This window comes from Dermacentor silvarum, chromosome 1 (genome assembly GCF_013339745.2).
Source record: "Dermacentor silvarum isolate Dsil-2018 chromosome 1, BIME_Dsil_1.4, whole genome shotgun sequence".
NCBI lineage: Eukaryota > Metazoa > Arthropoda > Arachnida > Ixodida > Ixodidae > Dermacentor > Dermacentor silvarum.
Genome location: NC_051154.1, coordinates 411,543,032 through 411,615,120, shown reverse-complemented (window position 1 = coordinate 411,615,120; position 72,089 = coordinate 411,543,032). Strand labels below are relative to the sequence as shown.

The window sequence follows — 72,089 nt, the reverse complement described above, 5'->3', positions numbered from 1 at the left end:
CGATTGATGTTAAAACTGTAGGATGTAGATTTAACCGAGAAAGCTTTAGGAGCTGTCGTTGGTGAGCTACTTTGTCGAATGCTTTTGCGAAGTCAAGGAAAATTGCGTCAGTTTGTGTGTTAATATCGAGATTTGAGTGTAGATCGTGAAGAAAAATAGTCAATTGTGTTTCGCAAGTTAGTCCCTTACGGAATCCGTGCTGGGATTGGTCAAAGAAATTGTTAGTATCAAGCAAATTAATTATATGGGTGTATATGACATGTTCCATAATCTTACAGGGCACCGACGTGTTAGAAATGAGGCGGTAGTTTAAAGGCACGTTTTTATTGCCCGATTTGTAGACTGGAACGACCTTGCTCATGTTCCACTCTTTCGGAAGGTTTCCAGAAGACAGTGACTGTGAAAACAACAATGTTAGGCATGCCGCAGAGATGAACTTGGTTTTTTTTAAAAAACTTCGATGTGATTTCGTCGAGACCTGCGGATGACGAAAGTTTAATATTATCAATTATATTTGAAATTCTATGTATCAAGAACGTGATAGCCGGCATTGTAGGTAGAGACGGGGCAAGAAACGTAGGTAAGGGAGTGTCGGGTTCTTTCGTGAACACTGAAGAAAAGGCTGTATTAATGTGTTAACAATGTCAGAGTCTGATAAAATTTCACCCTGCTCATTCGGGAAGGAGATAGTGCGTGATGGCAGCGGGTTAATGATTTGCCAAAATTTCTTTGGATTTTCACTTATCATGTTAGCCAGGTCGAAATGAAAGAAAGTGTATTTGCGTGAGCGGATTGGTGATAGATAAATGCGTTCTGCTTCGTAGTACTTGATCCACGAGTTCGGGTTTTGCTTAGCTTGTTGCAAAAAGGCGCTTATTCTTATTCTCGAGTGTTTTCAGATTTTTTGTGTACCATGGTTTATGGCGGTTAGCACGAATCGATAACGTTGGTATGTATTTTTCAGTTAAAAGTGCCACTTTTTCCTGAGAAAGAGACCAGTTTTTTTGAACAGATCGGTGTTGAAATGCCGTTTCAAATTCCTCGTAAAATTCTTCTAATTCATTATTTATTGCTGGGTAATTGCCTTTATCCAAAGGCGGATTATTTTTTATGAGTATGGCAGGGGGACGTGAATAAGGTGAATGTAGCATGAATTAATTTGTGGTCACTTAATTCGTTACAGTAAGTAAGAGACGATAGTGTTTCAGGATTTGAAGACAATACTAGATCTAGAATGTTGGCATTATCATGTGTGACACGCGTTGGTTCAGTTACCAATTGTGAAAGGTTATAATTCAGACAGACATTAACGAACTCTTTGGATTCAGTGCTACCAGTAGTTATTTGAGGGTTAGTTCAATCAATGTTTGGATAATTGAAATCCCGAAAAGCAGAATGTGCGCGTTAGGGTATTTTTTAGCCAGTTGGCTTAGGATGTTATTCAGTTTTCTGGGAAAATCGACAGAACTGCAGGGAGGGGGGGGGGGGCGGTAGCATACACCTACAAGTAGTAGTTTTGGTTTGGCAGACAGAGGATCCATATAATTTCCAAGTCCGAGCTTAAGTGAACGGTGGAAAACGATAGTTCTTTTTAATGGCTATAAGGACGCCTCCACCTCTGCGTCCTTGCCGATCTTTGCGGATTAGTTCAAAGTTTGGCAGGTCTTCTAATATTTCAGTATCGGGAACGTCATCTGTGAGCCATGTTTCGGTCAGTATGAGCAGGTTGCTTTCAGATGATGAGACAAGATTTCATATAGCATCACGTTTTGTAAGGATGCTTCGTATGTTAGTGTAGATAACTGAAAATGACGGAATTGAACGAGCGGCAGGTGTCGCACAGTGAGGCAGTTTTTGACCGCGTGATAGCTATGTTAGTTCTTAGACACTTGGAAATGACTCGTCAAAGACATATCGCTTGGAGTTGATGTGCAATGTTTTGTAATGAAGTGAATAAGGCATAGATTTGTTTTTGCAAAGGCGATAAGATTCCTCCTCGCATTTTGAACCTGGCGGGAGTACTCTTCGCCAATGCCGTAAGGGTACCCTTTAATTTACGGCCATTAGACAAAATCACTTCTTTAGTTTTGAGGGAATCGAATTTAACAATAATTGGACGGTTTCGACCTTGGATGTGTCTGCCCAGTCGATGTGCACGTTCGATTAATTCAGGATCTAATGTGAAGTTAACGTACTGAGAGCAATGGCGAATGACTATTTCTTCGGAACTCGCGAAAGATTCTTTTGGGTTAGTGTCGGGAATAGAGTAGAACAACAAGTTATTGCCTCTGGACTGAATCTCAGCATCGTCAAAACGGCTTTCTAGTTTTAGCATTCGATTAGCAGTACTAAGTGTGTCTGTCTGTAATGTTTCCAGCTGCCGTCGCATAGGGTCAATACACAGACAGTTGATCTCCACACTAGTCAGCCGTGTACTGAGTTCAGAAATAGCGTTGCTAGTAAGGAGAAGTTGAGCTTTCAGGTCTTGTACCTCTGTTAGTAGTTTAGACTGTCCAGAGAGACAATTTCATGAGCTCTGCAAGAATATTTGCCATTTCGGGACCGGGGTTAGTCTCTATATCACCCGCGAGCAATAACAAGTCACGCGCGACCGCGACACATTCGCAACAAATACAAATCAAACACTGCGGGTTTGGCAGCTGTACCAACGCGTAATGACTGTTTTTTTAGCGTATAAACTGTATAATGGACCAACCTGCATGGCGAAACGCAGAGGGTTAGATGGCTCGTTTGTGGCACAGCCACCAAGCCCACAGGGTGATGCGAATCGGGGCGCCAGCTTTATATCAGGCTCCAAGACGATTGTCGTTGACGATGGGGCCAGCCAGGGTGGGATGAGGACCAGTGGTTGTGGATGTGGCAACGGTAGATGCGCAGAAAGACTGGTTGTAGGCAGCTTCCACAGGCATATTGTAGGAACGTCATCAGCGCAGAGTGACACCGCCTGGGAAGGCACTGCGCATTATTACACCGCAACCAAGCCAGTAAGAAGCATCAGCAGTAGAGCAGTTCGGAAATTGGATGGATGGCGAAACGCAGAGGGTTAGACGGCTCGTTTGGGGCACAGCCACCAAGCCCACAGGGTGATGCGAATCGGTGCGCCAGCTTTATATCAGGCTCCAAGACGATTGTCGTTGACTATGGGGCCAGCCAGGGTGGGATGAGGACCAGTGGTTGTGGATGTGGCAACGGTAGATGCGCAGAAAGACTGGTTGTAGGCAGCTTCCACAGGCATATTGCAGGAACGTCATCAGCGCAGAGTGATGGCGCCTGAGAAGGCACTGCGCGTGATCACACGGCAACCAAGCCAGGAAGAAGCATCAGCAGTAGAGCAGTTCGGAAATTGGCCTGCATGACGAAACGCAGAGGGTTAGATGGCTCGTTTGTGGCACAGCCACCAAGCCCACAGGGTGATGCGGTGATCCGCCTCGGCTGCGGGAGGTTGTGGGTTCGATTCCCATCGCCGCCGGGTACCCACTGATACAAATGGGTACAAGCGTACCCCGGCCTGGCGTTCGGCTTCCTTCAGGGGTGATACGCTTGAGAAAGGAGTATGCGCCCTGAATTCCCGTCGAAACCAACATGAGCAAGGAAAAAAGTGATGTCTGAGCCGCTCCCATGGCTGTAATTTCCCATTTGGAGTCCCCAGCAACTATTGAGGTGGGGCCGCCTTCGGGTTGAGGACAAACGCAGTGGACATAAATATAGGCTGATGATGATAGGTCCTAATGGTTCGGGCCACACCTTTAAGGGTAGTGCTCGAGTCATTTTGCATTAAAAAGAATGCAGCAGATCCAACGTGCCCATTTTGAGGCTATATCCAGTGAAGGAATCCTGAAACACGTGTTTGAGTTTATTCCATGTGAGTGCAAAGTGAAATCCAACGCTTTATTCATGCTGGCAAAGAATGCAATGCCCCTTTGAACACATCCAGAGTTATATGGTTTGAAAGAGGCAAGCTGGCTTTCTGCACCATTTTTGGGGGGGTACCCGACCTCCCCTTGGAGGCGCAGATGCGACCGTCCAAGCAGCTGTCAGGCGGCGCAACGCATGCGCAACCTGAGGCCATCTCCTCCGATGCCATCTCATCGTCACGGCCCCATCTCCAACAGCGGACAATAACCTGCAGGCTCCCTTCTACCTTCCACTGCTGCGGACGAAGTAGTGCGAGCTCCTAGATGGCGCCGCAATGGCACAGTGCGACATACAGCCTCCATATCTACCCCAGCTGATGGGAACTCAGCCTGCTGCATTTGACTTGGCTCCCATGGTAGCCTACAGGGTCCAGCACCACATGGTGCAGGAACATCCCCAATAATCCGCCCTGCATGCTCCGGGAGGCACGCCCCGTGGTGTTCTCGACGGGGTGGTGAAAGCGCACACGGAGGTTCAGAACACACTTCAGAGATGCTACGAGGCGGTTGCACACACACAGACGATGCTGCCGTCCACAATTAGTGTAGTGTACACTCTGGCCGCATACCGAAGGGTCATGTTCTATGGTGGCAGACAGTGGGTTCGCACTACAGGAAAAGCAAGTCGCATGCGGGGAATATGGCCGTCGTGGGCTTTCTCAGCATTAATGGTGGCAGGTGGCTGACAAAATGGGAAGAGCTATACAGGGTGCTCGACGAAGAAGGCATGTCGCTATATGGTGTAGCAGAGACACACCTGCGTGACGTCGACCGACCTTTGACACACCCAAAATGGAGCGGGGCAACCGAGAACGTGCGCGGCTCGAGGGGGTGGCGGTGTTGGCCTCTTGTAGCACAACGATACTCAGTGGAGTCAGCTATCATGTGAAAGTATGAACCACATCTGGCTGGGTGGGTACCAGTTACTCACAATGTACCAGTTATTGTGTGTTAAATGGATGCCTTCAAGAGATGGACGGATACACGGACTTCAACGGTGAATTTGTACAAGCAATCGTGGATGACCATTCATTGTGCACTGGCAATATGCGAGCGGAGTGCGCAGGTGTGTTAACCTGCTACGCCCAAGGCACGTGTATCGACTATGTGCATCTCTCCGAAGGAACCTCAATGTTGATGGGGAGGGGACATTCAGCATTGGCAGCGACAACAACTGCCCAAGGCTCGATTACGCCGTATCACCTTGGTGCAAAAGAGTGTGAGCGAAAGGGGTACATGCCCACAAGGTCCTTCAAGTCACAGCGTACAAAGCAGTGGCGGAAGAATTTCGATCCAGTCACCGACGAGAAGCAGCAGTCACGTGTGCAGAACACATTTCATAACTAAAGCACATCATGCGGAGGCACGAGCGTGTGCAATCGTGGGGTGGAGATCCCAGAAAAAGCTGGTGGGATGGTGAAATTCATGCAGCGTTGCAGGCTCGACAGGCCACTAATCGTGATCATTGCCATGCAGTTAAAGCTGGTGACACTGACGCTGTTAACATGGCTTGGGAAGAATATGTTCGCCAAAAACGTTACAAGCAGGCCATCCGTGAACGGAAGATATCCGAGGCCAACTATGAAAAGCTTCTCGACCTCCATAAAGATCGGAAGAAGGCAGGAGCAGAATTCTGGGCATATGTGGTATCCCTGGATAGCCAACCAACGGAACCTATGATCCGCGACGAAGACACAGGAGAGAGGACACCAAATCTCCAACAGGTGTGATAGATCACCAGCATCAGCGATATGGAACACCACAAACAGCAAGCGAGGATAGTGGCGTCTCTACAGGTATGGAAGTCATAAAAAAATTATGGTCGTTTAGCGCAAACAAGGAAGGACGGAAGGGGACAAGGGGAGCTATCCCTAAAAGGTAAAGACGGAGTTTGTTTTTGTACTTCGCAGGGCTTTCTTTAAAGGCAATTACAAGAAACTCTATCAATGGTACTTAGTTGCAAACACTTCAGTCAGCCATTTTTAAATGTGATCTACAACTTTCGTATTGGCACTTTCTTGGTAAAACCAATATTTAAAAAGTAAGGCAATTAGTTTATACTAATAATTGACTGTGCAAAACGAAAAAAATACCGCAGACTCGGACCCGCGATCCTCAACACCACTGAGTTGGTTTGAGCCTCCTAGCACACTCCGTCGTTTTTAAAACAATGGCTGCTGTTGGCTGGGGTACACCCTATATATATTGGATAGTAATACAAAATAGAATAAACAGTCGAAAGTTGGTGCTCCCCTTGATCCCTTTGGTCTGTCCTTGTTTGAGCTGAGCGACCATAATTTTTATGGTCTACAGAGCAATATTAAACGACTAGCCCAGCAACATGTACTTCTGGATTACACTGCGTTATCAGGACCAGCAAATATCCTGAATGGCTGTTGAGAGGGCGATCGGTCACATAATGCAGGCACGGCCTGCATTATGCATACTGGCTGGGGTCGTCAAGCACCTGAGGCCAGATCCAAGACAGCAGATGGGTGACATTTTCAGTGGAATTCTCGAATTCTCGCCGGCGATGACATACAACCAGAATGGCTCTAGAGCAAGGTCACCCTCATTCGCAAGAGAGGATTGCTCTGAGATTATAGGCTGGTCACAGTTACATTGTGCAGGGTTTTCGCCCTGGTCCTGAAAGTGTGGATGGGAGCCTGGGCAGAGGCGAACAAACCGTGCCTCAAAATGTATTCCGTCAGGACCGACGGCTGGAGGACAAGCTGTTCGGTGCCAGTGCATAGATGGCAAGAAAGCAGTCATGCCCTTTGCTATGCTAGCTTAGATGTGGCAAACGCCTACGATAACGTCCCACATTAACAGCAACTTCAGTACCTGCAAGATATGTCCACGTGGTACCCATGTATGCCGCATACATGGACGGCCGTTCTTCCCCGCCTATTCAGGGGCAACAGGTTTATTAGGACCATGTGTGGTGTCAAATCGCATGAGGTCGATGTAAACAAAGCAAGGATGCCTGTTGTCCCCTCTGCTCTATGCAGCACAGGTGGAGGACGAGCTACTCAAGTAGGGGGTGGGCTCAACCCTCGAATTCATTAGTGCAGGCAACAGTGAAATTTCCCTGGGTTAGTTTTTGCAGATGACATCGCACTGCTGGCCCACAGTGTTAAACAACTGCAGACACAGAATCACACTTGCACAAACAAGATGGCAGGGCTTGGACTTGTATTCAATGCCAAAATGTCTGACGTGCTGTGCTAAAAAAATTTAATTGTGAGGTTTTACGTGCTAAAACCACGATCAGATTATGATGCACGCCAAAGTGGGGGAGTCCGGAAAACCCCCCTGAGGACTCCGGAAATCCCTACTTTGGCGTGCCTCATAATCGGCGCCACCTGGGGTTCTTTAACGTGCACCTAAATCTAAGTACATGGGTGTTTTCGCATTTCGCCCCCATCAGTGCTGTGCTTCTCAAGTTCTACTAAAGGCAGGGGAGCACTGATGCTGCCAGGGGGCCAGGTCGTACAGCAGGCGACGGAAGATAGGAGCTTCGGTGTGAATCTCATCACTCAGCCCAAATACACAATCTCACATGAGGAGCATTTACACAAAGCATCAAGGCAGGCCGGAAATGTCCTCCGCAAGCATGGGCTCTTGGGCTTCAACCACTTTATTATAGACCATGAATTATGGAAATCATTATTAAACATTGTTTCAGTGCACAAATAAACACGGAGAGACAACAAGAACACCGGTAACTGAATTTTATTCACGGAAAACAGGGCTTCATGTACACAGAGAGGGCGTTGCTGGTGCACCCGACCGCTCAAAGGTATTTCCTTGAACCAGGCCACAATCGTCAAAGGCAGTGAACACCAAATGCAGGCAAAAGTTCCACATTACTCATGTACAATCTTGCACATCTCCCACTCTGCCTAGCTGACGCGACACACACGTTTGCCGTGAGACAATCAAGTTCTTTTTTTCCCGAGCACAACAGAAAAAGCACTGGCTAAGTAATCTTTTTCATTAGAGATACAAACAGCTTCAAAATTTCCTGTTTTTTTCTTAGTGCTGAATCTGCGCAACACGCGTGGTTCGAAAAACGCCTTGCATGCTGGCTTATGTGACCAATGGCGATTGTGGTCCGCTAAATGACCAGCGCCACTCAGTGAAGCAGCATTCCTGCAATGCTCGAGCAAGCATTCATTAAGACAGCGCCCAGATTAGCCCATATAGCATTTTCCACCGGCGAGGGGAATGCTATACACCACACCAACCTCGCATTCAGTGAGTGCTTTGGTGCACTTTATTTTGCAGGCTGGCCTCTTCTTGGAATCGTTCACTAAGCGACACATTCGAGTGAATGATTCCAAGAAGAGACCTTTGGTGTGCAAAATAAAGCCCACCAAAGCGGAACATAAATACATGAACTTGCTATTGATGCAGGGTTCAACAAGCTTTATTTTTCAAAGCATGGTGTCTTAACTGAAATTCAGAGCATGATCTTGGTGCAAAGTGGCAAGAAAATTTGATAACATTATGCAGGGAAGCGGACATACAGAAGTCTGAGGATAGGGAATTTATCATAGTGGATTAAGCAGAGTAAATGCACAAATATATTGGGGCAGTCAGATAGTTCACCCCAAGAGGGTGTGGACCATGACACCATCATCACCTAATAGATATGTGGTAGTTGTGTAGGTAGCTGCGACATAAAGGTTCTGTCTGTGTTCAAATGCAGGATGGCAACATTGTGAGTATTTTGTGAACATATATACGACACTAGTCAGTAGTCATACTTGTGACAGGGCAAGAACCATGGCTGCTTGGAGATAAAATAGTGCCCGAGTTACCATAATTTCAAGTTAGTGAAGACCCTGCAAGCTGGACCCCAAATGTTCGCATATTGTGTGCAGCAGATTTGCTAGGTATATTCACAGCTGCTTTGAGTACTGCAAAAATACTAAGACAAAGAAAGAGTGAACTGATAGTGCTAAGTACACTTGAATGCCGAGGAGCAAAGAATGATATTCCAGAATAAGTGTCGTAGACCAATCAACTTGTACGGCATGAAGGTGAAGATGATGATCGCTCGCATGCTGATAAACTATGCGATACAATGCTCTGTCACGACCTTCAACAAGTTGTCAATGAACCAACACGTGTGCAAGGTGATTCTAATTCTTTGCTCGACCTTGTATTCTTAAGCCGTTCTATTGAAAATTCATCAGTATCGGTTGAATGTGGTTTGTCAGATCACAGCATGGTCTACGTTTCATTTCCTATGCGTGATATGAAGAAAAACCCACCACTAAAGCAGTTTCATTCAAAGACTTTTCACATGCGAACGATGAAAGTGTACTATAATACTTCGAGTACTAACTTGACAGTTTTGATAGTTATGACGTTGTTGAACTATGGAAAAAAATTCAAGAACATTTGCTTTCAATGCATAGAAAATTTCGTGCCGACAAAACTAACAAAAACATGTAAAAAAATCCTTGGATTAATCGAGAAATTGTACATCTCACCAGAAAAATTAAATGGCTGAAATGACGTAGAGCTGGTCGATGCATAATGGAAACCCACAAATTAAATTTCACTGAAACAATAAAGACTGCAAATAGGTACTACTTTGCCAGAGTTTATTCAAGACTCCCCCCAAAAATTTTTGAATTACTTAGCGGAAAAGAAAATGTCTAATAACCGAATTATCCACGAAGGCGCATTACTTGTGGACAAGACTACCATTGCTCAACAGTTTAATAGACATTTTCATAGTGTTTTTTTGGTTTCGAATCCATGCAGATTTTGCAGTGATGCATTTTGTTTTCCTGTCCCAGGGATTACATTCAATTCAATTCAATTCAATTCAATTTTATTCACAACACACATACGAAGTTGTGTTGAAGGCTCCCCTGGCAAAAAAGCTGTAAGCATACAGCTTGACAGAGGCCAGGGGGGCCAATAATCGGCAGCAGTGTCAGTGAATTAGTAATAGCATTAAATGGCAATACATGAAGACGCATCAAAAACCCTATACCAATACTATAAGCAACAGTCACAACAATAAATACCTATACACTATAAGCAAATACATACAAGACATGCAAATACATGCACTACATACTAGATGCACTAATAAAACATGCAAGTAATACTCGTATATAAGACGAGATAAATACAGTGTATCAATAAAATTCATCAAATACAAACATATTGCGCAATCGCCCTCGTGAAAACCCAACATCTTTATTTACACGCTTTTCAAGTTTATTGAGTAGCACTGGTACATTATGAGTTACAGATTGCAAAAGATAATTGGTTCTAGGGCACGGTACCAACCACCTTTCGCGTTCCCTTGTCAAACGAATACTGGAACGTTCTACAGGATTAGACACGCTATTTAGAAATTCAGCAGTTTTTGTTTCTGCAAAATGAAGCTGATGCAAAAGACGGTAGCTGTATGAGCGCTCGATATTAACTATCTTGTTTCTCTGAAATAGTTCTTTTGTTGGGTGAAAATAGTCGACAAGGCTTGCACAGCGAATGGCCTTCTTTTCTAAAAGCAAGAGCCTATTAATATTACTTTTTGTTGTTGTGCCCCATATTAATAAACAGTAGTTTAAATGCGATCGAAATAGTGAATGATAAAGTTGGAAGAGGATTCGAGAGGGGAACATGTGTCGACACCTGAACAACACGCCAATAGCTGAGGACAGCTTTTTTATAAGCATGTCGATGTGTGAATTCCACTGCAAATGGTTCGAAAATGTTACGCCTAACACCTTGTGTTCTGCCACTACTTCAATAGGATGGGGCCCCAAGGTCAAGTTTATGGTAGCAACGGCTTTGTTTTTGGCAGTGAAAATGATGCCCTTAGATTTTTTAGCGTTGATGTGAAGCTAGTTACTAAGCGACCAGTCATGTAATTTTGAGAGGACAGAATTCGTGCGCAGTACTAAGTCGATGTCGTTATCAGCAGTAACAAAAAGACTAGTGTCATCCGCGTATAAAATAAATTTAGTCTCATTGTCAATTTTATTTAGATCATTAACATATACGTTAAATAAAAAGGGGCCTAGGATGCTGCCCTGAGGAACTCCAGTCGGTAAATTCTTAGGTGTTGATACAAAACCGTTAATCGCCACGCTCTGTTGCCGATTAGTGAGATAAGAATGCAAGAGGGAGTGCGTCACTCCACGGATGCCGTATTGTAGTAGTTTAGTTAACAGTATACCATGATGGAGTGAGTCAAAATCTTTACTGTAGTCTATGAAAATGCCAAGTGTTAATTGACCCTTTTCGATGCCCTGTAGAATTATTTCCTTTTGCACTAGAAGCGCAGACTCAGTGGACCTACCTTTTGTAAAGCCATGCTGGCAGCCGGACAAGATGTTGTGCTTAGAAAAAAAGCCACTTAGTCGCGATAAAATTATTTTTTCAAGGCCCTTCGAGAAAACAGGCAACACAGATATCGGCCGATAGTTAGAAATGTCATTTCTGTCGCCACCTTTATGTATCACCGATACACGTGCTTCCTTCATCTTGGAAGGAAAGATACCCGATTCAATAGCAAGATTGAAAATATGTGCCAAGTATGGACAAACAAGATCGAGCACGTGTTTCACTGGCCTAATCTGTAGACAGTCTATGTCGATAGCCTTGCTATTCCTCAGAGATTTAAACGTTTGGTATACTTCCGAGCAATCTGTTGGTTGAAAAAACGCTGTGTCGAGAATATTTGTATCAAGCACGTAAGAGGAATTGATTGAAGGTGCATGTTTTAGTGGCAATGAGGCATAATGTGCGCTGAAGTGCTCCGATAAAGCAGTGCCGGAGAGTGTTTTCCCGTTTAGTGTAATTTCGTTTAGATTATTTTGCCGTGAATGCGTTCCCAGTACGTTATTTATAATCGCCCACACACGATCAGGTGTGCGTGCGCTTTGGAAAAGGTGTTCGTAATATTCCTTTTTCGCTTTCTTTAAATCCTTAGTCAGCCGATTGCGGAGCTTCTTAAAAGCCGTCAGAATTGATAGATCACGCTTTTTTAGAAAACGGCTGTGCAGTTTATTTTTCTGTTTAATCAGACACATCAGATCACGGTTAATCCATGGCTTCCGTAATCGTTTATGTGGTGCAAACAATTTCATAGGAAAGCAGTGTATGTATATTTTACAAAATGCCTTCAAAAACTCATTGTACGCGCTTTCTGCGTCTGTTTTCATTAGTACAGTACTCCAGTCGTTATCTCGTACTTTGGTTCTAAACAGATCCAATGCCGATTGAGTTATTGTTTGGTGAAATATTCTGGGCATATGCGTATGCTTGTTAGCAACAGAAGAGTTTAAATATGCCATGAATATGGGGCAGTGGTCACTGATGTCGCAGTTAATTGTGCCAGCAGCTGTTACAATTGTGTCAGCATTGGTAACAAAGAGATCTAGAACAGATGAACTGGTCGCTGACACTCATGTGGGCGTTGTAATGACATTGCGAAAGCCCAGCGCAGTCAGTCTATTTAGCAGTTCCACAGCATTGTTGTTTTCTGGGCAAATGTTAACGTTAAAGTCCCCACCAAGAATCAATCGGTACCTTTGATAGGAAGCATGCTCCATAAGGCAGTCAATAAAATCTAAAAAGTTTACCACATTTCCAGCAGGAGGGCGATAACAAACGGTAAATATGGTGTCATTGCAGCGCAGACTGAGTGCTTCATAATCTGGTGTTAATACTGTGAAATCATTAACGATGGCACAGATGTTCACATTCAGAAAATAAATAGCTACTCCCCCACCTCGTCGGTTAGTTCGATTTAACGAATAGTGCCCAGATTAACTTCAATGTTGTTAAATCTTAAAACGAAATCGTCTCCTGGTCCAGATATAATTCCAAATATCTTTTTGCGCCATTATGCAGAAATAATATCAAAATTTCTCGCAATATTTTTTGCACCTCATTTGCCACAGGAAAGCTGTCTTCTGATTGGAGGACAGCTTGCGTTGTGCCTGTGCCTAAAAAGGGTGACAGGACATTGGTTTCCAATTATCGTCCCATCTCACTCACTACTTCACGTTGTAAGTTAGCAAAGCATATTTAGCTAACTATATAACTAAATTTTTAAATGACAATGGTCTGTCTCACCTGTTCAACACGGATTTAGAAAAGGATTGTCCACTGTGACACAACTTACTTCTGTTATACACAGCTTTGCAACAGTGCTTAACCGCTCAGGGCAGGTCGATGCCATTTTTTTAGACTTCCGAAAAGTGTTCGATGTTGTATCCCATGAATGAGCCGAACCCGCCGCAAGCTCCGCGTAATGCGGAGGTTGCGGGTTCGGCTCCTGCCGGCGACAAGTTATCTTTTCGTCCACTTTCATTTCCCTTTTCTTCATTATTTTCTACATTCCAATTTCAACTACACTTAATTTCCCCGATGCTTTCCTTGGCTTCGTTGTCTGTTGGCTTTATGTGGTTATGACTAATAAAATTGAGCCCCTCGGTTCCCATTCTTCTTTTGTATTTCATTACGAGGGTCTCGAATCTGGCAGCCTTGATGTCATTAGGTAGCATGCGAGGGTTTATTAGCCACGTGCCTGCTCTCCCAAGATCACGTTTATCGTGACGCCATCGGGCTAAAAAGGATGTTCCACATCCGCCCACCATGGTTCTGAGTGGCGCTGGCTAACAATCCTAAGGCTAGATCTAGTAAACATAAATACCCAAGTTAGTGGATGAATTGATGGCCGTCGCTGTAGCACAATTGGTAGTGCAACGCACGCGTAATGCGGAGGTTGCGGGTTCGGCTCCCGCCGGCGACAAGTTATCTTTTCGTCCACTTTCATTTCCCTTTTCTTCATTATTTTCTACATTCCAATTTCAACTACACTTAATTTCCCCGATGCTTTTCTTGGCTTCGTTGTCTGTTGGCTTTATGTGGTTAAATACTTTAGCAATTACTTCAGGTGTCCCTCAAGAAAGTGTACTGGGCCCGTTGTTATTCCTAATATATATAAATTATATTGTCAGTGTTATAACCAAACCGGTTCAGATTAAACTGTTTGCTGATGATTGCATTCTGTTCGACGAAATTAACTGTCCTAGTGACCAAGTTCTGCTTAACTCTAACCTCCAGAAAATTAACACATGGTGCAGTAATTTGGATATGCAAGTTAATGCCCAAATAAGTTTTTATGAAGCTTACGAAGAAAAAACTTGTGCATTCCTTTGCGTACACCCTTCCATCGCGTGCCCTCATAGAAGTTAATGAATATAAATACCTTGGTGTTACCATAACAAACGGTTAAAGCTGGAACAATCATACGGCCAATGTTTGCTCGTCCTCCTATCAAAAACTTGGGCTTCTCCGCCATAAACTAAAAAATGCTCCTTCCAGGGTAAAACATTTAGCATACTATAGCCTCATCAGACCAAAACTAGAGTACGCGTGTTCAGTTTGGTACCCCTACACTAAACAGAATATTGAGGCACTGAAATCAATCCAGCGAAAAGCCGTACGCTTCATTTTTTCTAAATACCGTTCTACCGACTCTCCCTCCGCTTTAACGAAAGAACATGCCATCCCACCACTTCAAGCACGAAGGATAATACAAAGACTAAGATTTCTATTTTAACTAAAAAACAATCAACTTTCTATGAGTCCTCCATCCGTATCTTATGCCCCTTACTACCTGTGATACAAGGTATCATCATGATCAGTCCTTAACTCCATACCACAACAAAATAACAACTTTAAGTATCCTTTCTATCCACGCACAATTGAGGAATGGAAGAAGCTGCCTTCTGATGCGATTATATCCATCGACTGGCTGTTATGCTCTTCTCAGGGCACGGGAACATTTTCAAATAGACATTCTCCGCTTCTTGTATTTTTCATTTATTCAATCTCATTTAATATACTGTATTGAGTCATGGGCATGGACTTTCACAACGTACCTAGAACATATTCGACGCCTTCAAAAACGAGCCGTCCGCACCATTACTTTCTCTCAGCGAAATGAAACAAGTAAACCAATCTTTGTCAAATTACAAATACTGCCCTTCGATTCTTTGCGAGAAATAAATATGGTCAAATGCGTTAATAGCATCATAACAGACAATCGTCCATTTCATGTATCAATATTACGTATGCCTGCTCGCCCAACACGAAATAAAACTTTTTGCAACTTCAATATACCACCGACAAGAAATATATATGGCCAGAGATTAGTGGAATTTATTAGCATAAAAATGTGGAATGACTTACCATTTGAGACAAAACAAAACAAAAATGTATCACATTGGTTAAAAATACTATCTTCAGCAAATTTCCGCGGAACCTGTCTGAATATGTTCATCCCATGTACGCGACAAATAGTATGTACTAGTTTACAAATATCTTTTGTATGCTAAGTTGCAAACGAGATTTTTTTGTCGTACTAACCAAGTGTTCCTTTCATTCTATACTGTTTTTCTATATGCTCTATGTGTTCGTTATATTTATTTTGTGCTATAAAGTGTCACTGACAAGATTGCTAATACATATTTGTAAATGACCCCACTACTAGCCTTTGGCTAAGGGGTCATACAGTGTTTGCACACAATTTGTATTAACCTTGAAGAAATACACTTGAAACTTGACTCTATTGACAAATTGATTGTTTCTTATCCATAGTCATGTTTTGCATTTGTGTAAGTATTCTCCTGTTACGGCTCTAACATACCCCATTGTAAATATGTTCTTATGTTTTTTGCTGTCATTGCGGTGAATGCATATTGTGCAGTATTGCATTCTTATGCCCCTCCTGCTTGGGCGCACTAAAGGGCCTGGAGTATTTGGTAAATAAACCGAATGAATGACCCCGACGAATGGGACCACTGATGTCACGCCTGAATAAAAGTGTCCTCATCAACAGAACAAAGTCGGGAGTGAAACAAAAACCTCTTTTTATTTGCCAATCAACCCTGTTTCATGAAATACACATTCACAGCAGAGCTTCGGATCTCCTGAACCACTAATACCACCTCAATCATGCCCTGCCCAATTACTACATCTACCTACCTACCCTCGGTATCTTTCCTGTTATTCTAATAAACAACTGCTTATGTGTTCTATAGACCACATGCTTTGCAGATCCGCTTCCTCCTGTGTTATTATCACAGCATAAAAATAAAGTGTTTGGAGTATAAGTGCTTCAGGAGGAAGTCCCCAAGTAACACTATCAAAGCAACGTCCTATAATTAGTGCTTTAGTAGATTACACTATAAGGCATATGAATCTAAATGAGCGATAAGCATATGAGGTACAACAAGCACAATGAAAAACAACTAATACTATAAACATCTGACTATACCTCTTCCTGCTTGTCCTGTCTGGTCTTCCTTTCTTGTGCCCGGTTTTAGGGGCTTTTGAGTCAAGTACGACTACAAACAAACACAGCACAATGAAAACAGGTTCAAGCACTTAAGCCAGGTAGCATTTTAACTGAGAAAAATTAAGCCATAGTGATCAATGCTTTCTTCTTCATTAAATTGTGCTGCTTCCTTGCTTTAACATGCACGCTTTTGTGCACATCTTCTTGGCAGGTGGCTATGACGGCCAGGAGTACCTGTCGACCGTGGAAGTATATGACCCCGCAACGAATATGTGGATGACGGGGCCACCCATGCCTTCTTGCAAAAGCGGCAAGGCATCGTGCTCTTCCCCGGCGCCTTGTGTGCTCTACAAAGTCTTATGACACCGACGCAACCTGGCAACCTATATACTCCCCCTCACTGTAACTTGGCATGATATCAATGCTATGCAGACAAATGAGTAAATAAGACCATGGCATGAACACTCGAGTTGTAATATTACTCCTGTACGCATTGCTGGAAGCCCACGATTTCAAACAAACGAACCGCTTGCCTTCTCCTTGAACTTCTAAAAATTCCTGCAACTTTTCATGTTTACTGCAACATCGCAATAAACACAATAGATATTGGTCGAGCTTATTCAGATACTTTTAATAAAGCAGTCCCTCTGGAACGACCAAAAACAGAAATTTGACGATGATTGCTAATGGCATCCCCTTTGAATAAAGGTGGCAACAACATTTCCCTAGCATGAATAAGCTAAATCAGGTTTTACCATATTCAATGCATTTTAGTAATCTGCCTATTTCTGCTTTAGCTTTTACAGGTAGCTAAATGCCTATCACTGCCCCCATCGGTTCCTAGCTTTTTTGTGTGTGTGTGGATAAGGTAGTGGTGCCATCGGTGGCAGCGAATGTTACCACTCTGCCACCGTTATGCCTTCCGAGGTCGCGAAGCCTTAATAACAGATCTTGGGAACCATGCCAATATACTACCAAAGTTTAGCACAACAATGTGAGGAGAAACATTGGAATCAGTGCATGTCAACAAAGCCTAAAGAAGGAACCATGAAAAAGAGCAGAGAGCCGAGATAATATCGCAAAGGCAGCTATTTGATTGCTTATGACACCCAGATGCATTCAAACACTTTTTCTTTTTCAAAATTATTTGTGAGTCGATGCCTTTATTTTAACATGAGAGAAATTCAACATCTTTCATCGATGGATGGATGGATGTAAAACTTTAATGAAAGTCCTGCGGTACGCGACTCAGCGCACAGCCGGCCGCTCCCACGTTGGGACAGTCAGGCCATGCCGAACCGCCGCATCGTGGGCCCTCTGGACAACCCATAGTTGCCTTTTCTTTTTAATATGAGATAAATTCAACATCTTTCATGGGGGATGTCACCGGGCCAATTGAACAGGGAATCATTAGACCAGTGTATGGTTTAAAAGGAATGTAATGCGCATTCAATGAAGGCTATTCTAACTGCCGAGGACAACTGTCATGAGCTGAATGCAGGCATGCAGGCTTTGCCATCATTTCTCTCTAAACTAACGAACCTCTCGTATTTTCCTGAACATTCGCTGTGGACAGTGCTATCTTCTTACGATACAATCCGTAACTAAATAAGCAAAAATATTCAGTCGGAAGTCTAACTAAAGAGAACATTAATGGTCCCCAAACTCAGGCGTTCAACGTACTACGATGCATGGATTGCCAACCTTGCAGAGAGAAGTCCGAGAAGCTTTCACTTGCCGCCAAATTAAAGGAGTGTAGAGTGTCTTTTCCGCAACCAAAAAGGTCAGCAGTGGCTGCACAGAAATTCTAAGCTCAAAATTTATAGTTGCTGTTCCCAAATAAATGCTATAAGCAAACACTGCTGCTTGTGTTCACTTCTACTGGTGGCATTATGTGCTGTTGACAATTATTGCAGGAAAAGTGTCGCTCGAAAAGTATTGCAGGAAAAGTTTCCCAAGAAGTATATTCACAAGAATCTCTGTACTGGCATACAGGTGAAGTATACCTTTGGTTTGTTTCTTCATGGAGTGCAGCAAAACTAACCTTGTAGGTAAGCTTGCAACCCGTTCAGTTCTTTCTTTCTTTTTTTCAATTCGCCTAACCAAAGCTTTCAAAATTCACGAGCGAATACGGCATTCTGTAGATAATAAACAAGCTTTCTTATGAGCCCAGGTTTTTTGTTTCTTCAGCATTAACAAAATTTTAAAATATTGCCTGTGACACACATAGTACAAATCTACTCATTGAGCTGAATTACTCGAACAGGCGGACAGTACTTACACTGGAAATCAAAATACATAATTGACTAATTAACAAAGTTTCACAAATCAACTATGGGTCTAATTACCTTCGCGCACATTGCAATGCACGAACTCAAGTCATCTATTTCACAGGGCACACTCCGTCAGAACAAATTTTGAAATAAGCACCAGTTTTGAGATAATCACTCTTAAATCTGCGGTAAAAATGCACTGTTGTTGAACTTAATAAAAAAGACATCTTTTTTAAGCATTAAAGTTAAAAAATTACTGGAACATCAATGCATTTCATAGCGAACTTTGGGAATGCATATCTGGAAATCGGTTTCGTCCTCTGAATTGGTTCCAAGTGGATATCACTTTTGAAGTAATTGGATACAATCCGTAAATTGCAACATGTGCCCTAATGTAATTCGTTTAAAATTTAATTACCACTAATTAGCAGGTATGGAATGAATTGCCACTTATAATGAAACTGTGAGAAACTTCAAACTATCATCTAAGCTGTTTTACATAAATTATCAAAATATTCTCGAGTGACCTACCAGTTTGCTTACATTCAGTTGCATGTTTGTCACTTCAATGTTCATGATTGATTGCAATTGTATATTATTCACTTTTTATGTATCTAAGATTTCATTTATTCTTTTAATTTTTATTTTCAAGTTCCTCCCTATAACCTGCATGTAGATGCAATTTGCTTCGGACCAGAAACTAGCCTCATGGCTATCAGACCAATTATTGCGTACTCATTTTCTATGTTCAGCTAATAAAGCTGATTGATTGATTGAAAACTTTGTTAATTATTCAGGTATTCATTTTGATTTTTCGTACAAATAATGTCCGCCTCCGAGAGTAACCTAGCTCAAGAAGTATAATAGTGCTACATGCCACAGGCGATCTCTAAAAATTCTGTCAACCATAAAAAAAAACGCTTAACCCTGCACTCGGCCGCGCAATGCTTGAAACAGCGTGGCTGGGCGATCGTAGCCCAGCATTTTCGGGAAATGCGCGCGAACTTTTCGTCTTATTAGTAAAGATGATGATAATTTCTTTTCGAGCGTCTTGGACTTACAGCCCTCACTGCGCGTTGCATAGCGCAGCTTGCAACAACGACACCGCGTTGCAATGCCGACAACGTGTTCCAGCGGACCATCTCCGTGAATGCGTCTGTCTCTCGCTGTCATTTTCTTTATCTCTCTCCCGAGCACAGTGCGCAAAACCTCTTCTTCACCTCGTAGAGCACGAGCGTGTGAACGCGCCAGCTGTGGACGAAGACGACGACGCTCAAGCGCAATCATATGGTTCGCATAAATGCATGTTCTGCAAGGGTGGCTGTATAGCCTAGTGGTTACGACGCTCGCCTTGGGACCGTGGGTACGCGGGCTCGAATCCCGCCTTGGCAAGAAAGTTTATTTTCTTCTTGATAGTTTCTTGATACGAACCACAAATTACGGAAATAGCACCCCACGTTGTTTAAGTTCGTTGGGTTCGGAACTGGCGCCAACACTTGGTATGCACTCGATAAATCTACACAGGAAATAGATGGAAAAGATTACCTTGTTTTTACTTGTCCAGCAGTGATTCGCTGGACCAGACAATGGAACAAAGGCCGCATTGCTCCGCGTGGCCGCAACACCACATAGCCAAACGCCCGGAATCCACTCGTTGTGGCTCAGCTCAGCGTAAACACATCGCCCGACTGCCTGTGCCTCCCTTTCATGCAAAGAGCTGCTGCGTCACCGTGTCCTGTCCTTCTCTTTCAGCAGTTCAATCCTCACCTTCGAGATCACCTCTTCCTTGCAATATACTATTGTTGCATGCTTTATTTCACACAACTCTCAATTTCTTGTTGTGTTTCTGATATCATTTCAGCTCAACGAAACATCAACGAAATTGATGTTTTGTACAGCACACTATGTCATGCTGTTTAATGCAGTGCTTCAGTCAAGCGCTTCTGCAACGAACACCTCTACAATGAAATGAACTGTATAACGAAGGAATATTAAATGCGAACATTTGCTACTTTGACAGTGTCTATCTATCTAGCCACCTACGTCTTTGTGCTCTAATGGTCGTTTCATTAACTTGGTATGTACCAAAATTGGCATGCTATGACAGGAGTCTATGACGAACCTAATTGATAGGTCATGACAGAAATGCCATGGCATGCATGTCATGCAGGTCATGGCAATGACCTAGCAAAGTGAAGGAAAAGGCTAAAGGTTGATGGTCGAAGTCATAGCCATGAGCATCTTAAGGTCTCTTAGGTGTAGCTAAAGGGACTCCTGAGGACTCATGACATCAATGTCATGACATGCGTGTCATGTAGGTCATGAAAGAGCCACCTACGTCTTGGTGGTCTCATGGCCGTTTAGTTAACTTGGTAGGCCACACTGCTTCGCATAACATCGATTCCCACAGGGCGTGGGATCTGCCAGCTTTTTCTTTGCTGGTTGTATTGTGAGCAGTGCAGTGCAATACAATGAAGTGACCTGTACAATGAATTATTTCGGAGGCCCTAAGCATTTCATTACAAAGGTGTCCGACTGTATTTATTACTACGCTATCCAACACTATGTGTCTGTTCAAGTTTAGCGTGTACTGTTATCCAGTCCATCAAAGTTGGGCAGCATGCGTGCTATGAAGTCATGCCCTGCTTTGTACAAAGCCTGGCTTCCAGGCATCTGTCCAGCTGCAGACTGCAGCTCTTAGACCATAAAATCGTTCCAAGTGTCTTTTGGTAAAATAAAAAGAGGAATGAGACCCTCTCCTTGGTCAGTGCCAAAAATATGCTAGCGTCTAGTTTTTCATGAGAGAAGTCAACTGTTTATAAGTGCTCCAAGACTGTTTCAAGCCATTAGACGTGTAAAAGACTTACATGAAGTCCCTCAATGTCAACAAAATACTTTATTATATGACTCTCGTTTGACTAAATGAGCTAACGTAGTAATTCTGACGATGACTGCAAACATGTGCCTGATGACAGTGACCGCCTAAATGGGTTAAATTTCAAGACCCAGCTTTCTTGCTGATCACTGCAAGGAAAAAAGGAAAGGCTAATTAAGTCTACGTGTAACAACAAAAATTACACTATAGAAGTGAAACTTCAAGCATCAACTTATGCTGTCGCCTCCTGCTGTTTTTTCTCCTCTTCTTTCACTGCAGAAGTAAAATTCTAACGGTCACCCTTTGTTCAAACTCTCATCAATTTGGGACAAGCAAGTCCACTGCCTGTGCCCTTGGCCCATGAATTTTGAAGGGAGCACTATAGAGCAATACACTACACCAGTTTAGATGGATAAAGTCTACACTGGTGAAGACAACTATCTTCATCTATTTGGCAGAAAAAAAGTTTATTACTTGTGAAGTTGTGCCACAGGAGATAACTCAAGAGACCAACTTCAGTTTCTTGGGTGCCCTACCATTCCTCCCGAGACGATAGGGTACTACGTTCCCAACTGTAGCTATTTCTGTTCTTCCATTTAGTTTTGAACAGTGTAAAGATTAAGAACCCATGCTGTTCAATGGTCTTTATCACAGTATATCATCCGAAATAACTTGACTTTGGTCCATTCAAGCTTCCTCAAACTAACACTGCGTGCGTTGTCCACTGCAGGCAACATCGCATCACTTGAGAAAACAGTTACCGATTGATAATGATGAAACCCTCAGTATAGCACAAACGTATATATTTGCAAGGTTTTAGTGATACATATATTCATACTTTGAAAGCAAACATTTTCATGAAGGCTTCTCTGTATCTACGCTATATGAAACTTGGCTTTTTACAACACAAAATTTTGTTACAGTTGCCCTTTATGGCTGTTGCAGTATAACAATAAAGCTACGATCCCATGTAATGTTACAACATGCAGCTACAGACGCTGTAAAGAAAAAGCAGAGCTCACACTTCAGCTCCTCCAAGAAGTCATTCAGGAACTGGTACTTGAGTGGCTTCTGCTTTGGGAGGGTGTCCTCGTAGTCCATGAGCTTCCTCTTGGCCTGCCACAGTGTCAGGCCAAACCAGTCTGCTTCTTCCTCCTGCAAAGGGCAGCAGAATGTCAAACTGCACTCGGCATCTAACAAAGCTGCACTTGTACAAACATGATGTTGTGAAGAAGAAGACGCGCCTTCGTCCAGCAGCATCGCCAACGCCCGGCGCGCTCTGCTCGTGCTGTTGGTCGCTGCTGTCTCTGGAGATGGTGCTCCACGCTGCCTCGCCTTTCTTGGAACTCGCAGCGTCCACGAAGGACACCGACAATAAGCCTGTTCTCAATTGGTTGAGGTTGCTGGAATTCCCCTGCCGCTTGCTCCCTGGAGCTTCGAACCCAAACGCTTTCGCCCATCATGACCGACAACACAGACCCGCCGACGCCTGCACCCCAGCCCGTCATCAGCACCGGGGTTCCTCGGCAACGTGATCCGAAGGTCTCCAGCGGTGCAGATGAACGGACATGGAGGACTGGTTACGTCGTATGAAAGGGTCAGCGCGCATAACAAGTGGGACGATGTCGCGAAGTTGACCAACGTCATATTTTATCTTACTGGCGTTGCCCGACTCTGGTTCCATAACAACGAAGTCGACATCCCGACATGGTCAACCTTGAAAACGTCTTTCACTCAAGTGTTTGGTCGACCTGCTGTCCACAAACTACGCGCACAGCGCTTGCGAGCCCGTGCACAGCAGACTGGTGAAAATTTCACTAGCTACACTGAAGAAGTCGTCGACCTTTGTAAACGTGTCAACGCTGCCATGCGGGAAGCTGATAAATTTCAGCACATCCTCAAAGGAATCGATGACGGCGCATTCCAGATGCTTTTGGCCAGGAATCCGCGCACCGTTTCCGAAGTAGTCACGTTATTCCAGAGCTATGAAGAGTTGAAGAAGCAATGCACCCTGACTCGGCAGCCTCTGTCGACCGCCGACTCGCTAGCGAGTCTGGTTGCCATTTCCGACCACTCTCCACTGCTTCAGCAGATTCAAGACTTCGTGCGCGAGGAGGTTGCCCGTCAACTTTCCTTGGTCCCCTTCACTCAGGAGCCGTCCTGTCGTCTGCCTTCAACGCTCCGCACTGTCATTGCCGAAGAGAATGCTTAAGCTGTTCCCGTCGCTCACCACCAGATACCTGTGGCCGCGCCCCTTCCCCATATACGCAGACAGTGCAGCCTGTCGCCGCGCCTCTTACGTATGCGCAGGCAGTGCAGCCTGTTGCCGTGCCTCCTACCTATGCGCAGGTAGTGCGTAGGCCTCCCCAGCTGCCTTTCTCGACCCTGCAACAGTCTGCACCACCCGCCGCTCCTACTGCTTCTTGGGCTGGGCTGAGAGTCAGCAATCCATGGCGGACGCCTGACAATCGTCCCATCTGTTACGCCTGCAGCACGCCAGGACACGTCGATCGCTATTGCCGCCGTCGCCTTCCAACTCCCGACGATGCTGCCCGGCCGTTCCAGTATACGGCAGTCAGCCCATGCGCCAATCAGCCCCGGGTCCCTCCCAGTGGTACGTTTCTTCTGACGTCCCTGAATTTCCGTCGCGCCGCTCCCCATCTCCTTGTCGACGATCGCTCTCCCCAATGCGTCGCCGACCCGCACCCTCCGACCAGGAAAACTAAGCTCCGCAGTTCGCGAGGCAAGAACTGCGCCATCTGGGAACTGCCCAAGTCCTTGCTCTTCTCCTGCTAACATGGTTGCAATATCTGTCGAAGGTATTTCTACTTTTGCGCTTGTGGACACCGGCACCGCCGTTTTTGTTATAGCCGCCAAACTCTGCCGTTCGCTGCGCAAGGTGACCACACCGCTGTCTGGACTGTCGCTTCACACGGCAAGTGCGCAGCACGTGACACCTCTCGCACCCTGTACTGCCTGTGTGCTTTTACAAGGCGTTTTGTACATTGTCGAGTTTATTGTTCTTCCTGCCTGCTCACATGACGACATCCTTGGGTGGGACTTCTTGTCCCGTCATACTGCCGTCATTGACTGCGCACAAGCTAAAGTTGAATTTTCGCCGCTGTGTGACTCACCATCCCACGATGCTCTTGATCAGCCGCCTCAACTGGTCATGCATGAGGACACCGACATTCCGCGTGGCTCTTTTGCCCTTGTCCCAGTCATCTGCGATGCCGTCTCCGATGCTACGGTCTTTTTTACACCATCTGACATCTTTATGTGTCGCAAAGCCGTTCCACTGCCTTTTGCAACGCTTGACATCGCCGCTGGCAACAGCAATATTTTTGTGTACAATCCACTTTCTGCGTCGGTTACGTTGCTTGTCGGCGAATGTCTCGGCCGCGTGGAACAGCTTGACTCTTCGTTCTTTGTTACTGTGTCAGACGAATCTTTCCATCTTGACTCGAACGAACTTCTCACCCTTTCAACGCTTGAAGAGTCGTCGAGTGACATTTTTTCCAGTTCCATCGCTACTACACTAACCCCTGCCGAACACTCCGAGCTTCTTCAGCTTCTACACCACTTCAGAAATTCCTTCAATGTTTCTCAGCCGCAATTAGGCTGAACGTCGGAAGTGCAGCACTACATTGACACCGGATTACACCAGCCGTTGCGTCAACGACCGTACCGCGTCTCCGCCGACGAGCGTCGCGTCATCAACGACCAAGTCGACGATATGCTACGCCGTGGCGTTATCCAATCATCCTACAGTCCCTGGGCATCTCCTGTCGTTCTCGTTCGCAAGAAGGACGGGTCTATTGGCTTTTGCGTTGACTACCGTCGATTGATTAAGGTCACGCGCAAGGACGTCTATCCTTTGCCGCGCATCGACGACGCCCTTGACAGCTTTCAGGGCGCCGAATTCTTTTTGTCCCTAGACTTGCGTTCTGGCTACTGGCAGGTTCCAATGGCTGAATCCGATCGCCAGAAAACGGCATTTATTACACCTGACGGCCTATACGAGTTGAACGTGATGCCCTTTGGACTTTGCAACGCGCCTGCAACGTTTGAACGACTCATGGACAATACACTGCGCGGCATCAAGTGGTATATATATATATATATATATATATATATATATATATATATGTCTTTGTTACCTCGACGATGTCATGGTTTTCTCGCCTGACCTTCCGACCCATCTACTTCGCCTTAGACATGTTTTGACGTGTCTCAACAACGCTGGCCTGCAAATGAACCTCAAGAAGTGCCGCTTCGCCGCGCGAGAGCCGACCATCTTAGGCCACACCGTGTCCAAGCACGGCGTTCCACCGGACCCTGCGAAACTTCGTGCAGTCGCTCAGTTTCCGAAGCCTACTAACGCCAAAGAACTACGTAGTTTTGTGGGCCTGTGCTCATATTTCCGGCGCTTTGTCCGCAATTTCGCATCGATCGGGTCGCCCTTGACCCAGCTCCTATGCGGTGGCGCGGACCTCTCCTCCTGGTCCCCTGCATGCGACGCCGCGTTTGCTACACTGCGTCGTCTTCTTACCTCTCCACCTATTCTTCGCCATTTCGACCCGACAGCTGCACCGGAGGTACATACAGACGCCAGCGGGGTCGGTCTTGGCGCCGTCCTCACGCAACGCAAGCCCAGCTACTCCGAATACGTTGTTGCCTATGCGAGTCGTACGCTGACAAAAGCAGAGGGCAATTACAGCGTAACTGAAAAAGAGTGCTTGGCTCTAGTATGGGTGCTTGGCAAGTTCCGCCCATGCTTATACGGCCGTCCATTTGATCTAGTCACTGATCACCACGCGCTTTGTTGGCTCGCCACGTTGAAAGATCCATCTGGCCGCTTGATCACCACGCGCTTTGTTGGCTCGCCACGTTGAAAGATCAATCTGGCCGCTTAGCACGCTGGGCACTCCAAATCCAGGAGTACGATATTCGTGTCGTCTACCGCTGCGAACGCAAGCACACTGACGTAGACGCCCTGTCCCGTTCACCTCTACCTACAGAACCACTTGCGCTCACCCCCTGTCATCTCTTGACCTTGATTCGATTGGCAACGAACAACGCCATGACCCGTGGATCGCTTCTCTTTTCGCCTATCTTTCTGGATCATCGACCACCCCTGTATCTCGATCCCTCCGACGCCAAGCTGTTCATTTCGCCATTTGTGATCAGCTGCTCCACCGACGCAACTACGCTCCCGAAGGCCGTAGATGGCTACTAGTCATTCCCCGCAGCTTAAGATCCCAAATCTGTTCCTCTTTTCACAACGATCCGCAATGTGGCCATGCCGAAGTTTTAAGAACGTATAAGCCATCGCTACTACTGGCGGGGAATGTACACTTTTGTACGAAAGTTTGTTCAGTGCTGCCCTGACTGTCAACGTCGCAAATTACCACGTTTACGCGTGTCTGGCGCCTTGCAGCCACTTCTGTGCCCTGCCAAACCCTTCGATCGCGTAGGCATTGACCTCTACGGCCCGTTTCCCATGACACCGGATGGCAATCGGTGGATCATAGTTGCTGTGGACCATTTGACATGCTACGCCGAAACTGCGGCTCTACAAAATGCTACAGCGCGGGATATAGCCTCTTTCGTCTCGCATCGCTTCATCCTTCGACATGGCGCACCTCGAGAACTCCTCAGTGATAGAGGTCCTCTCCGAGGTCGTGGAAGCTCTGCTTTCGGAATGCCCATTAATCATCGAACGAGCACAGCTTACCATCCGCAAACTAACGGGCTCACGGAAAGGTTTAACCGCACTCTCGGTGATATGCTCGCAATGTACGTGGCATCTGATCATGGGAACTGGGACCGCGCACTTCCTTTTGTAACGTTCGGATACAACACCCCAATACAAGCTACTACGGGATTTTCACCTTTCTTCCTCTTATATGGACTGGAGCCATTGCATACCATCGACACTCTCCTTCCATACCGTCCTGACGCTTCCGAGTGCCCACCTGTGTACGAAGCTGGCCGACAAGCCAGAGTGCGGCCAGCTCGCGCGCACCTTCACGTCGTAACAACAACAGTGTCAGAAGGAAGGCCGCGCCGACCCCCTGCCCAGTCCCACGTATGCCCTAGGGTCTCTGGTATGGCTGGCTGTTCCTTGCCAAACTCCCGGCCAAACTCCCAGGTCTTTCCTCAAAACTCCTTTCAAAGTACAAAGGGCCTCCCGCTTCTTGGAGCGAACGTCCCCGGTGAATTTTCTCATCGAGCCACTTTTTCCATCTGACGACATGCGCCGGTGTGGACGTGACCTCGTCCACATGGGACGTCTCAAGCCCTACCATGACTCTCTGCCAACAACCTCTTAGGTCGCCAGGATGGCTCTTTTTCTGCGGGGGCGATTGTGAAGAAGACGCGCCTCCGTCCAGCGGCATCGCCAACGCTCGGCCCACTCTGCTCGCGCTGTTGGTCGCTGGTGTCTTTGGAGACGGTGCTCCACGCTGCCTCGCCTTTCTTGGAACTCGAAGCGTCCTTGAAGGACACCGCCAATAAACCTCTTCTCAATGTGAACAGGGCAGCCACTCTTGTGTCATCGCTGGCAGCTGAAACAGACATCCCAGAAAAAAAATGTTCAGTTATTCCTCCCTACCTGTAAAAATGGGGCAGAAACATGGGAGGATTACTCCATTTGCCCAATTTTAACATGCACCTTTTTCATGAAAATGGGTCTAGGAATTGCCTGCGCATTACAATTGGATACGAAACCGAGACCCCACTTGTAGCCCAGGCAAGAGCCTACCGTCAAAGTCAGCATCATTGCCATTGTGATCACAAGATGGAGACGATGTAATGCAAGTAGCAATTTTTGGGAACTTATGAGAATTTCACCGAGAGCGCAGTGTGTACTTATTGTTTAGGGTTCTCATGTTCGCGGTATGTACTTATGTATCATGTAGGTTTGTCCTGGGCGCCAACGTCTTTCACACCAACTTGGGTGGTCCATGGGCAAATCAAGCGGTTGCGCTGAGGGAACTGGGTTCGAAAAAAATCGTCAGACCAACTAGGATCCCTGGGTATGTGATGCTCTTCAGTAAACCTCATTGACACCAACATGGGCCGATGCAGCTTTCGTACTCATGTAGCAATGGGAGCTCGAAGAAGAAGATAGGCTATCGACGTCAATGCGATCAGCATTACAGCATCGCCATTCATCTGCTGTGCCCAAAAATAATCAAAAAGATTCTGCTCAGCTGTACTAAGTCTACATTAGCCAGATTGGCCACTGTCACAAGCACCAGTGGGAGCTTGAAGAGGAAGAAGACTTCGTGCGGCTGCATACATGCCTCATACATGATACACTTCGGCAGTGGCAATACGGTGTTGCTACGCTACTTCAATGCTAATCGCATTAACGTCGGCATTCATCGTGAGATGGGTTGTACCGTAATTTTTTTAGTGAATACGGGCCCTGAAAGAGATCCCCAAGAATTGTGCCAACTCACGGATACAATGAACTCCTTGTACTTCTCCAGAATTTCTTTCTGCTTCTCCGGGTTGTCAGGGTACAGGTCTTTCCTTGCCAAATCCAGCAACATTTTCCATCTCAGATCAAGTGCAAGTTGGGAGTGCAGGTCTTGCACTGGCGTCTGAAAGAAAATTGTCACCACACCTGTGGGATCAACGTCAAAACAGACCTCTTTCAAAACTGCAAAGCTAGCCTTCGTGCGAGGGTGTTTGCTCAACAAATGGCAGCGTAGACTTTTTTGCGAGCAGCGGGTACAAGCACAATTTCCTTGTATTATGACATGGAAAATGTAGACGTGACCCCCGTAATAAAACCAGGATCTGCAGATAGCACTTTTTTATTTATTTATTAACACTTCACCTACATCGCCATACGGCATTGCGTAGGGGAGGTACATATGGATAGTAACATAACGCAAATAGCAATCGATATGATAATTACGAAAAATACAACGATTCACAAGATATTTTTAAGAAAAAAAAACACTCGAATAACAGTGAATTACACAATTTATAAACAGTGACACAACCATACATTAAACACCCAAACGCTTCGGGACAACAAACCACTCTCTTTGGCAGTGGTATTGTGGGTGTTTTTACAGGGAAGAAAAAAAGATTTCATTATCAGTTTCATTAACGATATCATCCGGGAGTCGGTTCCATTCCTGTATTGATTTTACAAAGAAGGTACTGCCAAAAGAGTGGGTTTTGCGGGAGTATTCTAATATTTTCCGTGAATTATCTCGTCGATTTGAGACGTACGTTGGTGCGAAGAGATAATCAAGAGGGTTAATGGCATTTCTATTGTAATAAATGCTATGAAGAAATTTAAGCCGCAGTTTCTGCCTCCTCACCATTAGTGGCTCCCATCCCAGGGTTTGTTTTATTTCTGTAATACTTGCAAAGGAATTATAATTGTTGCTAACAAATCTGGCTGCTTGATTTTGAATTTTTTCCAGTCTCTCGATCAATTATTGCTGATGGGGGTCCCAGATTACACAGGCATAATCAAGAATAGATCTTACATACATGAGATAGAGGGTTTGTTTCACGGTCTGTGAGGCTTGCCTAAAATTTCTGCGTATAAAGTATACCATTCTACCTGCCTTTGTCACGGTCATATCTATGTGTTTAATCCACTTAAAATTGTCGGAAAAATAGACGCCCAAATATTTATAATGAGATTCATTGCTAATAATTGAATTATTGATTTCGTACGTTATATCTACTTTACGAATCCTGTTGGTGAACGATACGCAGCAACATTTCCGGACGTTTAGACTCATTTTCCAATTTTGACACCACGTTGATATTCTGCACAAATCATTTTGCAAAATTTCGGCATCCTTACGCGATTCAATTTCCCTAAACACTACACAATCATCTGGGAATAACTTAATGGGAGAGGTAACACCATCAACTATGCTATTAATGTAAATCAGGAACAGCAAAGGTCCTAGTACGCTCCCTTGTGGTACACCGGACGTAACGTTTACTGCAGATGATTTTGAGCCGTTAATTACTACGCTTTGCTGACGACCGTTTAAGTAGCCGTTTATCCAAATAATAACTTTAGGGTTTATGTTTGCAGAAAGCATTGCAAATTCTAACAGCTTGTGTGGGACGGTGTCGAAAGCTTTACGGAAATCAAGGAACACTGCATCTACTTGAGCGTTACTGTCTAAGGATTGTGCAATGTAATGTTGAAATTCGACTAGCTGGGTTATACATGAGCGCCCATTTCTGAAACCATGCTGAGACGGCGTGAAGAAGTTGATTGACTCCAAGTATTTAACTGTTTCACTGTATATGATGTGTTCAAATAACTTGCAACATATTGCTGTTAGCGAGATGGGCCTGTAATTTTCGACGAGCTTTTTGTCACCTGATTTATGAACCGGGACTACGTTAGCAATTTTCCAGTCATGGGGAACAACTCCAGTATTAAGTGTAGTTTCATATATAACGCATAAGTACTGTGCGATGATGCTGTGACAATTTTTAAGAATAAATGGCGATAGGCCGTCCGGCCCAACTGCTTTCGATGTATCTATCTGCTGTAACATGCAATCAACACCATTAATGTTAATCTCTACGTCTTCCATGGAAGGCTGCGTGACTGGAAACGCCATCACATCACCAGGTGTACTTTGAGTAAAAACTGACTGGAAATATTTCCAGTCAGTTCCAACTTTGTTTCTATTTGAATGATGACCAGTGCTGCAGGCAGACGTGCATTGCAAGGAAGCGCACTTGCAAATTAGAAAAAGGGTCTATTTCAACGTCTTTTCACACCAGTGTTCAAAAGCAAACTGCTTGTAAATTGAAAAAATATACTTCAAAATTTTTATTTCTGTTTATTCCACATATGCAGTAAGTGGCTAGAAACTGCTGCAACGTAGTGAGAATACTGTACTCCTGCTTACAAAATAATTTACAGTGCAGAACTACTGAAGAACAAATTTAATTTTTCACAGCCAATGCACCCACACCGGAATAACAAGGGGCAATGTACACCTGCCCTTGGCAACACCACACTGCACTTGTGAGATTTAGGGCAAGTGCGAAAGCTGCAAGTACCTGCCACATTTTTGTAAGTTCCGTAATCTAAGAACTTTTGCACTGAGGCAGTATCAACGCAGAAAAGTTCAGAGCTACAAAAAAATCATTTAGTTCTTAAGTCACAAGAAACATGGGTATATCAGGTTCTATTGCATGCAATCTGATTGGACAACAGTTGTACGCTATAGAATTAGCAACAACTTGCTGGAAATATTTGATTAGTTGTTGGGTCTTGTGCCGAGTGATAATTCAATAAGAGTGATAATCTGGTGAAAGATGGTTATTGGCAAAAGGTGAAACACTGAAACATGGGAGAACTTGAAGAGAATAGGTAATCACCTTCAAGATGTACAAGTCGAAGCCGAAGTGTTCGTTGATGAGGATCATTGTCCTCTCGGTGACCGTGACACACATGTACTTGTCCAGGATCTTGCTGTAGAGAATGACCCGGCGCAGTTCTGGAGTACAGTACCTGACATAGTAGCCTACGCTGTTGGGAGCATAGCCAGGCACCATGCCTTCTCCGCCCCAGATGCCTTCCTGGCACTCTCGTGGATACACCACATGAATTGGTCTTTCTTCAGTCCGAACACTGCAAGGGCCAAGGCAACGACAGGCGGGTTAGGTCATACTCATTTACTTGTTTAAAGCTGGTCTGCTAACAAGACAAAAAGTTCAACAAATGATTGAAACTTGAAGTGATCTACAGTGGCCAACCAATGAAAGTCTCAACCTGAAGCCAACGTTTCAAGATGCCTTCATTATGGCAGCAGTGGCCACTACTGGTGTATGATAACAAATTGTTTACAAATGACAGGCAGTAAACAAGATTACTTGCAACAGCTCATGCGGTCCTCCATGTCAAGCATTGTTATGTCTCAGACTGGAAAGAGAAGTGCAAATATAACACAGAATACAACACCCTTCCATTCCGGTGTGCTCCGGACCCACTTCCAGAGCGGAACTACACCAAGCTGCTCGCAACTTTCACTACCAATTAAATATGCCTCGAGGGGGTTAAATGGTATGGCATGACAGTGGCACCACAGGCGGGCGCTCGCAATGTCCGCTGACAAGAATGGCAATTAGCTGGGCCCAAGTTCAGAACAATGCAGGACGACAGTGTGCAGCTTTGCTGGCCAGTCGCCCCTGGAAGCTGTAAACAATAAAGTTGGACAGCTAGCAACTACTACCCACCTACAACATTTTGATTGACTCAGTGCTATGCGGGTAACATGCACTAGAACACTTACACAAAGACACAAAGCAATCATCCACGTTCCCCAAGCTCCGTATATGTTTAATGTTTCTGTGTTCTTGTGTGTTTTACCTGAGCAACATGACTTGGACAATCGCTTAGACACTACCATTGCGACTGCTTGTAATGTCCCCTCTTCGATTCATGCTCCTGGTCTCTCCATGCAAAAAGATCCTTATTCGACGTTAATATTGTTGCGGATGAGATGGGTTTATTTACAATATGATAGAGGGGGCGTAGAGACGGGATCGCAGGCAGTCGGGCATTCTCTAACACACGCGCAGTTCTTCTATCTCCTCTTCTTCGGCTCCACCGCCCAGCGTAACATCTTCCTCCGGCGCAGACGAAGCTTGCCGAGCGAGTTAAGGAACCACATGGTTGGTACCGCTAGGTTCGGGAACCCTATGATGGTAGAGCTTCAGGCGGGCCACATGGACCACTTGTGTCTTCCACGACCGGCGATTACTGGAGGTCAGTTTTGCTATGACGTAGTTGACGTCACTTAATCGGTTTAGTATCACGAATGGACCGCTGTACGTTGAGACAAACTTGCGATACAAGCCTTTCTTCCGTAGAGGTGTCCACAGTAAAACGTGATCGCCTGGAGCGAAAGTGACAGGTATATGCCGGGCGTCATAGCGTGCCTTGGTTGAAACTTGCGAAGAAAGTGTTCGTAGTCGAGCAAGCCGGCGTGCTTCTTCGGCACGACACAATGTTTCTGCAATGGATGTGTCTTCGTTGAGTGTGAATGGCAAAATTGTGTCCAAGAAACTTTGGGGACTGCGAGCATACAGCAGATAGAAAGGCGCATACCCGGTTACTTCGTGCTTGGCTGTATTATATGCGTACGTGATGAAGGGCAGCACGGCATCCCAATTCTTGTGATCAGCCGAGACGTACAATGACAACACGTTGGTAAGAGTACGATTTGTGCGTTCGGTGAGGCCATTTGTTTGTGGGTGGTATGGCGTTGAATGGCGATAAGTAGAACCGCAAAGGCGCAGCAAATCTTCAACAACGTCGACGGTGAATTGCCGTCCACGGTCACTTATCACAACACGTGGAGCGCCGTGGCGCAGAATGACAGAATGAAGGAGAAAGCACGACACATCGGCGGCAGTGGCAGAGGTAAGCGCCGCAGTCTCAGTATAGCGCGCCAAGTAGTCGACGCACACAATAATCCAGCGACGGCCAGTAGAGCTCTTTGGAAAGGGGCCCAGCAAGTCTATACCAACTTTTTCAAAGGGTAAAGCAGGAGGTTTCACAGGTTTCAATAAGCCTGCAGGAGGCGTCGCCGGCTTCTTATGACATTGGCAACCTGGACAACTGGCAACGTATTGTCTTGTGCTCTTCCATAGCTTCGGCCAATAAAGGCGCTGGCGTAATCGATGAAGCGTGCCGGCAATGCCCAGGTGACCCGATGTGATATCGTCATGCATAGCGCGAAGAATCGCAGTACGCAGGCATTCGGGAACGACTAGGAGCAACGAAGCGCCGTCAGCAGAGTAATTCTTTTTGTAAAGCAGGCCGTCACACAGCGTGAACGGCGTGGTCTGACCTGACGTGCGGGCAGCCTCCAATAGGGGTATTAGTGTAGGATCTCGACGTTGTTCACATTTAAAGGTACCAACGTCAGGAAACTCGGCAATGCTGGCAAGATAGTTGTCGAAGTCGTCGTCGTTAGCGTTGGAGTGTGGCGACGGGAGACGAGATAAGCAGTCGGCATCGGTATGACACCGACCGCTCTTGTAGGCGACAGAAAAGTTGTACTCCTGAAGGCGCAACGCCCAGCGTGCCAGCCGTCCAGAAGGATCCCGCAGTCCAACAAGCCAGCAAAGGGAATGATGGTCCGTCACTATCTGGAAATGGCGACCGTACAGATATGGCCGAAACTTCTGGATGGCGAAGACTACTGCCAGGCATTCCAATTCGGTGACAGTGTAATTTCGCTTCGCTCTCGTCAGTGTCCGACTTGCGTATGCAACGACGTGCTGGCACCCATGGTGAAGTTGAACGAGGACGGCGCCAACGCCCACACCGCTAGCATCAGTGTGTAGCTCAGTCATGGCCTCGGGATCGAAATGGCGCAAGACTGGCCCAGAGGTGAGTAAGTACTTCAGCTGACGGAACGCGTCCTCGCACTCTGTAGTCCATACGTACGGAATGTCTTTGTGAAGGAGGCACGTGAGTGGGTGAGCAAGTTGGGCGAAGTTCTGAATAAACCGGCGGAAATACGAACAAAGGCCCAGAAAACTTCGGAGGTCTTTCGCTGTCTTCGGTTGGGTGAAATCGCGCACTGCAGCAGTATTGTCAGGGTCAGGTCGTATACCATCTTTGTCGACGACAAAACCGAGAACGAGAGTCTGGCGCTCACCGAAGTGACACTTCTTTGAGTTTAAAACCAATCCTGCGTTTTGTATGCGGTCCAGTACGACGCCAAGTCGCTGATTGTGCTCCTCGAGTGTTTTTCCAAAAATGATTACATCATCGAGATAGCACATGCAGATCTCCCATTTTAATCCGCGTAGCACTGTGTCCATAAACCTTTCAAAAGTTGCTGGCGCGTTGCATAAACCGAAAGGCATGACATTAAACTCGAAGAGTCCATCCGGGGTCACAAAGGCAGTTTTCTCCTTATCAGTCGGGTGCATCGGTATTTGCCAGTATCCCGATCGTAAGTCAACAGAGGAAAAATAGGAGGCTGCATGAAGGCAATCGATAGCATCGTCGATGCGTGGCAGAGGGTATACGTCCTTCTTCGTGGCGGCGTTAAGTCTTCGATAATCAACGCAGAACCTCCAAGAATTGTCCTTTTTCTTAACTAGTATCACTGGAGCTGCCCAGGGACTGCAAGACTCCTGGACAACACCTTTCCGTAGCATTTCTTGAACTTGCTCGTCAATTAATTTTCGTTCTGCAGGAGAGACGCGGTACGGCTTCTGGCGAATAGGCGTCGCTTGGCCCGTGTTTATGCGGTGTTGCGTTCGTGAATCAGGAAGCGAAATGGGACGCTGGTCTTGCGCGAAATCGAATACTCGCGCATAGCGGACGAGCACCTTTTGCAATTCTGTCCGCTCAGAAGAGGATAGCGACTTGTTCGTCATCCGGGAAAATTCCAAGGTGTAGCCGCGATTTGCTGCGCTGGCGTCGGTAGAAGCGTCAACGGCACCAATAGAGACAGTCGCCTCCGAGTCAAAGGTGGCTAGCTTGAGTCCAGTCGGCAGTAAAACTTGCTCCATAGACGTGTTCACCGCCCACACGTGTGCACGACCATCTACACATTCGATAATGGATCGAGGAACCAATATATTTTTCTTCAACATGGTAGGGGAGTACGGCTCAATTAAACCATGACAGCGATGCGGAGGGCCATCCGTCGAAATCACTGGAACCAATGCCGCAGCTTGAGCCGGTAAAAGAATGTCATGGGACACGGAAAAGACTCCCTGCGTGTCCACGTCAGATACTTCTGGTATTGGTGACATCACATGACTTCGAAGAGAAATTTCACCAGCCCCACAATCTAGCAATGCACCACATTCACCAAGAAAGTCAATCCCAAGGATGATGTTGTGGGTGGTGTGTTCAAAAACAATAAATTCAGTTGGAAAATCTTGTCCACCAACACTCACTAGAGCAGAGCAAACACCAACGGGCCGCAGGGTTTCACCCCCAACTCCACGAAAAGTAGTCTTTCGGTCCCACGCGAACATAACCTTGTGTCCAAGACGATTTTTAAACAACACACTCATCACTGAAACTGTAGCACCGGTATCCACTAAGGCATGAGTATTTAAACCTTCAACACAGACACACACTTTGTTTTTGAGCATGACGACAGGTGGAGGACTACGTCACCGTCCCGCGACCTCACCTCCATTGGTCGCACCAGCTAGTTTCCCAGCTGGAGTGGTGGTGAAAGGGGGCGACGGCGAGGCGATGGCGAGCGGCGATAGCCGGTCGGAGGTGGAGTAAGGCTGCGGTCGGAAGCTGGAGACTCACGCCGGGATACATGTTCACGCGGATGTCGTTGAAGAGGCGCAGCGGTCTGCCACGGCGTACTGTAGTGCACTCCAGATTGATACTCGGGGATGGCCGAAACGTGCTGCTGCCGTCTGCGACAATACCTGGCGATATGTCCACGGATTCCGCAGCTAAAGCAAATGGGTGGCTCGCGGTACACAGGGTTGTCATAAAATGGGGTCTGAGGCTGGTTGTATCGGGGTGAAATGCGTTGGGGTGGTGCGGCCTGACGGCGTCCGAAGTTACGCGAAGGATGCCGGAACTCCGTCGTGGCGACGCGGACACGTTCATCAAGCAAAGGCCGATTTTCGTTGTGAGTTTGCAGTTGGCAAAGTACCGGCTGTTCAGGACAGCGTGCGTCAAGTGTACATTGCTGGTACTCCCGTCCTGTGTCTCTTTCTCCACCTGGTGCTTGAAAGTGCGCCAGTTCTTCCTTAACGAGTTGGCGTACCAACAAAGCGATGTCGTGGGAGGTGGAGACGTCCACACTTGCGACCGTGGTGTCGTTGTCAAGTCTACCAAATTTTGGCAATACTCGTCGCGTCTTCAGCGCCTCAAAAGCACGACAGTGACGTCTTAGATCAGAAGGAGTACGCAGGTCTTCCTTGGAGATAAGAAAACTGTAGACATCTTCAGCGATGCCCTTCAGGAGATGTCCAACCTTATCTTCATCCGACATGCCCGTGTTGACAATTCTGCACAGTTTCAATACTTCTTCGATGTAAGTTGTACATGTTTCCCCGGGCAACTGTGCTCTTCGCGAAAGCGTATGTTCAGCCTTCTTTCTTTTTGAAAGTGAGTCCCCGAAGCAGCACTTGATCTCCTCAACGAACCTTTCCCATGTAGTCATCGTGCTCTCGTTGTTATCGAACCAGAGAAGTGCGGTTCCGGTAAGAAAGAAAACGACGTTAGCAAGTCGCGCCGTAGAGTTCCAGCCATTGTGACCGCTTACCCTGTGATAATACTTGAGCCAGTCGTCGACATCCTCATCAGCTTTGCCGGAAAAGGTGCGTGGTTCTTTTTGAGGAATCCAGCAGATGACTTGCCTTGGGCGCTCGCTATCATCTTGCATGCTTGTGTCATGGCTGCCGCCAGCTGCTTGCGGTTCGTTCATGTCCGTGTCTTCAGGTGGTAGTCCGACCAAGCGCCGGCTTCGTCGGAGGGTGCGTAGAAGAAGGTTGTCCAGAGCGATTACCCCGCACCTCCACCAAAGTTGTTGCGGATGAGATGGGTTTATTTACAAGATGATAGAGGGGGCGTAGAGACGGGATCGCAGGCAGTCGGGCATTCTCTAACACACGCGCAGTTCTTCTATCTCCTCTTCTTCGGCTCCACCGCCCAGCGTAACAATATAAATGACAGTTAAAACACAGAGATATTATGTGCGCATTCCTTGGGCACGCGCTTGAAATCGACAAATGAATGGAGCCTATGAGGACTGGCCTATGCAGTACTCGCAGATACCATTTCTGTAGCCACATAGTGCTTCAAGCTAAATTTGCAAAAGCAACAACCAATCAGGAACAGTCCTCACACTTGCTGATCACATCTGGCAAAATGTAGCCCTCCGATGCTGTCTTTATAGCTTCAGCTACTTCGACAGACAAAGCTGCTTATTAGCATCTATGCTATAAGCCGGGAGGCGCCCTTTAAGTCGTCGTACAGCCGCTTCGAACCTGCAATTCTGGAGGCAGTAAAAATCGACTGCTAAAGATAGAAGCTATTTCAAATTGGTTTCAACACATACGCTGTAGCCTGTAGTACACAAAGCGAATATACGCAATAAAAGTTGGCGGGGCCTTGGGTTCTAAAACCATGCCTTTGCTAATAAAAGTGTTCTAGAGAGAATCTCTCCATTAATGTTGACCACATTTGCACTCTGCCTCCATCATAATGTCGCAGCCACCGCGGTCCTCGAACCCGCAACTTCGAGCTCAGTAGCAGACGCCAATGCGACCATAGCCACTGAGCCACCGCGAAGGGGGCAAAATAATCGTTAGCTTTGCTTGCATGGGGCATCACTCAAGCAATGAATCCGGGGATATGGGCAGTTATGCTTATTGAGATGGTGACGACTCCAACAGTTAACGAAAACCTTGGTTTTTGATGCTGCATTCATGCACGCAATCATTCTCTGGGTCAGCTTTCAAATCAACCACGGCTTCTAAAATTTAGCTCGTGTGGTGTAGCTCTGGATGTAGGCATCCAGCTAACCAACACCACTTATAACATGCAGCATACACATTTCTCGAGTTACGTGAGAAAGGTGTATGTGAAAGGTGTAGAAAGGTTCGCAAGAACGCGTGCCAGAGATCGCTCAAGGACCCCAGTCGTGCAGCTCACATTTCTTGCGTTACGGGGTTCCTGACGAATTTCTCCGCCGGAGGCTTGTAGTGGACGGGGGCAGGCTTTCTCTTCATATCTTCGAGAAATCGCCGATAATGCGCAGGAAATCGCTCGAAGATAGGCACAAATTTCTTCCCAGCGAACATGGTGAACCACCGGTGCTTTCTCTACAAATGCCAAGCACCGTGCTAAGCGTGCAATACCATGCGTGCATAAAAATGAACCAACGCCTCCTATAAACACGAGCGCTCTCACACGGCACCTGGTCGCAACACGCGGCAGGGAGCTCTCTATGGAGAAAATAGCGACATTCCAGGCATAGTTTATTTAGGAGGCGTTGAAGGGTGCGACTGTTTTCACAACAAATCCGTGCAGGGGCGGGGCCTCGCCTCGATGGCGTACACCATTTTCTTTTTCCTCTCTGTTTGGCAGCATGGTCGGTGTGTGGCACCTCAGTTCGGATCAGCTCATTCCACGTGAGCGAGAAGTTGGCCCACGTATCATGTTCGCGGCGTGCATTGTTTTGTTTCGCTTGTGAAAGCGCGGATTGCAACAATGAGCAAGCCTCCTGACCAACAGAAGGCGATCGAAAAGTACATCCAAGAGTTACATCATCATGAAGACGGCTACTCCCATGGCTACCTGAAGTCAGACGATGAGCTTAAGCTTTATGAGAGGTCCATGGCTGCCGTCAACGAGAGGTATACTGTGCGGACATCAAGAGACCTGAACAAGCCGTCTAAATGTAAGGATGTATCGACTGCTTCTTAATGTTTCGCTCTGCGCGTAGATTTATCATTGAAAAGCTCAGTAGGTATTTTAACCAGGGACTCAACCCGGCAGAACGACTGAATTCTTTTCAGTTGCCGTTAGTGTGTAACACAATTGATTTTTTTCTTTATTTCTTTATTCAAAAAAAACTCGCAGCGCCATTGGCATTATTGCGAGAGGCATAATACAGAATAAAACAAATCAACAGAGTTTTGGCTCACAACCTCAGCCGGTAACAAATTCCACTCTTGATTCGCCTTGATTTATCTTGATCTTGTCTTGATTTTTGAAGATCGGGTTATCATTGTTCTGGTTACCGGTTCAGAGTTCCCCTGGCACCGATTTATTTCAGTTTGAGTGGAGTATTGTTCTGGTTACCGCGACATGACCCGATCCTCAGAAATGTTGATAAACGTAAAATTAACTGAACTGTTATTATTCGGTTTCAGTCATGATTAGAACCGCGCATGCAAGCTAATTGTGACTTTAAAAATGAGAATGTCTGCCCCTGTGCTCTTTACATAAATGCTTCAGAGCTGCGCTTGGGCGTTTGTTTTGTAAGCATCTGCGCATTTTTTTAACATTGAATTCAACACATTCATTGAATACATTCATTGAACATTGAATTCAATTCAATTCATTGAAAATTGGTTTTTTGTTTTAACATTGAGCAGTTCACTATCAGGCCTATGCCTTGTAGCACGACCGCGGATGACACACGTGTCACGACATGTATGGTGGCCCTTCTAGCCACCATAGTGCAGCCCCACTGCAATTCGTGTCTCGTGTTGCGCACGATTGCTTTTTCAATGTTCAAAAAAAACATGCGCAGATGTTTACAAAACAAACGCCCAAGCGCAGCTCTGAAGCATTTATGTAAAGAGCACAGGGGCAGACTGTAACCAAAAAATACCAGTTTAGTTACTTATACGTTTATCAAAATTTCTGAGGATGTCATGTCGCAGTAATCAGAACAATACTCCACTCAAACCGAAATAAATCGGTGCCAGGGGAACTCGAAACCGGTAACCAGAACAATGATAACCCGATCTTCAAAAAAGTGAATCATAATAAATCAATTGTGTTGCGCACTAACCGCAACTGAAAACAAGTCGTTCTGCCGGGTTGAGTCCCTGGTTAAAATTACTAGTGCGTTTTCAAAGATAAATCTACGCGCAGAGCGAAACATTAAGAAGCAGTCGATACATGCTTACATTTAGACGGCTTGTTCAGGTCTCTTGATGTCCGCACAGCATATACCTCTCGTTGACGGCAGCCAAGGGCCTCTCAAAAAGCTTAAGCTCATCGTATGACTTTAGGTAGCCATGGGAGTAGCCGTCTTCATGATGATGTAACCCTTGGATCTACAGGGTCGTCCACTCTTAGTACGAACTCGGCGCAGCCAGCGCACTTGGCGCGGCCGCGCATCGAAGCTAAGCGAAGCGGGCGCACACGGGCTTGGAGGCAGGGCTTCGTGTCGTCTGGTAAAGCGCGCGAGCGAGCCGTGTTTGTGCCGTCTGTTGTCTGCTAAAGCACAGCGCGCTCGCGCACTTTAGCAGACGACACGAAGCCCCACCTCCAAGCCCCTGTGCGCTTGCGCCGCTTAGCTTCGATGCGCGGCCGCGCCGTGCGCGCTGGCGCTCTGCGGAACGCGGCCACGCTGCGCCGTGTTCGTACTAAGAGTGGACAACCATGTACTTTTCGATCATGCACCTTCTGTCGGTCAGGAGGCTCGCTCACCGTTTCATTCCGCGCTTTCACAAGCGAAACAAAACAACGCACGCCGCGAATATGATACGCGCGCCAACTTCTCGCTCACGTGGAATGAGCTGATCCGAACTGAGACGCCGCACACCGACCGCGCCACCAAAGTGAGGGGGAAAAAAGATAATGGTGATACGTCATCGAGGCGAGGCCCCGCCCCTCCACGGATTTGTTGTGAAAACAGTCGCACCCATATGATTAAAGTCCCTATATAAGAAAAGTACCGCCATCTACTCTTTCCTCCGCCGTCTCCTCTCCTAAAGCGTTTTTTTTTTCTTTACTTTTTGCTTGCGAAAGCAAGTCGGCGGTGGCGCACCTAAAAAGTCCTTGTTAGGGAGCCTACATGCAAGCACTTGCATGTAGGCTCCCTAGTCCATGTTGAGCTTTCAGGCAGGGCGCGCGCCACCACCGGCGACTGCGGCTGCGCAGAGGACTTTCAACATGGCTCTGAGGCGGAAAAAAACAAAATATAAAGAAGTGAAAGCATGCGCTATCATCGTCCAATCGAAGATACAGGAGAGAGAGAAGCAGCGTTGATCAAAGGATGGTGGTACTTTTCTTATATAGAGACTTTACATATGATTGTGTTCGAGCGCACTCAGCGAAAGAAAGCACCTAGAAACCTGGTACGCGCGAGCGGCGCATGGCGCCAGCGGTCGAGCGCTGGGCTGGGCGCAAATAGAAACACGCAAACGGGGCGGTGTCACCCAGACTGCTTGATTCAATCAGTACATGTTTTTCATTCTAGCATTTTGTAAACATCTCCATAACCTTATTTTTTCAAAACTATCGCTACCCGTGCCGGTAACGAATCCAGTCGTATCAATTTCTTCCCAGTTTTTTTTTTTTTTTCACCAATACTCTAAACGTCACATGTTTACCTCGACTGCTGACCGGTTGATGCTTCCGTCCACTTTAAATATAAGCGCTTCTGAAAGAGGTGGGTCCACTCATAGAGTTAGTACTAGGTATGTTCGATTCGCCTGCACCACCTGAACCAGTTCACGAGGTGCTGCACCGTCCCATTCGTTTCAGCGGTACAGCAACGGCGCCGGTTGAACCACGCCGTTTGTTTCACAAAGTGCAGGAAAGGTGCAGGGCTGGTTCATGATTTTGCTGCACCAATTCCACTGTCGGTGCCGAGTTGGTGCAGGCGTACAGGAGCGAAGCAGCAGCGCAGCAGACGACGCAGCACACGGGCGCGAGCGGCATTGAAACCCCCCTTAGGCACGTCTGATGGGTCTACGCAAGTGTGGTGTGTATTTACGCCCCAGAAGCCGATCATACAAAGTTGGTTCCTTATTCAATGATCATACCTGGAGTTCAGGAGCTCTCACACTTACGCGCTCCGTGCACTTTAGTCGGACATAACATAACGCCTGCAACGCGTCTACACCATCGCATTCGTTTCGAGTGTCGCGCTGTGCCTGCACCACAGAAATCGAGCTGCACAATTTCTTAACTTCTCGTGAACCGCCGTGAACTGGTTCACAGGGGTGCAGGCGAATCGAACGCAGCGCTGCCTATTCGATTATGCAATCCCAGACTATCCGCAAACCATCCGCGGCTTCCGGTCTGACTAGCCCTGACTAGCCCTGACTACAGTGGTTAGAATGGGGAAGTGTGTTGAACGCGCCGGCTCGCGCGTGCCCCTTTGGAAGCAAAAAACCGCCACCTGACACACGTGGAGCTCAGCGCAGCAGGAGCAGCACACCAAAGAATAAGTTCAATTTTTTTTTTATTTGGCTGATAGAAGTGTTAGGTTAACCGGGCTATCTATATATATTGTTTTTCGTGCTTTATTTAGTTTCTTGGTTAGTTTGGTAGGACGTTAGTAGGTAACGAATAGTTCTTTTTTTTTTTGGAAGCGGGTTGTGGCGCACGTGTTGCATGGTGAAAGCAGTGTAAAGCGGCAGTTTTAAACCGTGTTAGGGAAGCTAGCGAAGGTAGCCGGATATCGAGATTGCCGTACGGCTTACCGTGGGGCTTTGTTCATGTATTTTGGTGGGCTTTCTCGTTAGGTGGTTGGGCGGACGATGGTGCGGCAGGCTACGAAGGACATGGGTGATGGCGAGAAGGTGCAGTGCGAGGAGTGCAAACGTTGGTGTTATTTGGACGAGACTCACTTCGCCAGTTTAGCCGACGCTGAGGAGGCTAGCTTCGCATGCAGGTCGTGTGAAGGATTTAAGGGGGCTGTGCGGCGGATGGAAGGGGAATGGTCAGCCAGTGTGGAAGAGCTCAAAGGGGAGCTGAAGGTGGAGCGAGAGCGGCGAACTGAGCTTGAAACTCGGATCGGCGAGTTGCTTGACAGGGAGGGGGCCGAGGCCATCCTGGTAAAGCGAATAGCTGGCGAGGTACAAGAAGAACGGGAAAAGCGGGCCGTGCTGGAAGAGCGGATGGAGGCGCTCTTGGCACAGGCGGCGCGTAATCCCGGGTCAGAGCTGCGTCAGGCGGGCGGCGGGGACAGTGCGGAGACTCAGGCAGATGCATGCTATGAGAGCAGGGAGGGACGCCTAGGGGCCGTAGAACAGCAGGAGAGACGGCGGCAACACGGGGTTTCCACAACTCTACAGCGAGGTAGCGCGGCAGGCTTCGGGTGGGAAGGGACGAACGGCAGGGAGCACATCGTCACGTGTCAGTGGCGCACGGCGGGTGGAGAACCAGCTAGCGCGAACTGGAGGACGACAATCGCAGGCGGGAGGCAAACGTGTAGAACGAAGGGTCCTACGGTAGTGGTGGGGGACTCCAACGTAGCGAGGGTTGAGGAGGGCGTCCTTACAAAAGTGAAAGCAGACGGGCGGGTGAGGGTGGCGGCCCAGTCAGGGAAGTGCATGGTTGATGCAATGGCAAGAGCTCAGAAGGTAGTATGGGACAACATGGAGCACGAAAATCTGGTCGTTATCCATGCTGGTCTCAACGATGTGCTGAAGGGAAGGAGCCAGAACCTAAACAAAGGTTCAAAAGGGTGGACCGGACGTAATGGACGTAAACCGGGAAGTGTACGAGTCGGGCTCCCACCCTTTTGTTACCTTTGTACTCGCAGAGGCTGCTCTGAGTTTACGCAACCCAACCTCTAACGACAGTTAGAGGTTGGGTTGCGTAAACTCAAAGCAGCCTCTGCAAGTGTACATGTGACCATATGCACAATCCCCGAGGTCAAGGTCCAGGCTAGCGCGATGGAACGGAGTGTGATTGAGGCTAACCGGGTCATTAGGGGTCTGAGCCGACCACTTAGGTACGGCGTAATGGACGTAAACCGGGAAGTGTACGAGTCTGGCTCCCACCCTTTTGCACAGGATGGCATTCACTACAGTGGTGCCACGGGCGGGAGGCTAGGTAGTAGGATAGGGTGCCAAGCTACGGCTTTTTGGGGGGGACCCAGAGCCCTAAGGCCACCAGTGTAGACGAAGACGGACCCAGAGAGGCCCCGAGATTGAAGAAACGTAGAATCGGTAGGAGAAGAAATAGACGTAGGCACCAGGGGCAAGGTTATTCTGACATAGGGTAATTTAACATGCAAGGTGGCAGGAATAGGCTGAAGTGGGAGGAGATAGACGAGCAACTAAGGCAGGAAAAGCTGATGGTATACGGGTTTGTGGAGACACATCTTAGGGACATGGAGCAACCAACCTGTAATCCTGACTCTGCATGGGAATATTGCAATAGAACAGAGGGCAGCGGAAAAGGGGGTGGAATTGGTGAATTCATTCATAAAAGTATGAATTGGCAAAGGGTCAAACAGGAATGCAAGGAGCATTTATGGCTCAAAGGGAAAGTTGCAGGAGAGCAGACACTCCTTGGCTTTGTATACCTGTAGACAGGAGCAAATGCCAAAGAGGAAAACAAAAAAGTTCTGGAATGCATATCAAGTGACATTAATGAGCTAGGAGGAGGGTGCAAGATTATTATACTAGGAGATATGAACGCACACATAGAAGACATGGACGGGTACACAGACTCAACAGGCAACATGATGCTGGATATGCGTGAAATGCATGACTTGGTTGTGTGCAACAGTACTGAGAAGTGTGAAGGGCACATAACATGGGAGGTAGGGAGCCTGCAGTCAACGATAGATTATGCACTAATGCCACATAAGATGCAGGATAGGCTAACTAAAATGAACATAGATGAATATGGCTCCAGAAGTCTAGGTAGTGATCACAAACGTATTAAGGTGAGTTTTAGAAAAGAAATGAAAGTAGGTAGGAGGCAAGATGAACAACCAGGTGGGATATTTTACTCGGAAAAGCAGCTTGAAATAGCAGCCCAACAAATTGAGGAAGTAATTTCAGAGGATACAAAAACAGAATGGACATATGCAAATTTAACAGGGCTATTTGAGCTAGAGCTTGCTAAGGTACGAGTCAGGTCAAAAGGGAACAGAAGACGTAAACCCAACAGCTGGTGGGATGAGGAGGTTAAGAAGGCCATAGAGAAACGTCAGGAAGCATCCAGGGAACACAGATATTCAAAGCGGAGGGGTGAACCAGAAGCTGATGTAGGCAGAAAATGGAATAACTTCTTAAACTGTAGAAGGGAAGCATCCCATTTGATCAATGAGAAGATTAGAAGAAAGCGGAGCCAATGGTTGTCAGAAGTAAACAAAAAGGATAGAAAAGCAGCAAAGAAATTTTAGAAACATCTCAACTCCTTGAGTAATAATGCTAGCCTAGAGCAGAGGTTCATAGTTACAGCTCAAGGTGCTCGACTAGAAGGAGATGAGGCAATGAAACATATAAGAACAATGACGACAGAAAAATTTAAAGAACGAAACATAGCATGTGCTCAATCAGGTGAGGATGGACTAGCAAGTGCAGTGGCTCCACTTGCACAAAGCGAGTGGGAAGGGGGAGAGAAGAGGGTTCCTAGTAGCACGTCGACAGGTCCTGATGGCCTCCAAATTATGTTGATAAAGACATTGGGCCCAAAATCTAAGAAAGCATTAAGAGAGGCAGTGAGCAAAATGATAATGGATGGTAAAGCCCCCGACGGGTGGAGACTGAGCAAGATGAGCATGATATATAAGGGAAAGGGGGACAAAGCCGACATAAACAACTACCGTCCCACAACAGTGACGTCAGTGTTTTACAGGGTGGTGATGCAGATTATAAAGGACAGACTACAGGCATGGGTGGAGAGCGAGGAGGTGCTGGGGGAACTACAAAATGGGTTCCGGAAACAAAGAAGGTTAGAAGATAATCTGTTCTCATTGACGCAGTGTATTGAAATAGCAGAAAGGGAACACAGGCCCCTATGGCTCGCATTTCTGGATATCAAGGGAGCCTACGACAATGTAATCCCAAAGGATTTGTGGGACATACTGGGCACTCTAGATGTGGAAGATGGAGTAAGTAATCTTTTAAAAGATATCTATAAAAGTAACACGGTGCTTATAAAATGGGAAAGCAAGGTATCTGGGCCTATAGCAGGGGCTTAGGCAGGGGTGCCCTCTGTCACCTCTGTCGTTCATGCTGTATTTACAAGGATTAGAGAAAAAATTAGAGAGGAGCGGACTTGGCTTCCACCTTTCCTTTTTCAAGCAAGGAGAATGGATTAAACAGTCATTACCAGGACTGATGTACGCGGATGACATTGTACTTATGGCTGACAGCAAGGAAGACTTGCAGAGATTAATGGACATCTGTGATAAAGAGGGAGATAGCTTAGGTTTGAAGTTAAGTAAAGAAAAATCGGCAGTCATGATTTTTAATGATAATCAGGGCAGCTAGCATAGGATACAGGAGGTTACGCTGGAGGTGCTGGAGTGTGCACGGATAAACAATGGGGCTGAGTACCTTCGGAACATGAAAAATATGTAACGGCTAAAGGTAACAGAAATGCAGCTGTGATCAAAAATAGGGCACTGTGGAATTACAATAGGTACGAAGTGGTGAGAGGAATTTGGAAAGTGGTGATAGTCCCTAGTTTGACTTTCAGCAATGCGGTCCTGCGCATGAGATCAGAGGTTCGAGCAAGGTTGGAAGTTAAGCAGCGAGGGGTAGGTAGGCTTGCTCTGGGAGCACCCGGAAATACACCAAATCAGGGAGTACAGGGTGACATGGGATGGACGTCATTTGAGGGCAGGGAAGCCAGCAGCAAGATAGAATTTGAGGACCGATTGAGAGAAATGGCAGAAAAGCAGTGGGCGAGGAGAGTTTTCAGTTATTTGTACATGAGGAATGTTGACACAAAATGGATGAAGCTGACCAGAAAATTGTCAATCAAATATTTGGACTGCAGGAGGGGTGCAAACCAGGAAACAGCGGTTAAGAAAAAGGTTAAAGAAACATAGACGGGTCTGTAGAAAACAGGTATGCAGACGAAATGAGCACTGGGAACATACAGAACTTTCAAGCAAGAAATTGCCAAAGATAATATTTATGATAATTCTAGGGGAAGCTCTTTGTTGTTTGAAGCGAGGATGGGAGCATTGCGGACTAAGATGTACCGAGTCAAGTACCAAGGTATAGACACGTTGTGCGGTGCGTGTGGAGAAGAGGAAACGGTTGAACACCTCATACTTTTCTGTAAAGGCCTTAACCCTACGGCGCACAGCAACGGGGCTGATTTTTTCAAAGCATTGGCGTTTAGGGACAGTGAAGGCAAAATAGACTTTAAGCGGGTAGAAATAACCAAACGGAGGTCATCTGATTGGTGGCTGTATAAAATCAAGGCAGGGGTGAAATTTCACCCACCACAAAGTACAAAATATTTTAATCGTCATGGCTAGGTGGCGTATGCCACCGCCCGATTTAAAGGGTTCAGCCTCATCCATTCATCCATCCATCCACGTCGGCCGCGACGGCGGCCAGCAGCCGCAGTGCAAGGGCGCTGCGTGGAATGCGATCATCCGCGCGCGCAGCCGAATATGCAATAACAAAAAAAGAAAGCTTCGTAACATATATTTTCGCTCGTGCATGGCGGCACATGGCGATAGAGTGGCTATGCTAGCCCTTTCGTAATTGAAAGGCGCCAAGGTAACAATTCGATTGAGCACGCGTCGATGGTAGAATGTAGCTTGCTTTAAGGCCTGTACACGCTCGAGCCGCACATCGCCGCAAGCCGCACCGCCCTCGCGTGGTACGCTTAAAATGGCCGCTCTGACGTCACGAGAGGCGGTCGTGAACTTTTTCCAGTATGCAGCATGTATGCGGCGACCGCACAAACATGGCGCTGGTTCGAAGCGAAGCGCGAGGCCTAGGCGCCTAGGCTGCTGTGGCAGTTTGTTTTTTTGTCGTTTGTGTGGGATCATTGCAAGAGTTATCGAGCACTCGCGGAGATAATCGTCGAACGCAGCAATCCGATGTACCCAGCCTGACCTCTTCAGCGCGTGCGATCGTCAACGGCAACAGATGGAAATATGTTGTGTTTACGCGAGCGTCGGAAGCAATGAAACCGGCGCTTTCGTGTGTGTTGGTCCGTATTTCGCTTGTGCAGTACCAGCAGTACAAACGCGAAGGCCATCACATACACGCGCATTCTAAGCATGACACATGCATTCAGTACGCGCCAGAACGAAAATAGTGCGGTCGCCCATCTCAGCGTATGGTGTACCTAGGTGTTGTGTGTGCGCGCTTCATCGCGGCGAAGCTCATACGTGTATGTGCATTGTGCAGTGCTGGTTTGTGTTTAAGAAGTGACCATATGACCTGTAGCGATTAGCTTTATTGTCGCGTCATCGCAGCCATTCGTAATGTGCTCTTTGTGCCTTGCTTCATGTGAGCTGTTTTGGGGGCTGCGATGCGCCTTGGTGACCGCGAACACGTACAGAGCGTTTGAGTGCTGGGGTTCTTACTGTACGAGGTGAAGGGTACTGTTATGTATACGTGCAATGTGTCGCAGTGGTGCTAGGCGTATAAGTATTCGTTTTATACGATATGCATATGCTCTGAAGTGAACCGTGTATACAGAACGGTTTGTACAGAACGTTAGACGCAAAATTCAAGGAGGCGGAAACAAACCGTACTTGTACACATACATTGAAAAATAAAGAAACCTCCTTCTCCTTGGCCGAACTTTCTTGTAGCTAAGCAGCTGCTGAGTTGGACACACACTACAAGCTCTTTAGGGTGCTTTTTATGCATGTGCTCTGAAGTAAACAGTGCAGAAGCACTGCTGGTCGTTTGTGCTCTTTGCATCTCAGTATGGGTTTTGTATCAAACCAGCTTTCCTGGCTTTCTACACGTGTTGTTTGTTTCCAGTGTTGTCACTGCACATTTTACTCTTCACGAAGAGGGGATCGAGGCTAGGGAACAGCTTAAAAGTTATATCACTGCTCCACGTATTGCAATTATTAATTTTGTGCTAGGTGTCATGTGCTGTAATGTAAACAATGCAAATGTGCCGCATGCTAGTTTTTGCGCATGTGACGACACTGCAACGCACCTTCTTTGCCACTGCCCAACCTTTCATGCTGAACAATGTGCTTTGCCAGTTATACTCCATCTCAGTAGTTCCTTGCAGCACTGGGGCAGCGGCAGGGCTTCTTAGAAAATAGGAAGGCTGAATTCCCCTCAAGATGTGTTCATCCATGCTGCGTCAGCTGCTCAGCATCTGCTTGCCATCCTTTCGATACATCAGCCACTGTTGGAGCAGTGATGCAACAAATGTTCCTACGTTGTAACTAAAGGCTGCGTTTCCATGAATGCTACTGTTGGGCTTCGCTTCATCGACACGCTATCTGAGCAGTTCAACACAGCCTCCTGAGCCAGTTTTAGTAAAAGTGAACACCCTGATAAATGTTCACATGCACCGCGCCATCTGCTCAGCGTGTATTTGACGTTTGCTCACGGCTGTCATCACATACCGTACTAGAGCAGAGTAGGAATTAATGATGCAGTGAACAATGACGCCTTCGTAGCGTTCTGCATCGTCAATGCATCACCATTGCTACTGCTGTGGTGTCACCTGCTAAATAGAAACCGAACCACTTTTACTGCCTGTGCAGTCCTAGCAGTGTCAAAACAAACAGCTGATCTCAATAAGAACAACAAGAAATACCTAATGCTTTCTCCTCAGCATGAGATGAGACTACGCAGTGATGGATTTTACCATTTATTTATTGCTTTCAGGGCGTACAGCTAGTAAAAGGGCAAATTGAGATTGAAGCGGGTGGTCTGGGCTGCATGGGCGGTGCCATGTTGCTGCGTAATCACGGTTAGGGTGGCTACTGATGTTACCAGTGCTAACCGCCACAGTAATTCATCGTACAAGATGAGCATGCGAGAAGGGCCTAACATCTGCAAATCTTTTGTGAACGTCACCATGTAGCCTGCACCAAAGGAAAACAGAAAGCTAGGCAACATGAGAAACGTAAGGCTTGGAATTGACGAGGGAACAATGTTTAGCTTCATGCACCTTCGCAACGATCCATCTCCTTACATTAATTATCTGCCATCATGTCAACAAACTCATTGCAGTTCGACTTGTAAATGTAACATGGATGTATTATGCCGTTGTCGTGATTTAAATAAAAAAATTAAAGGTGCATTAGGCCTTTTGCAAAAAAAAGAGAGGAGGTGAACCCTCATTTCTTATATGGGAGTAGGCAAGAGAGAAAGGTCCTTTGCGTTGCTGGTTGGGCAAAGAAAGAATGCCTCTGTGCACGAAGAGCAGGTCACGTTCTTGTAGTACAGATTCTTTGCTTCTATTTCGGCTGCTACTATGCTGTTTTAAAGAATTCTTGTGGTAGAATACTCCTTGGAAGACACTTTACAACTTTTATAGTATAACTAAAATTTTCCACAGGGCCCTGGTGAACGGTCCTCTTAAATTTCTGAGGGGCCCATCAAAGGGTTCTACTAATTCGATGAGTTGTTTCTATGTAAACCTCACATTGACAAGCTTTGCGAAAATCTCGGCAAGGCTTGTTATATTCTGCTCAAGATCCGAAATTGTTTTGATACAGAAACTCTTCGAGAAATTTATTTCAGCTTGTTCCACAGCCATCTGTGGTACTGTGTTACATCTCTGGGCCATTCATACATTGAGCCATTTATAAAACTTCAAAAGAGGGCTGTCCACTTTATGACTTCCTCACAATACAATGCTAACAGGACACCGCTCTTTCAACACATACACATTTTACCGTTTACTTCATTACTAAATTTTTAAACTCTTGTAATGGTTAATAGTAGCATCGTTACTGACTACCCACTCTCTGCTACCAACTTTACCGAATGAGGACGCTGTACACGCAGTGCACTAAAACAAAATTTTCTGCTTCCAAAGGCTTGTAATGTGTGTGGTAAACAGAGAATTTGAAGTGTTGGAGTAGTCGAGAGGAACGTTCAGCCCACGTAAGTTAGAAATGCATGCAATTTTCAGAGATAATAAAAAGTGCATTTTCGTGATCTTCTTTCGTATGTTTATTAATACATTCACCGCTTCCTTTTTCTTTTTTCTGGTGCATTTTCCTTTACTTGTAAATGTTCAATGATACCGTTTGCATTTTGAAGATTCTTTGTATTGTATTCTTTACTTCTAATGTAAAGTGCATATTATTGCTCAGTTTAAGTACATGTGTCTGTGCTAAATTAATTGCTTTGCATCCTCTACATTTTTTATGGATTGCAACTGGCCTCGAGCTAGGGATCCCAATGTATTTGTTCACATTATGTTTTACTCTGTAGTGAACGCAAGAAATAAAGTTTAATTCAAGGAAACATTTTTCTCACAGGGCCCCCTAGCCTGGAGCTGCAGCCCCCTTAGCCCATAGGTTAATCTGGCCCCAGTAGCAACTAGTATCACGAATGCAAGTTTTGGCTTGCCATCCCTTTTATCAGGTTAACATTGATTTGCGCAGCAGAAATCTTAACATTCATTGCATGCAGAAAACAGCCTTAGATCAAAGGACGCAAGTAACTTGTGTCCTCAAGAATCTAAACCTTTTTTGGGGTTTTCTGGAATGAAAGCAGTTTAGGTACCTTAGTCAGAAACTATTTTGCTTGACTGCAGCATTTATCATAGATGCGAAGTGGGTGTTGTGACAGAAAGCCAGTGTGCACATACAAGAAAAAGTACTGCAATGCCGCTCAAAAGTTTTCTAGGTGTATCGTGCAAAACCACAATTAATGTATGGGAATGACATGACAGTGGTCATAACTTAAAGCAACGGTTCATTACAGATGGGGTACACATGTATGGTCACATAAACATAATGGTGCAAGCTTGACATATAAGTGATAGTCCTTTTTAAGATACAAGTAGAAGAGTGAGATACCGGGAATCAATGCTTGTTATTTCTTTATTCCCAAAATTATCAGTTGTACAATACTTGTGCCCCGATACAATGACGTATCTCTGAATCACAGATGTCACATCTTATCTGCCCTGTGAAATACTTTGCCACATGAAATGGAAATCTCATTGACATAATCAGTTATAGATTTTGCATTAGTTTTATGCTGTTTCTTGCAGTCTTGTCTTTCATGAGTACTTGCATAATATGAAAAAGGGTACCTTGACATTCTAGATGTTATCTATATATGACCACACAACTGTTATTTTTTCCTAATCAGAGGAGGCTCTCATGTCATTACATTAATTGAACTTCTTTAACAATGAATACGCGACAGGTACTTGCATGTGAACACGTGTATGTAGCCTCCCAAAGGCAAGCACGTTTACGAAAGTATCTTTCAGTCATATTGGCAAGAAAACTTTCCCATGGGCTTTTTTTCACGCGAAAGGTGACCACACATTTCTTGATCTAGCAGACTGATCTTTTATGCTACAAGTATGTGCTGTTTTCCTTGCAACGAGTAGTTTTACATATGTCTACAACACGTAGGTCCTTCATCGGCTATTGTTTTTTTTTCTACAACTTTGATGTTTTCTTGGAACAATATATTGCACGTTTTTGAAAGCTAGCCATTCAGAGGCCATTCTTTCTTGAAAAGCTTCTTTGCAGCGAGGCTGTAAAGTTGTTGATAGACTGTTTATGTCGATTTTCTTACATAACAATTAGTAGTCTTGCATTTAAAACTTATCCTTTGTGCCCAATATTTAGCTCTCTTTTTGCACTAGTTAAGGTGTGGTACCTAATTTTTTTATATGAAAATAGATATTGTTACTACATGTACGTGTGTCGTCGTATGACTATTGAATATTTGATAAATAATATTTTATTCAATTTGTATTTGAAAACGTTTACATTCGCCCACCTTTACTTCTTGTACAATGCACAAAGAGGCACGCAAGCCATAGTGGTGCTTAATGAAGTCTCTTTTTGCTGCATGTAATAGTGGCAAAAAGCAGCTTCTCACAGGGAACTTGATTGTGTTGTCTTGTGTATTGTTCTTCTGCCATATGTATTCTGAATTGATAATTATATCACAGACAGATATATAACCTCTCAATGGAACAGACATTTATTTGATACACATGAACTCGCACCCTGTTCAGCTGGCTTTCAGTTACACTGATTGTGGCCAGCCTCTATAGAGTATGTCTGCAATGTGGTATGAGGGTATGTGTGCAGTGCTACTGTTAAGCCAACTATTGTTCTCACAGCAATGTATTGAGTAAGGTGATTGCGTAATTATTATTAAAAAAGACAGCATTAGCCCAGGTTTTAAGGGTGAGAAAATGCTTAGTGCACTTCACCAAGCATACAGACAGCATATAATGTGACTACATACCATGTGCTAGTTTGTATTTACAAAGTGTTTACAAAATGGGGAAAGTGGCAGTGAGACTCCTTGGGGAAGCAACACTTCAGTTGTACTGATGGTACGGCGTGACCATATAATTTCCTTATTGCTTGGTTAAAAATATGGTGGGTTACAACCTATGAAATGCCACACCAGCAAGGCTGAACATCCATCCTTACTTTTCAGTGGCTTAAATACGCCACTGTGTTGTTGAGCCTGTGTTGTTGAGATTCCGAAGGATCGCCTCGTGTGTCACGTTGTCAAATGCCCCCTTCAGGTCTAGCGCGAGAATGGCCCGTGGTGTGTGGCAGGGATGACGATCTCCTTCTTCAATTGCATTAGCACGTCCTGGGTCTCAAGATGTCGTATTAAGCCAAACATGGGGTCTGACATTTGCTGGGTTTCGTCCAGGTGTTGTTGGAGGCATTTGAGTACTATCCTTTTCATGATTATGCTTATGCATGATGTGAGGGTTATCAGCCACAGGTTGTCAATGTGCGGGGACTTGCCCGGTTGGGGGATAAAGCGTACTTCAGCTGTTTTTCATTCTTGTGATAGCTTGCGTGATGTCCAAAAGTCATTGAAGGGGTCTAAAAGCGTCTCTAGGGCCTGATCTTCGAGGTTAGCCTCGAAGATTCTGGTCGGGCCCGGGGGCACTGCTTCGCCGGCTTTTTTCATCAATGGAACAACGACATAACACAGAATGAACAAACACGAGTGCTGTGTGACACGGTCATATTCCATCATGTAATCAATTGTACGCTCACTTTTAACTTGGCAGCTACTAAAAAAAACCTTAAGTAAATCAACAAGCTGTAGTTGAATATTCACTCGCGTGCTCGGTGATGAAGAGAAGTGACTTGTCGATCTACACAGCTGTATTCGCGATAATAGAACCATCTGTATAGGAGTATGTTAATATACAGGGCGTTCATTTTAAAGTGTTACGGAATTTTTAAAAATCGCCTGTGGCAGGTAGCATAATTCTTATCGTTGAGCTGGGTTATTCGATGAGGTAGACATTAGTAGCACAAGAAATCGAAACACATATTCAAGTAACAAAAATTGACTAATGAACTTCTTAGTTAATTACTTTACGACACATATTGCAATTTACGAATTATAGCCGGTGAGCTTGCAAGACGCATCCACTTGAAATGAATTTTCAGGATGACGCCAGCTTTGAGATATTATTTTCCAAGGTGTGGGACGAAATACATGCGCGTTCCAGTTACTTTAGTGCTTCAATGTATAAAACAGCATTTTGGCAAAAAAGTAAGTGGAACAACAGTGCATTTTTAGGGTGAGTTTGATGGCACATATCTCCAAACTGGCGTCGTTCTGGAAATTCATCCCAAGTGGATACGCCTGCCAAGCTCACCGGCTCCAATTCGTAAATCACAATATGTGCTATACAATAATTAACTAAGAAGTTGATTAGTCATTTTTTTAATTAGTTCAATATGGGATTTCTCGTGTTACTAATGTCTGCCTCATCGAATAACCCAGCTCAACGATAAGAATTATGCTACCTGCCACAGAGGATTTCTAAAAAATTTTTAAAACTTATAAATGAACACCCTGTATAACGCTGCGGGGCTTCAGCGTGCTACGCTGTTGCTGCGACAAATCCCTTGTTCATTGGCTTAAAAACGCACGCGCGGTCTTGCAATCTTTCGCTAGCACATCTACAAAAAATGCGCCGTCACGCCGCACACAACCGAGTACATAGCGATGTATGTTGTTACAACAGTATGCGGTAGCAATGATTTAAAAGAAAGAAAGGAAAACGAAAAAAAAAGGCGCAGGTAAGATCACTGCAGAGTGTTTGAGAGGTGGCTCAGCGCGCCAACGCAACACATGCAATCAACAGAGTATGACAGTCCAAGAGTTTTGCGTTTTCGCCGTGACGCGGAAGCTTGAACCCACGCCGACAAAAATATGCCAGTCGTGTGCTGTTGACGATAGTTGCCGACTTAGAACATCTTTGCCCCGCCTCTCGGTTGCCGGCTCTTAACATACGTCGCGTCCCCAAATCGGAGTGCGGATGCCGGCACATGCGAACCGCTCGAGCTCACTAATCAGAAAATTAGCTAATAAGAAAACAAACGTAATAACAAAATCCTGGCTCGGGCCAAAATTTTGCTGGTCGCCAGCACACAAACGCTGCGACCGCGCTGTTGCATGTTGCCAGTCGCTGGTTATCTGTTTTGCCAGGCAGAGGGCGCATGCGTACGGCACCGCTCGCGCCGGTCCCAGCGTGAATCGAATTTTGTGCCCGGTTGCTTCAACCGTCCGCCGCCACTGAACCGCCAGCATGCGGTGCGGCTTGCGGCGATGAGCGGCTCGAGCGTGTACAGGCCCTTAGACGATTTACTCCGGCTGACACCTTATCGAACGCAAAGCAAGAAAATTCCCAGTGGTAACTCGGAAGTAAACATTTTATTTTTTGACGCACTGTTTACGCAAACAACTAATTTTTGAAGAGTGGCTCACAATCCGTTTAAAACAAATCATTCTCCGTCATCGTTAATTTTTTGCTACGCGACGCACCTGAGCTGGTGCTTTTTTTCTCACGAGAAAAAAAATGTTTTAAATTGTTCACAAACAGTTCAAACAGAACGTTGTCAGCCTTATGTTATTCTCTGCGAAGTGACGCCACTGAGCTTCAGGTGCTTCTTCTTTTCACGGGAAGACTCTCTTTGTTGAGTACCTTCATGTAGAAGGGAAAACGCATGACCGAAAATAATTTTGTAACTTGGTTGGTAAGGCTGGGGCCATGCGGTGCAAAACCCAATATATGACGTCATTTTTGTGCAGACAGTAGACAAGCTCTTCCAAGCTGTCACTGTGCAGCTCGTTGTAACTGAGCCACATAGAAAACAGGGGTTTCAAGGGCACCTATACAAATGAGAAGAGTTTCTCCGAAGGGTGAATGAGGCCCCCATTGACGCAGAACTTGGTGAACATCGCCACCTGTTCGATGGCTTTGCCGGTGGCAACAAGGATCTCGTCAAAACATTTCTTGCACACCGACTACAGGGTATTTACCATGTCATGCAGAAGACGTTGCCGCGAGTCGCTCATCTTTTCAGGGTAATCATGGTCGGGTAGCATTGCGGATTCAAAACGACAGACTGGTGGGCTAGTTGGTATGACATTATTTACACAGTAGCGCAGAAGCACACGGACGGCGAAAGAAACAGATTGGACACAGCGCTAAGAACTGAGTGTTTGTCGCGTTAGGCACCTGTGTCAGCTGAACTTGCTAGGTTGATTTGTTTGTGTGTCTTCCTTGTACATTCCTTCTTTTGTGTGGCGATATATATATATATATATTTATGTATATCTGTTCTCGTCCAATAAACACTCAGTTGTTAGCGCTGTGTTCCGTCTGTTGTTGTCACCGTCCGTGTGCGTCTGCGCTTTATACTGCGTAAATAAAGCATTGTGGACTTCTTTATCATGTGAGAAGCTTCTTCAACCTTCTCACTATCCAGCAGTGCGTCCAGTTCATGGTCTGCATCCTCAATGCTGAGGAGAAGTGTCAGATCGCCCCCTTCACAGTAGCCACTGCTGGGAGCTTTGACCAAATCGTAGAAACTAAGACAGTTCACGGTGAGCAAAAATTGGCCAGCAGTACGATAGTAGCATCCAGACAATGTTTTCGCACCATTAGTACACATATAGACTTGCTGCAGCACAAAAAGAAACGAACGTAACTTTACACAGGTCAGGGCGGGCGGCGTCACTCAACAGAGCCGGCGCGACTCGCATCGGGTGACGTTGATGATGATGATTATGATTTATTGGCATCCCCTTTGAAACGGGGCGGCGACAAATAGTCACCTAGCCTGCTTGATTTAATCAGGTATACTATACATCTTCTTTATCTAGCATTTTTGTATACCCTCTCATTATCTTTCTTTTTCAAAAATTTAGCTTGTACCGCTGCCTATGATTTTAAAAGATCAGGTCGTATCCATCTTTTCCCTCCTTTTTTTCCACCAGTACTCTTATCGTCGTCTCTTGCTGATCTCTGCGGCTGATCTGTGTATGTTTCCTTCCACTTTAAACCCAAGCGCTTCTGGGAGTTGCACGTTACTTACGGTTCTCGCTGGGTGGATCCCGTCGCATTCCATCAGGATGTGCTGAGTGGTTTCTGGATCTTTACTGCAGCATACACATGTATCATCTAGTTCCGAATATTTGTTCCGATATGTTTTCGTCCTTAGTCAACCGGCTCGAGCCTCAAATAGCAAGGCACTGCCCTTTGTGTTATCGTACAGATTTTCCCTTGTAATTTCTTTCTTCTCATTCTTGTAAATCTCCATTGTCCTTTTTGTTTCCATTCTTTGCATCCAATTCATGGTCTCTATTTCTCTCACTTTCTTTCTGATGACTCCTGGTTGCCTATTTGCAGTTTCGATTATCCTGTACTTGGTTGCCAACTTCCTTGACCTCTTCCTCCATTCTCTATCCACGCTTTTCATGTACAGATACTTGTGCACTTTAGCCGCCCATTTATTTTCATCCATGTTCCTGAGCCTTTCTTCAAAACTAATTTTGCTCTGTGCTTCTCTGACTTCAAAAGAGGCCCAACCCATGTCACCCTGCAATGCCTCATTTGTGGTATCACCGTGGGCTCCCAAAGCCAACCGGCCTACTGATCTTTGGTTAACTTCCAAACCCGCCAATATATCCGATTTTAAGCATATAATGGCATTTGCGAATGTTAGCGCTGGCACCTTTACTCCTTTCCAGATTCCACGCACCAACTCATACTTATTGTGGCCCCACAGTGCTTGTGTTTCATTATTGCTGCATTCCGCTTCCCCTTTATTTTCAGATTATCTTGGTGGTGACTCGGCGGGCCGAGTCAAGAGCGGACGCGCTTCACATGGGCTGCTGCTTTTACCGCGAGTTATTGCGGTTAACCTTAACCAAACTTCACGATTTTGTGTCATTGAACTCAACAAGGCAAGCGGCATCGAAAGATACCCGAATTACAGCGGTGAGTGGATTTGTTTACCTTGACCCACCGAGCAACGAGCACCTCGACATATTCGAACGCCGTTCTCCGACCGCCGCACGCGCCCCAGGAGCGGGCCTGGGTGGCCTCGCGATCATCGAGAATGGCAGGGGAAACGAACGGCAATGCTCGCGAAATGTAAATAGAGAACAATAGTCAAGACTCGACAGCGGACCAGAGCAACGTGGAATTCGATAAGAACAGCGGGAAGACGCTGAGTCAAGCTGGCCCATGGTTCCAAGCAATCAAGGCAAGGAAAAACAAGTCGCTGAACGAGGACCGCATACAAGAGGGAGGAAAGCAAGGAAACTCCCAGAACCAGCAAGGAGGACTGAACGCGAGGAGCAATCCGAGAGTGGAATCAAGCATGCAAGCCAACAGCAACCAGCCACGTCAGCAAGATCAGGGAAGCCGAACCAACGGCAAGCCACCGCCGCGACGCCGCCGCTGTCAGATAATGATTACAAGGTGGTGTACCGACCAAGAACCGGCATGAAGCTGTCCAGCTGGCCGGACGAGAAGATCGCCGAGGGACTTGCAAGGGCAAGTGGTTCCCATTTCAAAGAATTTTGTGCGAAAGTAACCATCCAAACGCAGTGGAAGCAGAACCTCATAATTGCCAGCACCGCAGACGAGGACTACGCACTCAAGCTCGGTTCCATCAACGGCATCGAACTAGGGGCGGCCACATACGAAATGACGCCGTACATCAAACCGCTCCCAGGAACAGCATACGCGGAGTCGTGCACGGTATCACTGCGTGTACGACGGAGAAACGACTTGCGGAACTTCTGACAGCCAACAACTGTGGCATCCTGCATGCGAGGATGCTCGGCAAATCCACCTCAGCAGTTATCACCTTCGAAGGTCCGCACGTCCCTTTCTACGTTAAGGTGGCCAGCTCGTACACACGTTGCCGCCCATACCGCAGATCGGTACAGTATTGCAAGGCCTGCGGAGAAATCGGCCACCGGCAGGACATATGCCCCAACCCAGACAAACCTCTCTGCAACCAGTGCGGGGTGCAGAACCCACAAGCAGACCATGATTGCCAGTTGCAGTGTAAACTATGCGGACTACCTCACGAGACGGCAAGCAAGGAGTGCGAGAAAAGGCTCAAGCCAAGACCCCCACCCCTGTACGTAAGGGAGAGAAGTAAATCAAGAGGCCGACAGCCATCTATAACAAGGGAGACAAGTTCAAGCTCCTCGGAGTATGGAACAAATAAGCCACAGGAAGATCACCAGAAGATCAGCTGGGCGGAAGTGATAGCCAGTTCTAAGTCGACAACCGACCCGTTTCCCTCACGGCCGACACAAGAGCGAAATTCAAGATACGAGGAAACCATCTCCTCCCTCAGAAGGCAAAACGCCGACCTGATGAAGCGGAATGAAGGGCTCATGAAGCGTCTAGAAGAGCAAGAAAGACGTCAGTAGGAACGGGACAGAAGAGCTCAGGCCAGGGAACAAGCCCTTCAGATGAGCTCCAACATCTCATTGACCAATTGCAGAAGCAGCAGGAACCAACCACAACACCAACGCCGCCGAGGGAACATATTCCCCCGATAGAGGACCTAGAATCGGGAATAGAGCACAAGATGAACAAAGCCTGAATCGAAAACAAGGCCGAACTGAGAAATGAGTTCCGAGCCGAACTGGCTCAGGCCGTCGACACCATAAGTAAATCTGCGGCAGCCATCGTCCAAGCAGCCGTACAAACGCTCCGCCAGGAGATCACCCAGATGGGCAACGAGCTCAGCCAACGCATCTCCATCCTAGAAAAGGACAAAGAGCCGGCAAGAAAAAAGCCAAAATACCCCATCAGAGAAGCCCAGATGAACGAGACTTTGGGAAGCCAAGATGGCGAGTTGAATAGCAAAGAAGAAAGAAGCGACCCAAACCCTCAAAATTTGGCAGTGGAATTGCAGAGGAATAAATCGGAAACGGCAAAATTTGCTTCACCTATGCACCTTACACCAACCAGACATCGTCGCGTTACAGGAAACAGAAACCAACAATATTACGATGCGCGGCTAAGAAACGGTTATTGCCTCAAAGGACCCGGACCGCCGTCCTGATCAAGAAACATCACACGACGCAGCAGCACCAAATCAACCACAGAATTGAACACATTCTGATTGAGCTCGTTCCTCACAAGAAAACCCTGCAGAGCATCTACATCCTGAATGTATACAGTCCTCCGCGCGACACCCTCAAGGACTTGGACAAGTTCCTGAGAGAAGTGAAGAAAGTCACGAAGGGTCAAAAACTCCTTGTGGTGGGCGACTTTAAAGCTCCACACGTGGCTTGGGGCTACCGATCAACCAACAAGAAGGGTATGGACGTGCACAACGCGGCCCAACACCACCAGCTGAGGTTGTGGACCGATCCACAAATACCAACTAGAATCGGCAACAGTGTCTCCAGAGACACCAGCCCATGCCTGACCTTCTCCACTGGATTAAGGCAAGTCGAGTGGTCGAGACTGGACCAGACTCTGGGCAGCGACCATCACATCACCCAAACAAGAATCGGCAACAGTGTCTCCAGAGACACCAGCCCAGACCTGACCTTCTCCACTGGATTAAGGCAAGTCGAGTGGTCGAGACTGGACGAGACTCTGGGCAGCGACCATCACATCATCCAGACCGAAATCACGCACCACAAAACCCCCGTGAGATTAGGTCAGGCCAAAATTACGGACTGGCCCGCTTTCCGGAAATATGAACACCCCAGAAGCCTAGAGGACATCGAGGAGTGGACCAAGAACGTGATGGACTTGGTTACCAAGTACACAAAGACCATCCAACTTACTGCGGACAATCCCGACGTAGACCCACACCTACTTCACCTCTGGGAGGCCAGGCGTGGACTTCTGAAGAGATGGAAGAAACAGAAGAGAAACCGCAAACTCAAGATCCGCATTGCCGCAGTCTCGCGGCAGGCGGAAGAGTATGCTGAAAAACTCGGACGTCAGAACTGGAATCAAGTGTGCGACCAATTACAGGGAACCCTCAGCAACCGAAAGACCTGGGCCATTCTAAAGACCCTTCTGGCAAAGACGGAATCAAAAATTGTCACGGGGCAACACATACAAAGACTTATACATAACTTCCAGGGCACCGAGGAAGAAGTGCTCGAAGCCATCACCGGGAAATACCTCGGAGACGAACAACAACGGAAGGCGCAGCCAGTCATTCACCCCGAGTACGAGGGGGAACCCAATCCGAATCTAGACGAACCTTTCACCAAGTCGGAGATCGTGGCAGCCTTAAAAAATCTCACGAGAAACACGACGCCCGGCAGGGATAAAATTAACAACGAGACCCTCCGTAACCTGAACGACGGGGCGACGGAGAGTTTACTAAAATATATCAATGAAAGCTGGCAGACCGGCAGTATACCGGCTTCCTGGAAACACGCGGACGTAACGATGATCCCGAAACTCGGCAAGCCCGTCAAGATACAGAACCTGCGCCCGATCTCTCTCACGTCGTGCGCGGGAAAACTCTTCGAGCACATGGTCCACAATCGACTCTCGCCCTACCTGGAAGAAGGGGGGCACCTGCCGAATACTATGTTCGGTTTCTGACCACACCTCTCCGCCGAGGACATTCTATTTCAGCTAAAAGAAGTCATCGACGGCCTCAGCACACGCCACAAGAGTGCCATCCTGGCACTCGACGTGAAGGGAGCCTTCGACAACGTCTCACACGAAGCAGTGCTAAACAGCCTACAGCATACCAACTGCGGACGGCGGACATACAACTACGTCCGGGACTTCCTGACGGGTAGAACGGCGACCATAGGCCTGGGGAACCTCAGGACCGAGAAGTTCCAAACACCGCCCAAAGGAACCCCCCAGGGGCTGGTGATCTCCCCGTTGCTGTTCAAAATAGCGATGAGGGGATTGCCGAACCTCTTGGAGAACATCAGGGGTATCCATCACGCAATGTATGCAGACAACCTGACCATATGGACATGCACGGGATCGGTGGGCGAACAACAAGACGCCCTGCAGGAAGCCATCGACCGGACCGAGCATTATCTACACCGCTGCAGTCTTTCATGCGCGCCGGAAAAGTCGGAGCTCCTGATCCTCAAAAGGAGGACAAGAGGGCGGCCTCCGCAGGAGACACCGGACCCAACAGTGACCCTACATGGCAGGGGAGTAGCCAGAATTTTTTTTCGGGGGGGGGGGGGGGGTTCACCGGCCTGACCAGGGAGGGGGGCGGGGGGGGGAAGCGTTTGCTTTCCTCTACGTGGCGTGATCGATAATAAATATCGGCAGTTTAAGCAGACTCTATACATGTATATCAATAACATGGGACCCTCCCCCCCCCCCTCGCGTGTGCTTGTGAAGAAATTAAGTAAAAAGTAAAGCACGCTCAGGAAAATACAGTAAGCACGACAGGTACAGTGGGCGTTTGGAGCAACGCTCTCTCATCGCGCCACTGAATGGACCAGTCTTCGAAAACGCATCATTGAGACGACCCGCCCGATCGGAGAAGTCATCATTAATTGTTAATCTTCGTTAAGCGTAGGTGGCGTCGTCCTCGTCGGGGCGAAGTGCGTTTCACAAGTCAAAGTCCGCTATACACGTGAAAATTCATGCGTGACCAGGCTATACATACTCCCATAGCAATAACTTGTTCGCTGCGTCTTTGCGCTAGAAAACTTAAGTACGCGCAAAAACGGGGAAGGCTTTTTTTTTCGAAGCTTTCGTCGCCCTGCTCCCTCATACGAGAGGGTTGTATTTCCTGCGGCAAGTGCATGGGCCACTGTGTCTTCCGCTGCGTGCGAGTGTGCAGCCGTCATTTGCCTTTACGTCAACAGATTCAGAATTGTACAGAATATTTCACCGCACAGCATAGATATGGCATGTGTACGCATTTTAAGTAGTGCGTGCAACTCATTTCTGCTTCACTTTTTTTTTACCTGTGGACTTACGCCGGTGCAAACAGGAAGCGGCCTTGTACCTCACAGGATCTCGACTGATTGGTGTACTAGTGAATTAGTAGTGATGCAGGAATGAACTCCGGTCTTGTTCAGTGCATAGTGCACATAATCAATTTCTCAGGACGCGTGAACTCCGACGAGAACTGTCAGCGCCTGCAACAAGAGTTTACTTACGCTGTACTGCGCACAGCAGTAATCCATGCTTGTCGGCTGTCTGTTTCGTTCATTCTGTTGCGAGTCGGTGGAATTTCACTGCTGGCATCAACCCCTTCGTGTGTACATTGCTGGTTTGGGATTCCACAACACAACAGCAACTACCAGCCTTGCGCAATTACTGGTTTGGGATTCAACAACACAACAGTAACAATCAGCCTTCCGTAGGGGCGCAATCGCATACAAGAGACGTTTCGCGCGCAGACTGGCTACGTTCACACTTGGGAAGCGGCAAGCGGGCGGAAAGGCCAAAGCGGCCGGAAAATCTTTTTCGCGCATGTCCAAGTTGTTCACATTTGTTTTGCTACCGCCGCTGCCGCTTTCGTCCACATCCATCTAGTCTGCGTACGTTTGTCGGCGTGGTGGCGCTCATTATCGCATTATTTCGAGCGGTATGTTCATTCATTGACCTACCCGTCATCAAAAGTGATCATTTTGTGCAACTTCGCGTGTCATTTGCGACCTTCGGTAAATTCCTCGTTGGCGTTCCGTGATTCTCCTCACACGGGCGCGGTAGCGCCGAGTCACAGGTTGGTGCCTAGGCGTGATTATATTTCTTTAATAGCTTTTATTTACAAGTTGTAATAACATTTCATCATCTCGTGTTATTGTCGGCGCCTCCAGGACACGAAAGCGGCAACGGGAACACCAAAGCTAAAACCCGGGCTGGCCCTTGTGTTGGGGCTCGCCGAAGCCTGCGCGTCCTACGTGAGACCTACGCTCCCAATCTATCGTCGCGACGAGAAAAGCACCCCGCGACTTCTGCAACATACCGTGCACGTGCACGAATTATGGAGCGCCAACGAGGAATCTGCCCAACTATTGTCTGCCATGGAAGTGGAAGAAGAAATGGCTTTTATACTTCTACCTACTTGTTTTCTAGAAATGGACAATGAATAAACGGAAGACGCGGACACCTTGGAAACGGTGGTGGTGGGTTCGCCTGGCTTTGCAAAAGCGTGAGAAGTTGGGTCACGCCAAGGCTTCGTTGCCGCACCTCCGGTCGCGCGACATACTATCGCGAGTATTGCTGACAGTACGTTTTAGTACTACTCTTGTCGTAGAGCAAGGGGTGGTTCTTGATCGCGTCGATCCGCATTGCAGCCTACACTTTTGGTGCCATGTTCAATTTTACGACCGGTTGCTTACATGCTAGTGTAGCTTCCGGTCGAGCAGAACGACTTTCCGCCGCGTTGCCGCTTCGCCATAGCGAAAAAATCGGTCCGAGACCGATTTGGTATGTATAATAAACACCTCCTCCTCCTCCTCCTCGCCGCTTGTTTTTCGGCCTGTTTTGCCGCCTATAGCGGGTGGATTTTTGCAAGATTTGGCCGCTTCCGACAGCTCCGAGACCAAGTGTGAACCATTTCCAGACCAAGTGTGAACCAGCTCCAGACCAAGTGCTACCTAAGATCCTGCGCGAGCGCGGCCTAACCGGCACCTGAAGGGAAGCGGCGGAAATGTATACGGAAATTTCGACCACCTGGGGTCTTTAACCTGCACCTAAATTTAAGTAAACAGGCCTCGAGCATTTTCGCCTTCATCTAAAATGCGGCTGCCGCATTTGTTGCTTCAGAATGCGGCCGCCACATTCTCGCCCAAAACCTCAGAGAGCGTCAAAGCCTTGACAAAAACCGTGACAGTTTTTTTCCATATGCAGAAATGATTCGCTGTAAATTACCAACCCAAACGAAAGCGCCCAGGAATGAAATTGGGATATAGTAGCACCGGTTCCTTGAATTATGTCAGCGCGAAACGACGTGAACAAAGGGTGGGTAAGTGGGGCGGGGGGGGGGGGTTGCGGAAAAAATTTCGGGGGGGGGGGAGTTTGAACCCCCCCACCCCCCCCCCTGGCTACGCCCCTGCTACATGGAGTCAACATACCCAAGGTGGACGTACTCCGTAATCTGGGCCTCACTTTCCAGAAGGACGGCGCCGGTCTCGCCGCCATTAAAAAGCTGCAAGCGACAGTTACCCAAGTCGCGCACTTGGTGCGAAGAGTGACTAACAATAAGCATGGCCTGAAAGAGCAGGACACAATCAGATTGATAGAAGCCCTGATAATCAGCAGAGTCACTTACGGCACCCCGTACCTGGGTCTCAAGAACAGCGAGAGAGACAAATTGAGCACCCAAATACGAAAGACCTACAAGCTGGCACTGGGGCTTCCACCGACAACGTCGACGGAGAAGCTACTCAGCCTGGGCATCCACAATACTTGGGAGGAACTAGCAGAGGCCCACAAGACGAGCCAGATAGAGCGACTCAAACTCACCAGCACGGGCAGGGACACCCTAATAAGACTGGGCTACTCAGTCGAATATGGGTCCAGAAAACCGCGGGTTCCTCTGCCCCTGAGTGAGAAGATCATGGTGGCTAGCATCCCGAGAAACATGCACCCTGAATACAACAGATCAAGGAGGCGAGTGAGAGTGCAAGCTCTACGTAAGGCCTACGAAGGATCAAAACAAGAAGTCAGATACACCGACGCGGCAAAGTACAAGAACAGAGCGGCCCACGCTATCAGCGCGATCAACAGCCAAGGACAAGAGGTAGCAGCAGCCTCGGTAAGCACTTCAGACATCGACTGCGTGGAAGAAACGGCGATAGCCCTGGCAGCCACTGCGGGCAAGCGAGAGGAAGATCACATCACAGTCATCACGGACTCACAAACAACATGCAGAAATTACCAAAAGGGCCGCATTTCGAAACAAGCCCTGAGCATCTTCGAAAAACTAGACAATTTTCAAGAACTGTACATTGTCTGGGCACCGGGACACAAGTCCCTGGTGGGTAATGAAGCGGCTAACGCTGCTTCCCGAGATCACATTCTCCGGGCTATCCCACCGGGTTCACGAGCACCGGCAGACCAACATGATAGCGTCCCGAAAAGATACTCTGATATCCTGAGTCATTACAGACTGGGCAGGAGGATCTACCCACCCCCGCATCCCAAGCTAACAAGAGAAGAGGCAGTGATCTTCCGCAAACTACATACCGGCACATTCCCGCACGGCACCCTGCTACACGCCATGTATCCTACGAGCTATACTCACAAATGCGCCTTCTGCTCTGCGCCCAATACCCTCTACCACATGGTATGGGAATGTCAACAAAACCCATCGACACCACCCATCACCGGACCAACCGTCGAGCAGTGGGAGGCCCAGCTGACAAGCTCGAGCCCTGAAGACCAGCATCGCCTGGTGAGCAGGGCCAAGATATCGGCTCAGGCCCACGGCATCCTGGACTAGGGACGCCGCCCACCTCGGACGATTTTAGCGTCTGCTCATTTCCCTAAGTAAAGTTTATTCCGCCTCCTATCTTAGTGGTTGCTTGAGTAATTCTTTCCTTCGTTTATGTGTACGCCGAGGTACTTATATTTTCACTATGGGTATTACTTGCTGTTGAATTGACACCACGAAGTTACTCGTGTGTTCATTAAAGCACATAATTCCTGATTTCTCTGTGCTAAACTTAAGGCCTAGATTTGTCGCTGCATTCCCACAGATATTCGCAAGTATCTGTAAATCTTTTTTATTGTCCGCTAGTAGCACAATGTCGTTTGCGTACATCAGTCCGGGGACCTTGTGTTGCACCATTACGCATGTAGGATAAATCAAAACCTGTCAACGTGTCAACGACAGCGCGCGCCCCCTCGCGGTTCCCTACCGGCGGCTTCAATGCGCCTCGTAGGCGCTGCGTTTCTATACACGTCCGTTGCTTTCGCTGTTCGTAGATCATGTGCGTACCTTTGCAACCGTAATCGACATTGTAAAAACAGCAGGAAGGCAGATGACACAAATACTGTGTCTGCTTTAATTGTTGTCTGTGCTGTTTTTATAATAACAAGCAACTCCACACACTTGCTGTTTATAGCAAAGCAATCTTGTTTTTTTTATTGTAGGAGGATTTGCTTCTAACTGCGGCAGTGACGTTGTGTATTGTCCTCAGGAACGCTTGCGGTCTGCACATTTGTCTAATTTGTTTCACTGTGCGCTGCTGCTGTCTTTACAGCTTCTGCTTATTTCCTTTGGCCGCACCTTATATTTGTTGTCTTTGTCAACATCTGATCTGTTTCTGCCTTGTTGAAAGCAAGTGGCCACAAGTACTGCTTAGTTTGCTCAGTCTAAACCTGGTATGTATATCTATTTGCTAAGGGCATGCTTCTGCTCCTTTAACGGTTGCTTTAACTAATAGTGGGCGAAGGTATGAAGTAACAGCACGTAATGAACAAAGGCGAGAAAGGAACGAAGACCACAGGACAACAGGTTCTTTTCTCGTCTTTGTTCATTAAGCGCTGTTACTTCATACCTTCGCTCAACTATGAACCAACTAGCCCTCATCAAGTTGTTACTACTAATAGTGGTTTGAGTCATCATGTATGACACCAGATAATTATTGTTCTAAAAAGGTGGCAAAGCTTGTCCACAGATTTAAAGTATGGGGATGCTAAACAATAAAATGTTCCAAGTTGCCACAAAGTATTGCACGCATTTAAATTTGCAGTCGCAAAAGACATACTAAAAGCATAACCCACAAAATTTGCTTCGAGATGTCTTGAGACAATAAATTGTAGAGAAATAATTCTATTGTGAGTTGTCAATGCTTGTCGTGAGCTCTAGCCCATTTTTCTATGAAGCCACTGTTGCTTCGTTGTCTGTTGCCATCACGTGCTTGTTACTAACAAGAAACTGAGCTCCGTGATTCCCCTGATTTTTGTCGCTCATAAAATGCAAATGTCTTGACATTGGCAGCCTTAGTGCCTCAAGGTAGAACACGAGTGTTCATTGGCCAGTTGCCTGCTGTATTTATGTTGTATTTAATGTCAGGGGTTTAAAGGATACTTCAAATCTGCCATCATGGCTGTTAGTTCTGCTGCCTAGCACTTCCAGGACAAAGTTTGGTACACATGTGCAACTATCCAAGAAAATGGACATTGGGACAACTGCTGACGTAGCTCACTTGGTAGAGCATCGCAAGCGCAAAGCAGAAAATGTGGGTTAAGCTCCAACCGGCAGCAAGTTGTCTCTTAATGCAAAGCATTATCAAGATCTATTTTTGAATTTCTTAGTACACCTGCCCAGGTAGCTTCATTAATAATTAGTAATGCTCCTGATGGTGGGTATTGAACGCGAGTCCCTAGTGCGGCAGCCCAATTCATTGCCCATTAGGCTACAGATTCATGCATAGCTCGCCAGATTAACCGCACTAGTTCTCTCGTAGCAGCTCATGCTTTCAGATGTTATGTGACACTCAGCATAAGTAATGCCCAGCACCATAACAGATGTTATGGTGATCGGCATTACCTCAATCACAGCTTCGATGCTGTGCCCCCCAAAAAAAAACATCTGTAGGCAGGTGCTCGAGTGACCTGAAGCTCACTCTCCCTCATTTTCTCTTGTAGGTAGTGCATCCAGTTTAGCGCCGTGCAAATGTGTGGGGCATTTCCTTGTTCTTATTCTGCTGATTTGCCCTGTTGTACATAGGAGGAAAGCCGGTCCTCCACAAATATGGTTGTCAGTGTTACTGAATACAACACCATCTTGCTGCCTTGACACGCCACATCATTTGACATCTGGGGGTGAGGTGGCATCTTGCTGTTCCTTGTGGTCAGGCATAGCCAAGACTGGAGGTAGAGTCCGCCCACAAAGTTCAAGGCTGAACAATAGAACCAGTATGCCCAATAAATGTGTCTGCAAATTTAGCTCTAAGCATGATTTATGTCAGGAATAAAGATTCACAAAAGGGCTTGGTCCATGGCCAAGCAGAGTGAGCGCCAACAACCGTCTTCTTTCACATCCTTTGTTGGTACCTGCCTTTGTCGCTACATAGTAATTAATTAGTAATTAGTTTGCTAAGCTATCCATAACTGAGAACTTGATCGAGCATAGAAAAAAACATGACTATAGGCTCCTGTGTTTCTTATGTTTAAATCACAATCAAACACGGCATAGCATAAATGATACATTGGGCACTGCAACCCTGTAATGTGCACATTGATTGCCTTTTCGCGTCTTCTTCAGAGGGTACTCGAGATTTCTGGTTGGGTTGCCATAGATGGTGTTAGCTCAGTGAATCTTCCTTCCAAGGCATTCAGTTTGTTAAAGTTAAGCCGCTATAGATGTGTCTTCATTGTTCAGGTTACTTCTGGCGACACCTCAACGTTCTTGTGGCTATGATGTGATGCTTCATGACACACATGGTGCTCAATTCTGAATTATTGTTGGCGTGCTTTTTCACAAATGGGTTTTAATAAGATAATTGCACAGGCGACGCAAAATGAGCCACAGCATATGCTTCACCTCCAACTTGTTCGTGATCACCGATGGCATGTAAAACAGTGATTCAGACCAAGCATCGCAAAGAATGATTGTTGCCTTTCTTTCTTACAGGCTGTTGTGTTTCAGCTAAATCTGCTTTTCCTGTGTCCAGTGGCCTTGTCGCTCAATTAGTGCTTGCCAATTTCCATTACACTGCAACCCACTAAAAATATGAAATTTTAGAATATGATGCCTCCCCTCTCTTCCCTTGTCCTTCTGGCATTTCACTCTGCTGGAAGCTTTTAGATTTCAATGCTTAAATGATTAACACAAAAATTGATGCTACCATATTATTTGATGGCTATCATGATGGCAATAATTTAGGGGAACCTGAAACTAAAGAGAAAATAAAATAGGCATGTGTGAGTAGGACTGACTGTTCCTGGCTCTATGCTAAATTTGAGGTCTTTGCCTCAAGGAAATGGGTCTTGGATTCTCAGACCCTTTTTGTGATCTTGTGCCTGATTAGACCTGATATACAGTCACGGAAGTTTTACAAAAAGGAGCGCCTTTCTTTTGGGGAACTGTTTTTATCACAAGTGTGTTAGATAGAGCCAGTTATGCTATGAGCAGGCACAACTGCAGGTACAAACTATAGCATGTACTTTACTTTAAAATAATTTCACATCTATTTGTGAACTTCCCAGGCCACTTCGCAACTGCAAGCTGAATCTGGTGTAGGCAGTGTCAGGGTCATGGCACATATTTTGGTGAATGCCAAGAATGCATCCTGTGACTGAAGTTTGAGCATTTCAGCCCACCTTTTGGAAGTGCTTTTTATGTGCACTCAGTAAGTGACAGTTATCCGTGCTTCTTGACATGATTTTCAGTGATCCTAGAGGCAACACTTATTGATCTGCATTATGCAAATGTTTTTATATTTTCACTAATATACTGTGGTCACCATTACTACGCACTGTTTAAAAGGTGTTCAAAATAGAAAGCTACTTATTTACCTTAATATAATGTAGAAATAAGCATTCTGCAGTCTGAAAAGTGAAGAAAAAAAAACACAGGAAAAGAAAAAATCACCGCCAAGCACTCCATACAGATGGTTAACCAGCAAAGCTGAAACGTGCGGCCGCAGTGTTTATGACTGGGTTAATTACGTCTTTGTGTTTCGTAATGAGGTTACACACACGTTCGGCTGCAACGGAGAGAACGACGTCACTGAAAGTGTGTCCGCCGTTGTCGCCTGCGTTCGATGTCTCATGTTTGCTTGGCGGTGTGGTTAGCAGCATTTGCCCGCCATTGCCG

At 46.5% G+C, this 72,089-nt stretch overlaps 1 protein-coding gene across 1 annotated transcript; it reads right to left on the bottom strand.

Moving 5' to 3' along the window:
* Positions 1 to 21,664: 21,664 nt before the first annotated feature.
* Positions 21,665 to 39,301, bottom strand: LOC119447203 (39S ribosomal protein L28, mitochondrial-like). Its single transcript, XM_037711483.1, has 5 exons — positions 39,113 to 39,301; positions 31,828 to 32,080; positions 28,902 to 29,045; positions 22,455 to 22,587; positions 21,665 to 21,705 (listed from the first exon to the last, which is right to left on the bottom strand). Exons 1-5 carry the CDS (start codon positions 39,259 to 39,261, stop codon positions 21,665 to 21,667), a joined length of 720 nt encoding a protein of 239 aa, XP_037567411.1. The 5' UTR covers positions 39,262 to 39,301.
* Between the last annotated feature and the right edge of the window lie 32,788 nt (positions 39,302 to 72,089).

Bases quoted from the DNA above. Each gene is read 5' to 3' on its own strand.
- LOC119447203 (XM_037711483.1), bottom strand. From the start codon at position 39,261: ATGTTCGCTGGGAAGAAATTTGTGCCTATCTTCGAGCGATTTCCTGCG. The intron at 32,081-39,112 runs GTGAGCTGCACG...TGGCCCTTGCAG, and splicing joins AACCCCGTAACGCAAGAAAT to TGTTCGGACTGAAGAAAGAC. The intron at 22,588-28,901 runs GTGAGTTGGCAC...TGCCCTTTGCAG, and splicing joins ACAAGGAGTTCATTGTATCC to GAGGAAGAAGCAGACTGGTT.